This window comes from Copidosoma floridanum, unplaced genomic scaffold (assembly GCF_036245765.1).
Source record: "Copidosoma floridanum isolate Cflo_tuat_1 unplaced genomic scaffold, Cflo_Japanese_pri ptg000021l, whole genome shotgun sequence".
Classification (NCBI taxonomy): Eukaryota; Metazoa; Arthropoda; class Insecta; order Hymenoptera; family Encyrtidae; genus Copidosoma; species Copidosoma floridanum.
The window spans coordinates 28,289,414-28,353,821 of NW_028321898.1; the positions used below are offsets into that span (position 1 = coordinate 28,289,414).

General features: G+C 42.6%; 3 protein-coding genes across 3 annotated transcripts; 1 reads left to right on the forward strand and 2 right to left on the reverse strand.

Moving 5' to 3' along the window:
* Positions 1–18,127: 18,127 nt before the first annotated feature.
* LOC106642512 (chymotrypsin-1-like) lies at positions 18,128–19,372 on the reverse strand. Its single transcript, XM_089594843.1, has 3 exons — positions 19,076–19,372; positions 18,770–19,003; positions 18,128–18,337 (listed from the first exon to the last, which is right to left on the reverse strand). Exons 1-3 carry the CDS (start codon positions 19,370–19,372, stop codon positions 18,128–18,130), a joined length of 741 nt encoding a protein of 246 aa, XP_089450969.1.
* A 6,331-nt stretch (positions 19,373–25,703) lies between these two features.
* Positions 25,704–28,306, reverse strand: LOC106642553 (alpha-galactosidase MYORG-like). Its single transcript, XM_014357370.3, has 6 exons — positions 28,240–28,306; positions 27,959–28,102; positions 26,954–27,880; positions 26,356–26,882; positions 26,127–26,283; positions 25,704–26,048 (listed from the first exon to the last, which is right to left on the reverse strand). Exons 1-6 carry the CDS (start codon positions 28,259–28,261, stop codon positions 25,861–25,863), a joined length of 1,965 nt encoding a protein of 654 aa, XP_014212856.2. The 5' UTR covers positions 28,262–28,306; the 3' UTR covers positions 25,704–25,860.
* A 5,509-nt stretch (positions 28,307–33,815) lies between these two features.
* Hmx (H6 family homeobox) lies at positions 33,816–57,111 on the forward strand. Its single transcript, XM_089594624.1, has 4 exons — positions 33,816–34,396; positions 49,097–49,443; positions 56,030–56,436; positions 56,605–57,111. Exons 1-4 carry the CDS (start codon positions 33,816–33,818, stop codon positions 57,028–57,030), a joined length of 1,761 nt encoding a protein of 586 aa, XP_089450750.1. The 3' UTR covers positions 57,031–57,111.
* Positions 57,112–64,408: the final 7,297 nt, after the last annotated feature.

Here is a 64,408-nt window from a genome sequence, read left to right on the forward strand (position 1 = left end):
CTAATGTAAATGGACGCTGAGACCCTATACACTATGTTTTTTTTTTTTGGAGTGGCTGTAAAAGTATCGGATCATTGGTAGAGTTACGATTCGCGGCTTGTGAGTTTTTGATATCTCTGTGCACGGAAATGATTTTGCCGTTAGTTTATTTAGACTGAGGAAGGAAGCAGCTCATATGGAGTACCGATTTCGAAAAACTGAAAAATATCCTTCCCGGCAAAGTTAAATTAATTCTCCGTCTCGCGCTCCCCAAGAACCCACTTTGGCCCTTATTCATCATATAAGCATCCGGCTAACGGGCAATAACGTCGCGGCTAACAAAGAAAAATCAAGGTTTCACCACGACATCCTCTGTAACATAAACCAAGAAGCTCTTCCAGTTTTTTTACTGAAAAAAAAAAAAAAGGAAAGTCACGCATCCCACGAAGAAATTTCATTCCTTGGTATGTTTATACAGGTATACATATGCAGTCCAGAAGTCAGAAACTGCCCTGCCGCGGGTAGTTTCCTTACTCTCTTCCTCTCGTGCTACGTATAAATTAAAACGCAAGAGAGAGAGAGAGAGAGGGGGAGGGCTTTCCTCCGAGCAGCAGCGGTAGGTACAGTTAAGTAAGTATAGCACCAGCGAGAACTTTGCTAACTCCATTTGGGAGAACTCCGTTTACGTATTAACTTCGCGGAGCCAGGGGTTGTAGGGGTGGGGGCGCGCGTCTTACCCTCGACGTCTTTCTGGCTATACACACACACCTTCCCTGCTAGCTCCAACTGCTCGTGGCTGCTGTAAGGCAAGGGAGAGAGAAGCAAGGGTAGTAGGGAATGATGAGCTCGCACTGCGAGAGGTCGAGGGGGGGGGGGAAGGAGTGATTGCTGGCTGTTTAAAAGCACCGGGTGTGCGTATATACACGTAGCTGTAATAGCAAGCGCTCCGAGAAATCGCCGAGGTGAGTTTAAATTTCACGGGGGGGGGGGGGGCTAGCTCTTTGGCTGTTCGCGAGTGCCCCGGGCGATGTTCGCTCGCGAGATTAAACGAGTTGAAATATTATTTTGTACGAAATCTGCTTAGCGAACTGATGAGCTTTGATTTTGAAGCTTCGAACGATTACTATTTGAAAAAAGGATGTTTTTTTATTTAGGGGGATGATGTAGCTGGACCGGATGAGATCTACCTTACCTTATACCCTTTCCCTTTAGTAGTCAAAGTGAAACCTTAAAAGGCTAATCAATTTTATAATTGCTCGGTAGCCGGAAAATTATTTGGAATGTATGTTGGTAATTGAACGAAACGCAGAGGAAAAATTAAGGGTCCAAATATATGCTTCCGATCGATCGAGTAAAAAATCTTGGGGAGGGGGTGGGTTAGTTATTGTCGAAAAGAAGCACAAAAATAACAAACAGAGCAATCGCTCACGGCCGAGATAATGAATCGAGTATATATACGTACTCGTGACGTATTATGTTTTATACAGCAACGCACACGCGGGCGCAATGAAGGGGCAAACCATCGATACATCAATAATGGTAAGCGCACGCAGCATATATATATACCTCGAAGAAGGAGCGAAAAGTGGTCGCGTGGCCAGAAGAGCCACTCTAATTACCGATAGTACAAGGACACAGGGGGAGTACAGCAGAGAGAGGATAAAGCCGGGCGTACCACGTATGGATCTCGGGAGGAGAGAGAGATAGGGAGAAGCGACACGTACGCCGACCGGATGAAAAGAGAGAAGTGAAAAAAAAGTGGGCGAGCTGGTGAGGGCTCGGGGTTTATTCTAAACAACGGCTACCCCCACCTCCCGTGCCTATAGCTGATGTACACGGTAACCCCCCCGACAATCATTTGCTCTAGCCGGAGGCCATCGCTCTCGTCACAATGGACAAGTTACCCATCCACTACGGCTACTTGTCCGTGAAAAAAGCGACAGCGCGACCGTACTCATACATATACTCTCGTGCGCCTACTGCAACGGAGACCACTAGAGCGCAGAAATCGCACCGGGGCCTCTCTCTCTCTCTCGTTTTTGCAAGCTGCACTACTTACTTCCGCCACCCCACTTTAAAAAATTTTTTTTTTTCTTCTTCCACTGCTGCGCGCCCTCGTGAAAGGAACTCGTGCTGGCATATGTAGGCAGTGCTATTATTAGCGGCGCTCCAGACAGACTGCTCAATATACACATTTATACACACACACACACACACATATATATATATAAATAAGTCGAGTCTTGCACCGTGATTTTTGTTCACGGGGAGATATTATATTATGTGATGTAATAGCGAGAGAGCGAGGATAATCGCATTTCTCGGGAGTGGATTATACAGAAGGGGGTCCCTCTCTATTTTTCTCTTGATCTCAAGTGTCATAATCACCGGGCGCTTTATTCCACTCGGGGCACCTTTGCGCATCGTGCGACCATTTCTGAAGAGCGCATTGGTGAAATTGAGCGATACGGGGTCGATTTGATCGGCAATTACAATGAGATGGACTATATGCTGATTTTTCGCCAGTCCCGTGTATACATATACTTTGTCCTTGGACCAATAATGGAAAGGAAGAAGAGTATACTTACTAATAAAAAAAAAAAAAAAAAAAGAAAAGCCTCACACCCATTGACAAAGGGAGCTTCGATGAGCAAAGGCGTCAATTTTGCGCAATCAGGTGGAAAAACACATCGTAAACGCCTATACAATGCGGACGGAAATACCAGCGCTACTTATCCCGCAAAACTAGAGCGGCTAAAAGTGCCCCGGACAATCGCTCTCCGCCCCGGAAATGGGTTCTTCGCTAATCTTCCACCCCCCCCCCTCTTCCACGCACAACAGCTCTAATCTCCTCTCTGACGCTCACTTTGCACTTTCCGGCAAGTCTCCTCCACATGGACATACATATATGCAGTATTCGGCGCGCCAGAGCATATATTCACTTATACGCAGTCGGGGCCACTGTTTACTTTGTAATGCACCCCTTGACACTCTGGGGAGGAAGAAGCGTTCCTTTCTTATTCCTTCGCGTGGACTCTCGCGAGATACGTTTACGTTCAAACGTCTAATTAAATAGATTAAGCACCGTATATTGTTGGGTGCATGGCAGAAAAAAGAAAAAAATCGGATTAGCCGGGGCGCCCTGCAGTCGAGTGGGCCCCAATACGAGCGTGAGGGACCCATGTGTATTTCGGTGCGAATCGCTTAAGACCACTCGCTCGAGTGGAGTCGTTGTCGCTGTTAAGTAGGCGCTCCCACGCCCCTCTTTTTTCCTTCCTTTCTTTCTTTGGTGATGTTACATGTTATGCATCCAACTGGTGGATAATCGCTTCTTCGTTTTCTTGCCATTTGTAAGTATGTTGTAGGGGAAAAAAAAAAAAAAAAAAAATGCAAAAACTCAAAGAGGTATGGTGGTACAGCACATCAGCTTGTGCGGTGCAGTTTTTGGCACACACGTGCCCGGGAGATGTACAAGAACCCCTTTACGGTATCCTCTTTTCTTTCGATTTTTCTTCATCGTCTGATGAGCTAGATGTTACGTACATACAACGACGACGATGATGATGATTGCGTTGACGGTGATGAGTCCTGGCGCTTGGGTTTTTTTTTTTTTTTTTTTTTTTTTTTTTTCTTACTCTTCCGCTCTACTGTCTATGCCCTTCTTGTTCCAGGCGGTGGTCGCTTTTATTTTTCTCAAACGCTCCACGGTTAATTGGCTGCGAACAAAAAGACGTAAATCTGAGTTGGGGCCTCTGTTTAGGGGGTTTTTACATAGTAGTGTTTTTTTTTTTTTTTTTTTTTGTTTTTTTTTGTGGACGATGAATCTTCGTTTGGTTGAGGTTTTCCGTCTATGCTCATGATAGGTGGTGAGCACCACTGCGAGTGGGGGTATATTTTTGTTCAGGCAATATTTCCACAAATGAGTAGTCAAAAGTATATATTTCTGTGTTTGAAAATTAAAATTATGGACTTGGTATCACACATTGATATGTAATTTGACAAAATGACTCAGTGATGACTCGGTTTGATTAAAATCCAGTAACAATCAACGTAATAGAGTTCGCATTGTAAAACGTGTAATGAAAGATAAAAAAATCTGGATTTGCTGAACGTATATTAATTTGCCTTAAAATTTCCTGTTGTGCGGCGCTAGCTGTAATAATAAATCACACATGTATTCAGTACGTTATCAAAAAGTGTAATTGCGCGGAAACAGCTTTTTATAAAATTTCATTTCAATAAACAATTAACTCGTAAAAAGTTTATCTTTCGTGATTTCCAAGTGAACCAACAAATTTATTGATGTTATTTTTTGTACAGTAACCTTTCTCGGGGAATATCAAAACTTTTTCAAATTACGCTGAACGCAGATCCTAACGAGCCGAAATTAATTATTTTTTCAACAGCGAAGAGATTGATGATAAATTTAATCAAAAAGTATTGATTTAATTACGTATTTGCAGTTTGAAGATTGTTTACCGTACACTTGTAAAAGAAAATTAAACAAAAAATCTTTTTAATACAATAACCAGTCGACAAATCAAGTTTCCTATTTGCTACGCTCATCTATGAGCTCAAACAATGCACAAAAAAGAAGAAAGCAAACGTGAAAACGTCGCTCTAATCACATTTTATTCGATCCGCACTTGCTAACAATGAATCCCTCCTTTCGCATTATATACGACCGACAAAGGAAAAACATTTTTTTTTCTCATGCAGAAAAAAAAGATAGCTGCTCCTCCCAAGCAAAGCTCTTTAGGCGATTTGGTGTACCGTGTACGCAGGCCTGAGCCCAGAATTATACAACAAAACACTGATTTTCCCTACGAGCTCCCCGTCGCGCTATGCGCCGGTCTACAGTTACAGGGCGCGAGCGTATAACATATTCCCTCCCGTTTAATCTTCCCCCGGCCAGTATTCCGGGAAATATGACACCATTATGCTTTACCCCCTTGTTCCGTAAGCCGCGCGCTCTATTAGACGCGTACACGCGTCCGCGCCGTGCACCAACTCTCGCTCTTGCTTTCTTTTTCTCTGCCACGAGCGTGTGTCTGTCCATGCAAGTGAATGGGTAGGCCGATCGGTTACAAAAGTTGGGCAGCCCAAAGTATGATTTTCGCAAGGAGAGGGTACACGTTTTGGGCTTTTACGATTTGCGAGCGCGTTTCGGTTTTCATCGAAAGAGAAACGGGCATATGTTTCACAGAGGGCATTTATACAAGTACATTTGCATGATTGCAACGATGAGACGGTTCATTAAAGACTACAAGTCTTTTTTCGTACTCAAATTATTTTACTAGTCGTCTCTGTGCTCTGAAAATTGTTGAATCCAGTAATGAATGACAAAGTTACATTTCAAGTACATAAGACAAATACTAACCCAAAGTTTTTAATCCAACATTTCATATAAATCTCATTGAAGTATTTTATAATTCTTGCCACAATTTTTTCAAGTATACATTGCATTTTTTAGATACTGACTATTCGCGATTGGATGTCCCTTGAGACTCGCAGTAATACCCTTTTGAAAGAACATCATTAACAGTTTATGTAAAAAATTACTTCTATGTATGAATAAATTAAGGAGGAATTTTTTCAGATTGCACAAGTGAGTTGAGCTCATAAATAAACACTGTCAGAGCTTTTGGTATTTAGTAAAGTTTTTCCTGTCTTGCAGTTTGAAAGTTTGATATTTAAAATTTTTATTAATCATAGATGGTTAAGTATCAAACTAGTTCTGCTTTTGTCATGCGTACCTACCATCGACAGATAATGAATATTTAAATATGAAATGGTCAAGCTTGAATTATTAAATGTTGTCTGGACCCCTCAGAAATCTAAGGAATTGATTATATTCACAATGCAAAACAATTTTACAACTATACGTAATAGTCCCATTGGAAGCCTCATCGTGCCGTAATAACAACACAAATCAAAACTTATTTTTGTATCAGGCCAGAAACACAAGATGTATGCTCTGCTACTCCTTAAAAAATCAGAAATTTCCTTTAGCCTGACGTCTATATTTACAGGACATACTTAAAGAATAAAGTCCCCAGTATCCAATGTACATTATACATGCATGCGTAGATACTTGAAAATACTTTTTTTACCACCAACTGTGCTATACAAACGTTAAAACGGACGATTTGATAATAATGATGAGTATAATCTCCATCAGTCAAACTGCTGACTAACGTTTACACTATGATTGGTATTCATTGATTAGAACAATACTAATTTTTGTAATAACTTCAACTTCATTGAGTGACTCAATAAGCCATTATACTCGTAAGATAGGGACATACAAGAAGTAATTGTTACTGAATATTATAAATATGTTAAAAACAAAAACATTTTATATTTTCGTGTCAAGCATACTATATTAGCTATTATCTTTTTGCTTGTTAACCTTTTATTATCATTTTGCATGTGTGTTTCTATCTTAACATTTTTTATTAATGAAAAATTTTACACGTAATTGCTCGTGTTGCTAGCACACAATAACTTTCCCTATATCAAGAAATTGACGTAACTATATTAATTTGTTGAAACAAGTGAACATTTGTTTTTGTGGAATATTCAATGCCACCTTATTTAAGTTAAAACTTGTGTTATGAAGCCTCTTTCGTTATAGAAAGAGTACAAGATTAAGTCAAATATTACTGAAATAAAGTAAATTTTTCAATGTGCTTTCTACTTTTATTTTAAGTATCCACAACGTTACTTATTTTTCATCGTAATATCACGGCTGTAATTTAATACATAAAGTATGAAATTTTTTTTGAGAAAGAAATTATAATATTGTAATTTAAAACATACCTAGACAACGAGACTGATAAACTGATCTTACTGGTACAATAAAATTTTTAAAAGTTTAAAGGTATCAATTGTAAAGTTATTATCAAAAGACAAACAAAAACAAAAAAACAAGTGCATCGTTTTAAAAATTTTTGTAAATGATGAAAATTTACGATGAAAAAAACATTACGAGAGATAACATTTAACTTATAACGCTTTAATGTCCCTATCATTCAGAAATTTATTTTATTGGTAAATAACAAACTCAAACTCGTAAATAAACTTTTTTAGCACAAAATTTCGTATAAATATCGCCAAAACTTTGAGGATGGCATAGTCGAATCAACGATTGCTCTGATTGTAGAACATATTCAATCATGATTGCTAAGACGTTTTTCTTGGTCCTTTTAACCACTGCAGTATTGGTAAGAAATACAATTATTATAAGATAATTTTGTAAATTCTACTCCATTAGAGGATAAATACTAATAAATTATAATTTTAGTGCAACCCACATGGCGATAGACCAAAGGTAAGAACTATTACTCATTAAATTATTGCATAAAGATAAGTTTAGCTCGTATACGTCAATTAGTAATCAACCTTCCACTATTAAAGGCTAGGTAGTGTACTAACATGTACATATGCTTGTGATTTCATCCATTAACCATTTTAACATAAAATTTCTGCACTGTATTTCAAAATATACCGTTCGTTTTATAGTTGCCTGGTAACACGAACATAGATGTCAATGCTGATGGAGGATCCAGTGTCAATGCTGTCGGTAAAGTTAGGTCAACCGTTGCAATTAACGCCAATACCCATGCAAACATTGATGTCGACGCAAGAGACCATTCTAATGTCGCAGCCAACGCTAATACAGATTCAAACACCAAAATAGAAGCTAATAGAAAATCATCGGTCAATTCTAATGCTCAAGGTGCAGCTAACGTGGATATCTTAAGTAACAACTGGTCAAGTGTAGATGCTAACGCTGATACTCTATCGAACGCCAAACTTACGGCCAACAGAAAATCGACAATTGACGCCAATTCCAAGGGTGGTGCCAATCTAGATGTTTTGAGTAACAACTGGTCCAATGTGAATGCTAACGCTGATACTCTATCGAACGCCAAACTTACGGCCAACAGAAAATCGACAATTGACGCCAATTCCAAGGGTGGTGCCAATCTAGATGTTTTGAGTAACAACTGGTCCAATGTGAACGCTAACGCTGACACCAAAGCCAATGCCAAACTCGATGCCAACTGGGTCTCAAAGATCGATGCCAACGCAAAGGGTGGCAGTAACCTCGATGTAGTAAGCAAGGATTGGTCAAAGGTTGCAGCCAATACAGACCAACATGCTAATGCGAAAGTCGATGCAGTCTGGGCCTCAAAAGTCGATGCCAATGCCAAGGGTGGAAGCAAACTCGATGTAGTAAGCAAGGATTGGTCTAAAGTGGCGGCAAACACGGATACCGGTGCTAATGCGAAAGTTGATGCAGTCTGGGCCTCAAAAGTCGATGCCAATGCCAAGGGTGGAAGCAAACTCGATGTAGTAAGCAAGGATTGGTCTAAAGTGGCGGCAAACACGGATACCGGTGCTAATGCGAAAGTTGATGCAGTCTGGGCCTCAAAAGTCGATGCCAATGCCAAGGGTGGAAGCAAACTCGATGTAGTAAGCAAGGATTGGTCAAAGGTTGCAGCCAATACAGACCAACATGCTAATGCGAAAGTCGATGCAGTCTGGGCCTCAAAAGTCGATGCCAATGCCAAGGGTGGCAGTAACCTCGATGTAGTAAGCAAGGATTGGTCAAAGGTTGCAGCCAATACAGACCAACATGCTAATGCGAAAGTTGATGCAGTCTGGGCCTCAAAAGTCGATGCCAATGCCAAGGGTGGAAGCAAACTTGATGTAGTAAGCAAGGATTGGTCTAAAGTGGCGGCAAACACGGATACCGGTGCTAATGCGAAAGTTGATGCAGTCTGGGCCTCAAAAGTCGATGCCAATGCCAAGGGTGGAAGCAAACTCGATGTAGTAAGCAAGGATTGGTCTAAAGTGGCGGCAAACACGGATACCGGTGCTAATGCGAAAGTTGATGCAGTCTGGGCCTCAAAAGTCGATGCCAATGCCAAGGGTGGAAGCAAACTTGATGTAGTAAGCAAGGATTGGTCTAAAGTGGCGGCAAACACGGATACCGGTGCTAATGCGAAAGTTGATGCAGTCTGGGCCTCAAAAGTCGATGCCAATGCCAAGGGTGGAAGCAAACTCGATGTAGTAAGCAAGGATTGGTCTAAAGTGGCGGCAAACACGGATACCGGTGCTAATGCAAATATTGACGCAAATTGGAAAACGCAAGTTGATGCCAATGCAAAGACAGGTGCAAGTCTCGATGTTCAAGGAGCTGATGGTGCTACTGTAGCCGCAAATGTTGGCAGCCGTTCTCACTCTGAAGTAAATGCTAAGATCAATAGTCAAGTTGGATTAAATGCCAATAGAAGGAGTAATGTTAAAATTGATGCCATTGCGTAATAAGTCAGTTCCATGGAAAAAATTTTACTAACTTTCAAATTTTTTGTTAAATGGTTTGATACTGTAATTTAACATTTGTAAAATTTATCATCTATAATAATAATAATGAAATCACTTACTGTCAATTAAAAACGTTTATTTAATTTCCACCATTAATTATAATATGTTAACTATATTTTACAATTTTTCTCTATCGATTTTGTGGATACATTTCAAGTTCTTGTAGTACCATAGTTTTTTACTAACTTAAATAATACATGGTAATACTTACAAACTGTGACATACAATACAGATTGGCGATTTGTATAACCATCGTTCGTCGAAAATCGATCATAATCGATCTATTACAACATAAAAACAATGTAAATGTACCATTTTCATTTTGCTTGTATTGTGTATTTACAACACGAACAGGTATATTAAAATTAAAAAGCATGTGATTTAACAAATGACTAGTTTTACAATTAGCGATCAGATAAGAAAAAATTCATCGATCCAAAAAATTGCCAAAAAATCGATTCAACTGAAAACTCGATGGATCTTTTCAAAGTCGATTAAAATCGCTTATCCTATATAAACGTATACGTAAAATGTCTGTCATGTGTTAAATGATAAATTGAAGTAATATGATAAAAATTAAACACAGAAATGTGGTTCTTCGGATGTTATATACTCATAAGAAGATTTTCAGAAATGAGACTTTGGTATATATTTTATCTCCCATACCTTATGTCTTTGATAAGTTTGGTTTAGAGAGCCCATCTATAGAAGTTTATTGTCCATCGACTATAAAGCTAAAATAGAGGACTACCGCAAGCATCAGAAGGCTAAGAGAGCAAGCAGTGCACGCTCGGTCTTAATCGAAAAGTCTTGTAGCTATTTGACGGTAATCGATTTACGGCTCTGGTCTCGCTAAGTATCGATCATTTAGTCAGCCCCTACTGATATAAACATACGCATAACGTCCCCTTTGCCGCGCAATTTGAAACAGAAAAAAATGTCGGGTGACGTAAGGCATTTCTAAAAGTGCCAAGCAGCAATGTCTCCTCATTGCTGCATAAAGAACAAAATAAAAGGGGGGAGGGTAAAAGAGACGGGCAAAAAAGAATAATGGTACGATTGCGGCAAAAAAGTGGAATGTCGAGCATGAAAAGGTGATCGATCGGCCCGCAGAAAAACGCTCTGCGGTCCACTGCAGATATAATCACGGCAGCTTGGCATGTAAGTGCACCAGTGCCCGTAGGGGTTTCAGCAGGTTTATTGGAGAGAAAGGGAATAAAGGAACGAGAGTCCCCAATGTCTCCATTAAAAGCCACGAATGGAGCTCCCAGTTGGCATATTATCCGAAGTATCTCTCTGATTGTGAGCAAAAGCGTGTACGTACCGCGGATATATAGATAGGGAAGATGGACAAGTTTTTGTTATGGGTAACCAGTCCCCTCACCCTCTCTAGCAGCCACTATACTGTAAGACTATAAAAGTTTTTTTTTTGCTGACCCTGAACTTGTTTGTTCCCCATGAATATCCACTTTTTTGTATTTATTTATTCATGTTGTTCAAACCTGCCAAATAAACGTCGAGCAATTATGACATTGACAATTGTAAAGTACAGCTGCTGAATAAAATTGTACAAATAGGAGTATGTTTTTAGTAAGGTTCACAGCCCAAAAACTTTAGAAAAATTCAATGCTTTCTAAAATGAGCAAGAATTAAAAAGATTAATCCACAATCAAAGGTTTCTCTAATAATAAGTTGAACAGAGTGTCCAACTGACGCGAAAGAATTATCATCCCTGTTGTAAAAAAAAAAAAAAAAAAAAAAAAAAAAAAAAAAAAAAAAAAAAAAAAAAAATACACGAATGAGCATACAGGAGGGAAAAGAAAAGCCACAAATCATCGATCAAACGACCATTTGCGCGCTCGGTGTCTGCGTGCCGTCGGTCATCCGTCATAATTTCGTACTCGAGTGGTCGCACTCTGCTTCGCAGCAGATTGGCTGTTTACAAGTTAATCGATGATAAATGCCATCAGAGCCCAACACATGCAGAGAAGGGCCTCCTAAACCCTGCTGATTCCTTGGGGGATGCCACTTGGATTTCTCTCCCTGCTGGATGAGGAGGGAGAGAAAAAAAAAACTCGCATCGAGGGGGAGAGTCGAGCGTACCCATCTCCAGAGTGACCTTGTAATGGCCCATTTAGGGCGGGAGAGCGGCTCGTTCGCAGGCGCGACATGTGGGCTTACCGAAGCAAAACACCATCTCGACAGGAACGATGCTACACTGACACGGGTTCGTGCGCGAGTGCACGGGGGATGTACTGGCGGTAGATCGATGGGGCGGGTGTGGAGAGTACATCAAAACGAGGGAGACTCGCGTGCACTGGACGGAGAATTCTAGTGAGTGCCTGTGTCATATAGTCCACGAGGAATGTCTTGGCTCGCGAAGAATGTCAGTCCTAATGTCTATGAATTTTCTTTAATAGGAATTAACTTTAAATTATATTTACATTTACTTTGATTTTCTAGTCAATTTTAGTCCAGCCAAATAACGAAAGCAAATTACTTGAATTATTGAGACACTTAATTGGAAATTACTATTATCTTTGTAACAGCGATCGCCATGTTTTGGTGTTAGACTCCACCAGCTCTTTTTACGCCATTTATTTATTTTTGATAGTGTCAATCCTTTTGTACTTGAGCTGTTTTTGTTACTATTTTTCTCGTTTACAAAATTTTGTACTTATACGTATCTTTAAGATTAATGTTCCGATATACCTAATATGTAATGGAGTCTGTTAACAGTATCCTTCTGTTATATTACAACGTATTATGTTTTGGCTAGTATGGACCATAAGTCCTTAGCGTATCAACAAATCATCCAATGTAATCTCCATAGTAATAAGATTTCTCCAAGATAAACAATTATTGCCGTACTATAGTATACCTTGAAGACCAAATTATTATGCAAAACAGTAATTTTTGCTCTCCATTTCAATCTCCTCTGAAAGATTTCAATTTCCAGACCTTACCCAGTGACTCTCTCTTTGGGTAAGCAAAACATTACCGCATCCATTTCGCAACGCCTTGCATTTCGAATGGGCACGATCTCTATAGGCTTACGTAAAATGTGCTATTTCCATTCATGAAAATCGAAAAAACTTTTGTCACCTGCATTCGAAACAAAAGAAAAGCACATTACCTAGCCTCTTCGTTTCGGTAAAACCTGAGCAGCAGCAACGTAGCAACGATACAGCAACACGAGCAACAAAAATACATTGCGAGTATTATAATGCATACGAAACATCGAAGTTGAATTCGCTTCGACATACCTCGAGATCAGCAAAGGGGACGAGAGAAACCGCAGCAGCGGTGCTGAAAAAACTCGGTGGAAGAGAAACTGCTGGCTACCGGATAAGGCTATTAGCATTTATATGAGCTGTCGCTCGCTTTTCGAACACTGTCTTTTTACATCCCTCTCTTTTTTTTTCTCCTATATACCTTTACCACCCGCTATTTTTCTCGCAATACGCACACGATAGATGCGAGCGTATTTAATACATTTTCCTTTCCTCGATGCTTTCATACAACTCATTCTAATAATTTCCATCTACCTCTTGTTCCTCGCGTGCCTATTCCAATCCATTTTTTCCTTTCCACGTCCTCCATTGCACTCCTTGTTTCAACCCCAAGTCCTTCGCCCTCTTCAAACGTAATATTTTTTCCCTCTGTTAACACTCCCGTATACTCATTTTCACTTGCCCCTCTCGGTCCCATGGTATATTTTTTTATACGCTTCCGTTGTTCACCCGTGCTCATTTGCGCTTCTCCAGCCGATATCTGTTTTCCGCGCATTCCTCTCCCCCATCCTCCCCTTTGATTATCTCACTTTATTATTATTTTTTTTTCTTTTTTGCTCCGGAGTTTTTCTCTCCACCCGGGGTGGCAGGCTTCGTCTGTCCCGAGGCCTCGTTTATTTTTCTCACCTCCCCCGCTGTACCTCACGTCTGCTCTTTGTAACAGGCATTGGTGCGCTATTTTTCCGCCTCTCCTTTTTTTTGGTTTTTTTTTTTTTTTTGTTAGCGGCGTTATTTCCCCTTTCGAGGGCTGCGCGTGTATACACTTATTGGCAAGAGCTGTACCAGCCGCCCCCTCCAGCGACTCTCGGCCGCGTTCAGTCAATCACGTAAGTATACCTTAGGCTGACTGTGTGTGTGTGTTTTTTCAGCCGATCCCTTGATGTTGTGTTTTGCAATTTTGCATATCGTTTATTAAGGACAAAAAAGTTGCTTGCGTGATGATGTATCGAATGATGGAGTCAAAGCTCTTGTTATGGAACGTTTGGAGTTGGTTCAAATAGATTTTTCCTCTTTCATTGGTGATGGGAACTGAGGCATAGTGTAAAATTGCAACGGCAATAATGGCTTGTAAAAGGTTCGTATCTTTGCGACAAAACGCACAAGAATTCTTGGGATAACGCGATGCTGCCTTTTTTTTCACTTGAGCAAACACAAAAGACACTCTTCGCAAGTCATAAAGTATTTTTGTTAGGATCATACGAACATGATAATTTAATTATTCACATCGTCGAGTCTTTCCCAACTGTTACGCGTCATTTAAAGATGCGGTAAAAAAATATGACGCGACGGAAGACGTAAGAGTGGGCAAAGTTTTTGAAAAAACTTTTCACGCGCGAAAAATCTCACCCATAATCGCGTTCCCTAATCCTATCTTCGGTCCTCTATCTCGTCTTACATCCCGTCCAATCTAAATTTTCATTTGGCAAGGAAAGTGAAAAAAAAAAAAAAGAAAAAAAAAAGGGTCGCACGCAATCATCGCCCCCGTCAGACAATGCGAGCGACTCTCATCGGTGTAGCGGCCGCACCTCCGCGCAGCAAAGGCAGGGGAGAAAGGGCAGCCGGAAAATTAACGATCCTCAGCCGAGACTGATACTGCGCTGAAATGAAAAGAGCCGCTAGATTGCCAGCCAATCCAAGCTGGAACGGACACCTACACGCACCCGTTCCTCCTCGTGGCGGTGGCCGGTGGTCTTACCCGCGCAAGCGCAGCCCGCGCTACCCCACGGAGGAGGAAGTGCCGATGGTACACGTTTACGGTGTGCCTATATATATATACGCGTTCGGAAGAGATGGCAGGATGTAATATCCACCCCGTTCCATTCGCGCGAGTTTGCCTCACGTATACACGGCGCACCACGAGCGCTTATACTCCCGTTACCCCTGGCAACCGCTGCGATCGCCACCTTCTCTCTTTGTGTCTCTTCTTCGCGAATCCTCCTGGACTCGACTCCTCGTTCGGTTATCGTTGTATGCACCTTCACGTAGGACTTGCCAGGACCTACGTGGATCATTCCGTTATTGTAATATCATTCAATTGTATCGTCCTTTGCAAGGTTTTTTTAACCATAGGTACATTCAAAGTTGATGTGATGTTCTTATACGTGTCGAAAACATTTCAGATTTTGGAAAAATTCTTACGGACAATTGAGAAAAACTAAAAAAAAATAAAGAGATAAAAAAACCAATGATCTTTACTGTAATTTGCCTACAGGAGTCGTCCACTTTCACGTTTAACTAAAATTCTTTTTTTGCGGCATTTGAGTTCACGCGGTCAAGTGCTACAAAGAAAAAACGTTGGTTGGCATATATGTAAGGTCTCATTACCCATATACTAATGCTGATAATTAGATCACCAGACGAGGATTGATGTAGCGTAAGTAAGACTCCAAAACTGTTTAATCAGTGAATAAGTATCATGATAATAGGTAGAGTGAAATGTATACCCTGAGCCAACTCGCAATTCCAAGTAGTATAGGTAAACGGTACGTGCCGACGCGGAGAAAACCGCAGTGGCCCTGTAGGTATTGTACTAAACAGCTCCGGAGGAGCAAAACAGCCGCATTTCCGAGAAGACAAAAACAACAAGAAAGGTGTAGCTATACGGTACACCCACCGCTGGAAAGAGAGACGCTCAATCACAACGGACGCTCGTGTAAAGGGCCGAGCGCCACACCACCGGAGAGCGGGGAAGGCGCTCTCCCGTACACACATACACGCTCACAACATTCCCGGCGGATAGCACCGGTAGTTTATCCCTCCGACCCTCCCCTCTTCGAATGGGGCACTAATAGCCGGGGCGGCGCTTATACCACCGAACACTAATAGCCCCCTATCTCACCCTCTGGCTTCCTCCTTCCCTACCCGCGGCACTTTTCTCGCTCGCTGTTCCCATCTCTGTCCCTCTTCTCGTCTACTCGATTCCAATTTTCCCCGAAAGCCACCGCTGTTCTTCTACGCTCCCCCGTGCTACTCGTATAGATCTGCGCTTCCACCCCCTCCCCACCTTCTACCTCTCTCTCTCGGCCCCCGAGCGTCCTTCAATCCTCGACGCCCGCTCTGTGTTGTTTATTCGATGCCTTTTCACTCTCTATTAGTCGCCGCGCTCTTACATTTTCTGATTAGCCGCTGCCAGGGCACCACCCCCTCCCTGCTCGCGCGACTGTTCCCCGAGTTTAGCCAAGTTGATCTACTGTTGCTGCTGATGCCGTATACACCCTCGCCCCTCTATCGCTCCGGTTTTCCCTTTTCTCTCCTTCTTCGTCCCTATACATCCTTTGGCTTCTCTATTTTCTGCCATTACTCTTCTCTGCGCGCGCGGGTGTTTTTGCACCCCCGTCCCTTACCCCGTTCCCCGTTACTTTTTGCGCGAATATTTTTGTTCGCTTCGGCTGGTCCTCTTTTTTTTTTTTTTTTTTTTTTCTTTTTTTCTTTTTTTTTTTTTTTCACGGGATTTTCTCCCTCGTTGGTGCCTCTCGCGCGAATGTGTTTTCAATTTTTTTTTTTCTTTCTTTTACTTCGTTGGGTCCATTTTCCGGATTCCCCCTGTCTTTGTCGTTCTTCATGCTTTGCGAAAATTTTTGTCACTCCGTGGTACTACGCGCAAAATTTTTGCACGGGTATTCGGCATGTTTTTTTTTCTTCCTTTCTTTTACTAAAATGTTTATACTTTGGATGCAGTGTAGTCTTTTAACGAATTTCATCAAATCACGGGTGCCATTTCTGCAAACATGGATCATCTTGTCAAACATAGACACCTTACCGATAGAAAGTCTTTTTCATTTGATTGATTTTATTCCGAATCCGAGCTTCACTTTACAAGATATCGAACACATTTGTAATTTTGTGTTTACATATTTAAATTTATTAAAATAAGGTCAACACAGCTTATAAAAGATAATTCTATTGGACGAGCCTTTGCGATACGCATACCGATTTCATCGATAAACATCTGTCCCAAGTTACATCCCAATAAATCCATAAGTATAAAATTATTAAATTAAAAAAATGTGATGATACACCCACGCTTGCAAGTCCTTAGAAGCCTTGGAAAGAAGCGCGTATGAAAGAGAGGGAGGGAGAGAAAATACCTCAATTAGCCGTACCAAAGAACACGTCATATCGCATGATCAATACACATGACGGGCCAATTCAATTTCCCCCTGGACGCACATCATCTCCGCAATCACATCATCACCGCGCGTCTCTCGAGCCCATGTACTGCACGGCCATTTAATATGGCCCGCCGCGACCGCACGGCCTTTCGAGGCTATTGCCGGAGTAATGGAAGAAAACACAAAAGGGATTCCTGCCCGCACCACGCCTCGCCGCCTAATAAGATTTACAGGCCGTAAAAGCTTTTCGATACGGCAGACGGATAACTTTGAGCCCATGCGCGCATATTGGAATCATCATCGCTGGAAATCCCGTATGCGGAACATTAATTCCACCCTCTGTTCTATTGGATGATGTAAATGATGGAGCACTATAGGCCTGATCGAAGATGCATTCGTGGTTTCTTTGATCCTTACTTTTTTTTTTTTTTTTTTTTTTTTTTTTTTTTCTCGTAGATGAATCCTCGTACAAACCCACTAATGGATAATATAACAATAAAGTAATTTTGGCTCAAGTGGTGATCTTTAAAATCAAACAGTAAGTCGACGAAAACATGCGCAAGGTGCAATAATACCGTCGACATGAACAAATAAGATTAAAGTCGAGTCAAAATTAATGCGAGGAATTAATAAAAAAGGTAAATATTTAGAGATGGCTTTGCGCGAGCGAAGCAGCAGAGCGTATTTCTTTCACATCCTGTGTAATTTTAGACTTACCAGATTTTTCGATACAGTGAGGTAGAAATCAATCGTACAGAATTTGATTACTCAAACAATGGTCATTATAATTATTCAACTTTCATATTTATCTTTGTACATACTTAAATTATCATCCTAATTTCTATAGCTAAAACGATACAAGCTTAAGATAAATTTACATTTTTTCGTCTCACAAACTAGCAGTGGGTCTTTTTTCATTCGAAACTTATATAGGTAATGAAATATACGCGTGGAAAAGATAAACACGGGAAAAAAAACACTGTGCCTATCGTTAAAAACAAACCCGTGTGACATTTATAGCTGGTGGTATATTTTTCGAATTGTAACACAGAGAGTTCCGGCAGAAAAGCAAGTATGTTTATCTTTTTTCCGCGTGTATAAGTGCGGAAACATGATTAATGGATTCGATAAAATGGATATAAACATTTCGGTAATGAGAATGAAAATATTCTCTTATCGTTTTTGGTTCAACAGAGCTTAAGATAAGAGACACATTGTCGTCTTTATTTATCACTCGCCTCACTTGACGCGGAAGTAATAAAAGACATTAATACGATTCACATCTCCGTCACTAACGACAAAATATACGCAGAATCAACATTTTGCAGCGAATTATCAATCTTCTTCTTACGCCATGCAAACAACAATTCCCTCGGTCGTCGTCATTCTTGTCGAGCAGTCGTCGTGGTCGAGCAGAGCTTTTTCGATAAACGTGCGATATTTCGAGACTCGTGCGTGAGCTCCAGGCAAAAAGTATTCGTCACAATTTATTGGCCCAAATCCCACGATACCAACGAGCACGTTGCCATCCACTATCACTGGACCACCGCTATCGCCCTAAGTTTATATACAACAGATTTTTAATAGTTTGATTGAATAAAGAACAAAATAGTAGATTTCGCCCCTAAAGCCAATCTCTTCCAAGGCGATCACTGGGTCCAAGGGCGTTTGTAAAGCTGCACCCAAGAGACCCTTACACGATAGCCCTGGTCGGATGCTCATACACAAAACCTCCAAAGTTAAAAGAACTCCGGAGGTACAAAAATTAACTCAATTCATTCTTACCGCACATGTGCCTCGGGGAGGATCATTTGGAGATTTAACAGCTTCAACGCAGATGAACGAATCATTTATTCTGATAAGTGGCACCTCTTCCATGTAATTTTTTTTGTACAGCTGACATGAAATTAAATACGTTGTTGGATGTCAATTGAAAAAAAAATAAGGTTTTTCCGTAAGCGTAAAAAAAGAAATTTTATAACCACCAACCAGATACTTCAAACGACACTCATTATTCGAGATCACTCGAGTTCTGAGGAAGTGTAGCTGAGGGTCGGAAACCAAATCCGATTTTTCCAAAGCGTCCTGCACTCTTTGGTTGTTATGTGACACCAAACCGTAACCACTGACGGTGGCTATCTTATCTACGTACATGTCGTCACCTTTGGGCAACTGAATCTTATCCAGGCACGCATTTTCCCCCAAGTGCAGAGGAGTTGTCAGCTGAAAATGACAAAGCCCACGTTGTTCCAACGACATTCAACCACATCAGTTGATTGCGACTAGTCTACTTACCCTCAACACGGCAATGTCTGCACCCGGTTGATACACCTCGTAAGCCGAGGGAGTGTATATTTTGCTGATGTTGGACTTGACGGCCGAATGGACCTGCAGCTGGTGGAGATTATTGATGCCCGCCATTACGGTGAGCTTGGGTCCGCTGATACTGCCGTCCTCTTCGAACAAACAGTGGGCTGCCGTCACAACGTGGCTTTTGTCGATTATTGCACCGCCACATATCTGTTTGCCGTTCAACATGATCGACGCCTGGTACTTGTACACGCAGGGTGGGGCTACCTCGCCACCCAGCATGTTTTCGCTCTCCAAAGCGTGAACTTGAAAAATTATTCGTTAGAAAGCTCCTTTTTTTTCTTTTTTTTTTTTTTTAACAGCAATAATTCAACATATTTCACATATTTATGACATCGCAACTAAAAGTATTACGTTAAAAGTATACTTACTGCTGTTGATGGACAGGTAAACCAGCAAAGTGGCGAGGAAACATTGCGAGCTGCCCATGATCTTGTTTTGACGTGAAGCGTATTTTTGACTCAAACTATTGACATGCACTGACTTTCATACTTTTATACTCAACCAGTCATTTAGCAAAAGCACCTGTTCGATTGGATATTCCAAGGTTCCACCGGCAGCGTTAATTCGAATTTAATTTTCCCTCGATACGTAATACTTGTTGACATTACGTCACACAATAATCCATATTCTTCAAATATATAAGTTACACATATTATAAATAATTTAACCGCTATATTATTACAAAAACAACTTTTACATGATAAACACCAATTGTTGAAATAAAAAAAAAAAAAAGAAAAATTACGCGAAAGACGTTTTTTGCGTTCGTAGAAAAATCAAGATAGGACTTTATTACCCTCTCACAATGGGCTTACCAGGTAACAAAAAAAATTTGTCATGGCTTCAATTATTTCAGGCTACACAATTTTTCCAATCCAATCATGAGGTACCGCGCCTAATTGAAAAAAAAAAAAAAAAAAAAATCTGCGTATAATTGCCACGAAAACTCTCGTCCCCGCGCGAAAAAATTTAATTTCAGTATATTCCTCCAGGAAAGGCTCGAAGCGTGGCAAGCGAAAGAGGAGGAAGTCTCACAAAGGAGCAGAGCAGGAGCAATCGATTCGGCCGCGCGCATTGAAAATTCCCGGGTGTGCAATTTTAACCCGGGCTAGCGCGACGCGCGGTCGGATGGGCACTTTCAGATACTTCCTTTCGCCGGACGCGAGAACTGCCAAGGGGGTGAGGGAAGCCGTATAGGCGTTGACCGGGCAATTCGCTACACCTTGGCCCATGCGTCTTTTTGTTCATTTCGCTCGCGTGTGGTTTCTCTTAGACCCGGGAAAAGGAAAGGTATACCCACGCGGTATGCGTATCGCGCATTACTTCCTTCCGGTACGGGTAACTTGTTCCGCCTGGGGAGGAAAATTTCCCCGTCATCCTCGTTTCAAGTATACTTTTTTCTCGAGGAACTTTTGCTGGGCTCCCCTGAGAGCATCGCTCGACTCTTATACCGTACGAATGATAATAAAAACAGAAGGACATTTCTCTGGATCTTCGTTTGGTTTATTATGCACTCGCTTCGTCCACCAAAGTGCTTAATTAACACGGGAAACGTATCTGTCTGGGACGATTTATTGATTCCTCCTTCGAAAAAACCTCTCGAGTCCTCATTCACTTCGATACTCCGTGCCAAAAAAAAAAAAAAAAAAAAAAAAAAAGCGTTAGCTTCTTTTCTTCCACGGCTGGCCGTCCGCTCGCGCCGTAATCACGACTGATCCAAGACTCCATTTCAGATTTTCCGCTCGGAAGGGCCCAAGAGCGGAGACAGGGGCGGGGCTGGTTGGCTTTTGCCTTTAAAAGGGAGCGGAGAGGAAAAAAGAAGCAAATGCGGGCAAAGTAGGGAGGCTGGGATGTGTATCGCGTCTTGTTTCTTCCCTCGCTTCGGTTAGGGGTGGAAAAATAAGGCTCGCTCTCGTCGCGACGGCTGTTCGCGGGCTACAAGTGTTGGGATGAAATATTAAAACCACAATAGTAGCTGCGACGGGAGAGCCGAGCTCCTTTTCTCTCTCTCTCTCTCTGCTTTTGGCTCCGCGGATTGGACGACTGAGATGAAAGGCCGAGCTGGCGACGCGAGAGACGTGGTAACACGATACGCGACGGGGTCATGATTTCAATATCCACGGGTGCATAGATCCTCGACACGAGTGACAACCAGGAGTAGTGATATTGGGTTAGAGTTTTATGGACCCTCTGTTAAATTTTTCTCGAAAAGGAAAAAATAATAATTACACATTCTGGCATCAGAAAAGAAAAATATTTTTAAGGAAGGGGTAAAATAACGCTACATAACGCCATTTTCTCTCGAACTCTATTTCTTTTTTTTTTGGTCAAGTAATTATAACTCTTTTGGACATTCCTTCGCACGAGAGCTCAGCAATTTACTAGGCTTGTGCTCCACCATAGAGGCTACGCGATCCTGGACGGAAGGGGTTTCCAATATGTTGTATTTATTGCAGCAGACATACGCATTTCAAGTATTCCTAGCGTCCAAACAATGCCAAGCCCACCTGTTACCTGTTCGAAAAAACAAAGCGCAATGCATCATACGTGACGTTTTTTGGTTACAGTAGGGAAAAATTGTCAGAATAATAAACGTCGGTCGTTTTTCGCGCGCAAATGAACGATTGCCACCCATACGTGCGCTACCCCACACGCACGCGCTGGTAAAATTTTCTCCCCGACCCCACGGTGCTCTCTCCCATGGCATGCGTATACGCGTGCGTACATACGACGTACGTGTGGCCGCGAAAATTTACGTACGGAGAAAGAGGGATTTTTCGGGCTTCCTGCTTCTCTGTCATCTCCCCCCCCCCCCCGGAGAGTTTTCGCTGCGGTGCGTTTCGCCCCCAGGAACAAGAATTTCCAGGATTTTTTTTTCGTTCATCAGACGTCGAGTTTTATGGATTCGAGTGCCATTGGCAAAATGACGACTTGCCAAGAGTACATGTATTGCTTGAATTAAAAGTCATACGTGGTACCTTGACGACGCAGGAAATGAAAATAACGTCACGATAATCGTTTACCGGTCGATTTTACGTTGCAATGGGTTCATCGGTGCATAAGAATATAATCTATAAATTAAAAGTATTTTGTTTTTTTTTACAAACGCCCATCAAATGCTGGTAAAAAACAGTTTTTGTCAATCGTACAAGTTGGAAAAAACACCGCGAGGCGAAGCAATTTCATAATTATTCCCGACTCGGTTCCATAAAACGAGTGGTAAGGAAAAAAAAAAAGGTGAAAAGGGATAGAGCTCGTGTTTTGCGCTGCGAAAGATCCAGAGCGGGAATAATATATTTATGGCACAATAAACAAGAGAAGCGTCGAAAAGGGGGGGGGGGAGGAGAGCGAGCACCGAGCGTAAGACGAGCGAGTTAATCCGGGGGGCGAGAGAAAATAAATTGCCGGTTAATTACGGGCTCGTGTACCAATTAGCCGGAGCAACAAATTTCCTCGCAGCAGCATTAGTTTTCGTGCTCCGCTCGGCTGATTAACAAAGGAGCCGGGAGGAGCAAAAGAGAGGAAAAAAAAAAAATAAAACCCGAGGGTGGTAGAGAGGGCAGAAGCAGCTCGGAAAATATCCTTGCCCGCTAATCTCAGCCAGAAGCAGCGGCCGTCCTTCTTTCCCTTCGGAGCTCTATACACAGATGCAAAGGAAAGTTTCCATCGAGTCCGCGCGGAATCTCCGCTCTTGTCTGCAGCTATTTTTAATCCGCGTTTTACCCTGTTGCTCCGCGTGACGTAATTACTCCCGGGCTTGTACAGCTCGAAACGCCACTCGGTGCTTCTTCTTTTTCTTCTTCCATCCTCTCTGGTGCTTTTTTACAACTCGACGTAGCATCCCAGAAAGAGGGGAAAATCCCTTGGCCTGTGCTTACGTTTTCTCCGGGTTTTCCGATGGTTTGGTGCTGGACTCCCGCCCGTATAGGTGGACACGGGTGGTCACTCGAGTTTCGTTATATATACAGCATACGCTATGGTTTACTTTGACTGTCGGGCTTCATTGGCGGCCGGATTGTTTTCGACTCGTTTTACTTGATGAGCTTCTTCCTCGCGGGATGTGGAGTTGTTCGATGAAATTTCGCGTCGTATTTATCGATGCTCGCGATTGGGTGCGAACAAGGACAGATAATTTACAGATTTTTTATATATAAGTATGAAAACTCCTTCTCGTCGGAGAAAACTGATATTCTCGAAAAAACATTACATGTGCAAATTTTTTCTTTCTCGTGTCCTTTTTTTTTTTTTTTTTTTTTTTTTATCATGCATTGCTTCCTCTTTACGCCACTTAGATAATGTAGCATTTTTTTTTATTACGTATTGTTATGGGATACAGTATGAAACGTTAATTCAGACGATCAATCCACTACAAGCCATTTAAATCCTTGCCATCAATGTGACACCTTTACTCAACACCAGATCTTACCATCTGTACTGTATACACAGCAACCCCCTGTCTTCGTACCCTCCTTGAGTATACAATCGCATTGTACGAAAATCTACAGCTTGGAGTGGCTTCAAAGTTATACGCAGCGTCCCCTTTTGCACCTCTCGACTCTGGTAATCGCTTACACTGTCTAAATCATCGCAGTGGATCCTCTCAACGCCTTGGGTCTATTGCAAACCAAACTGAGATGCTTAGCGGTGGTGTTTCATTGACGGATTAAAAGACTATACGTGCAACATCACTCAATGCATCGATACATAATAATTGTATTCTGATGCATGGTATTTTTTATCAACAAAAATCAAGTAATAACGTAAAAATAGGTCCCTCACAGCTACTCGTTTCTCATAACTCTGCCTCCAGCTTTCAAAAAGCACCTTTCATATGCTTTTACCATTCCAGAAGCCGCACTCTTCTCACAAATGTGTATACACACGTGTATAGGGACACAAAAGTCTCATTCCGTGCTATCCTGGATATTTTATATCCACACTGCAAATGGGATAGGTGGTGGTGGTGTGCGTGATTGGCACCGATCGATTTTTCATACATGCCGATCAGTAGCGGCTCTCTCGGCGCACAAACGCTTTGGGGGAAACCATATACATTTCGGGGCTCTCTGTATCATCTTTTCACGGCTCGCTGCAGTTTTTTTTTTTTTTTTTCTCTTTTTTTTTGTGCCTTGGCGCATCACTCGCTCGGTTTCTTAAATTTTTTGTACCTACTGTGTGGATAGCTAGTACCTTTGAATGTGGTACACGCGATGAAAGATTCAGCCATAGTCGGGCTACTTTTGAATGCGGCTTGTTACTCAAGGGAATACGTATATTTAACCCATGGAAGAAAATTTTTAATTTTGAAAAGTGGAGCACTGGAGCACACATCCCTAAATATTACAACAAATTGGAACTGAATAACAAATCGGTTGTCTGTTTAAAAAATTGAAAAAAATAAATTTCAGGTAAGAAAACGTGTCGATGCTAAAGAAAAAGTTAGCCTTGATTCGACTAGTAGCCGGTTACAACTGCCACTCAACCGTCACGTATGGATTTCTCTCGCAGGAATAAAACGGTTAAGGGGTTCAAGCATTTTTAAACGAATTAAATTTAAGCTCCCTAAAGATCCACCACGTACAGCACGTCTAATTGCTCAATTACCATAGTTCCAAGGCACGTGAGAGACATGGAAACCAGGAGCGAACAAAGGCACGGTCTTTGGAGAACAGGGAACCATCGAGACAATGATATCCATGAGAAGAAGAGGGAAAAAAATGGACTGCGCCCAGCGGGTAAGCTGAGAATCTCCCAGCACTCGATCGAAGGGGGTTTCCGTGAGCGAAACAGCGGCTAATTAAGTATCCCCAGCTCGTTTGTTTTACAAAACAATCCCACTCTACAGCCTTACTTGCGGGGAAAAAAGAAAAAGGTAAAAAAAATGAACTGAATCTTTAACTTGGAAAGTAAGAGTGGTTTTACACTCGGGGTATCGTTAAAAAAAAATAAGTTTGATCACGTGGGTAGCGCGGTATTGTGTATATATACAGGGAGTGTACATCAGAAGCGCCGAGGAGCACAATTGAAAGAGAGTGTGAGACGTGCACAATGGAGCTCCCAGCATACACCTATATAATGTCGGGTATAAGCAGAGCGGCTTGCGCTTATTGTGTCCATGTGTGCGAAGCCAAGTGTATTATATATATATTCAGCCGACACGTTAGTGTATGTGTACACACACACACACAAACGACGGGCAAGTAATACAAATACGCGTGGCTTCTTTTGCGCCTCACCTTTCTTCTCCCTCCACAGGCTCTTCTTTTCATTGTCCAGTCCATTATCTGATGTGATTAGCCGATGATGCAGGTAAAGCTGCCGCGGGGGGTCCTCTCCTTTTGCCCCGAATCCCTCGCATTGTAAGCGAGCCGCCAGCGTTTAGAGCGTGAAAGCGAAACTCGGGATTTGTAATACATTTTTAGTGAATTTTTACTGGATCCGAGTAGCTGTCTTGCGAGGGATTTCATAAGGAAAAAAAAAAGTATCTTGGGTAGCTCAATGGGGTGAAAAAAAATTTTACGATCCGTGTCTTTGACAAGACACAGGTATCTCGGGTGACCAAACACAGATGCATTTTAATGATTTTTAAAAAACAAAAGAAAATAATTTTTATTGAAGGATTTCGAAGCAAATCTTTGCACGACTTCAATGGTATTTCCTTACACTGAGAAAAATATAAAAACCAAGAGTCACCAAAGAGTTTGGTCTTATTGCACTCTTATGAAGTAAGGCAGTACATCCAGGGGGGCTGGATAATCGTTCAACCATCCGTGATTGACGTAAACCTTTCCTGTCCTTGGATCCTTCCATCGGCCACGTGGAAGGAAAACGTGGCGAGAGGTTGCCCCCTCCTCGATGACAGGGGCTACCAGGATATCTTCCCCTAGGAGGTATTCTGCAACGGAGTTGATGATGAATTTCTATCGATACAGTTGGAGTAGTTATACATCGGAATGTAAAGATAATTATTTACCATCGCTGATTTTGTGGGCTTCGGCGCTCGTGGGGTCCACCCACCAGATCGGAGGATTTATCGGAGCCCCCGTGCTCACAGCTTTCTTCATGAGGTCAATTATGTTTGGCGAATATTGAGCGTGTAGATCGGTGTACGTTTTGCTGATCTTAATTGTCTGCAAACATTTTTATCATAAGGTGTATCATTACATGCCAAACGAGTTTCACGTCAAGGATTGAGTCCTCACCTCGGCGTCGTAGTCCCACGGGACAAATGAGTATTGCAGAGAAGGCATGAAAGCATTAGCCTGCAGCCATCTGATAAACAGCTCCTTCGATGGCAGTTGAGTGCTGTTGATGTTGTTGTTGACGTACCCGTTGCCACCAATCATATCTGGTAGAACGAAGACGTAGCCGTTCAAATTCATCTGCAGCAGAGTGGTTATCAGTGTGGGCAGTCCATTGTTCCACGTCCATCGCGAGTCTTTGTCGATCATTCGCACGAATATGGGCAGCTTCTGGCTTCTCCAACCGACGCGCACCTCGATCACTTCGTCAAAGTGCCTGGCCAGATTACTCGTGTAATTCAGAGTGTAAATGCCAGGCAGTAAATCCGATGGCCCCGTCAGTTTTGGCCTTCCTTCGGGCAGCCACGACGTCTCGCCGGCGTCGAATTTGAAGCTGTCGATACCCAGTGCTTGCAGTTTCTTCAAACGGCCCACCCACCACTCGACGGCCTTTGGGTTCGTGAAGTCAATGGCAGCCGCGTGTGGCCCTGTTTCGAAAGATACGTTAATTAGACGAACGTTATTTTCAATTCCTTATAAAAATCAGAGTATAGTTTACCCTGCCACCAGCTGGTCTCAACATTGCCAGTCTCGTTCCTAACAAAGTAGTTTTGATCTAGAGCATACTTGTACTCGGTATCGCATTCTTTGTTGATGAACGGATGGATCCAGAGTGTGACGCGAAAGCCCTTATTCTTCAAATCAGTGGTTAGAGTCGTTACGTCGGGAAATTTATTCGGATCGAATACCGCGGATCCGTAACAAGTCTCCCAATTGTCGTCGATCTCGATCTGACTGTTACTGAAGCCTCTGTCGATGATTTCTTGGGCGAATTCCCGGACAACTTTGTCGTTCACGTTGACCTTGTACCTGGCCCAAGTGGACCAGATCGGATGGGTGACCATTCTCTCGGACGGACGGCCGGTAGGTTTGCCAAAGTGTTGCTCGATGACGCGAGTATGGGCAGTTCTAGGATCGGAAAAAACACCAATTTCGTAGTTGAGCGTGACCTTGGTCCTCTCTTGGTACGGCTTCTTGTTTTTCGCGATCAGGCACAAGTGCTTGGCCTTGAGGTTGTTCTGGTCCAGAAAGAGCGGGTCGCTTTCGTTAGCGAATACGTATATTCCTTTGCTCGACAGCCAGTACCTCTCGGCGAGGGCCATATTTTGGGGGTGGGTCGTCACGTACGACTCCTCTTCGTAGTACATGTGCTGGATGGGCCAGTGCTGGTACCTCCACTGTGGTCCTCCGTACCATTGCGCGTCGTCCAGAGAAAAGCAGTCGTCCAACTCCCCTTGGGCATCGCTCACGACACGGCTGACGTATACGACCTCGTTTTCGGGATCGGCTTTTATTTTGGCGTAGGTATTGCCGGCCAGTTGGATGCACGTTGTCAACCCCTCGCAGTCTTGCTCGATTTTCAGAGCTTCATCGCTTTTTAACGCTGGGTTCTTCGTGAACAGGGAAGCTTCTATTTTCGTTCCATCTGAGAAACATAAATGTACCATTGGCTAATACATTGGCATTGACAATGAAAAATCCAAGTAGCGCTCGTAGCTTTTACCATTTTTTCGAATACTCAAAACAACTTGCTTGTCTTTCGTTTCGATACTGAGAGTTCCGGTTTTTATCTTTTTGCTGATGAACTTGGACGGGTCCTTTCTCGGCTCGCAGCACAACCCACTGACCACCAGTAGGGCCCATACCGCTAGAAATTAACGTAACAATCTTGTTTAATGAAATTTGCCACTTTGAACGCGTGATATTACTTTTCACATAGAGTCAAGTCTTTCTGATGTATAATCGTCTTAATTACTGCAAATGCGTATACAATTGATTGCTTACCACAAAACAGTATCGACTTCATCGTGTTAATGACATCATCGCTCTATCGTGCAGTCACATCTGGGACATTATATACTCGTTCTAAAAAGGCTTTTTTTCACTATATTGATTCTTTATCGGTATTCAATGAAAAAAAATAAAAGTATCGCTGACACGAATGCAAGGACGTACATCTTTATAGCTGAAGAGTCTTATCGGATTTTTTAGACATAGTCAATTTTGTTATCATTCATGGTCAAGTTACAGCAAATATTATATCGCATAGCTATTTAATAATTGATTATTTTCTTTTCTTTTTTTTTTTACTCGTTCAATAGTCAAAAATATTATTAAATTAATTGAGCTGCACATTTAAATATTGCAAGTACAAAATCGCTGACACAGCTTTCTCAAACTATCATGCATTTTTATCTTTTTATTGCTAACTTAAATTTAATTGATTGACTTTATTCTGATTGTCTTAAAAAAAAAAAAAAAATCCTTACTGTGACCAATACTTGGACTATACAATTAATATAAAAGAGGAGGAGTAATCTATGCATCGGAAAAATACGTACGCTCACAAGGTGTTGTTCACGCGTTTGTACCGTGCCAACGGGGAGATAATTGTTATTGAAAAAACCAATCCCAATAAAAATACTTGATGATTATCTCCAATGACTGAGATAAGCTCACTCGACTCTGTTGACGATTGAAACCTAACGCCTATTCCACTGAGATAAGAATTTCAATGGCTCGAAAAAAAAATCCAAAGATACAATTTTCCACGCGAGCAAATAACACACCATTGGCGGAAACGTCGACACACACGGGGAGAGCACGCAAAATTTTTCATCCTTCGAAAAAAAAAAAAAAAAAAAAAAAAAAAAAAAAAAAAAAAAAGAAAAATCGGTCCAGCGATGTATCTAAATCTCCTTGGTTTCAAAGCATCATAAGCACACGCTCGGAGCCCGGCTTCCGTAAAACAAGCGTACCCCGGGCGGTGGTCGGCAGCAGAGCTTTTGCTCGTTCCTCCTCCGCTCCATTACACCCATGCACGCGCATTCCTAAAGCACACACACACAGCGGCAAGTACAGGAGTTTCCTTATACTTTTTCCTCGACGATTTTCCCTCTCCCGTTCATACACTGTATACAGTCACGTAGCGCTGACCACAGCCGATCTTTTTCTCTCAACACACGTGGCCACGGTAGAGCAGTCGGAGGAAAAGCTCGTAATCCTCTTACGCACCCGGGGGCCCACAAAGTAAAGTACGCAAGCGAGGCCCTCTCTCTTTCGCTACTTTTACGCACCGCTACAAACGATATACATATACAATACGTATACAGAGAAAGAGAGAGACAGGAGCGCAAATGAATCGGAAGGGTCGAGTTTGTATGTGCGTGTGCGAGCGAGTGGCAAATGAATGAGCTGTATTAGCAGGCGCGTTCGCGTGGATGACCGCTCAAGTGGACGACCGTTAGTTGCGATGGGAAAACATCTATGTGCCGATTTCGGATGGTATAAATAAATACCGAGCAATTTCACGGCCAACCGGACTGTCTGTATATTATGTACCGCAATTGTATTTCCTAGTGGTTACTTTTCAATCGTTACTCCGTAGAGAAGGTGCCAATCAATATTCTTTTTTTTTTTTTTTTTTTTTTCGAAAAAAGCACTTTGTCCCTTTAATCGGTTGATTATCAAAGACGCGTGTATTTCTGATGTTATGTCAAACGCATAGGTGTAAATCGCCGAGAAATAAAAGAAAAAAACGCGCTTTTTCCGACCAGAAAGAGAGAGGGTTGTGATTACCGTTCGAGCCGCGCGAGTTTGATCGCGCGCGCTAATAGTCCGTGTGCAAAATTCATCGGCTTGAATAATAAAGTTCGCATTGCCGCGATATTCCGCTGCTGTTGCTATTGTCTGCATAGCTTTGATTTCGACTTTCGCTCGTACGTGGGTGTAGGTTCGGGGATAAATTGGGGGTCGATGTATTTATCTCTTGTATTACTCGGCGTTTAGCGATAGCGCGTGTTTGTTTATCAATTGAGTGAGGATTGATCGCCGCGGTCTAACGGTGCCGGTTTATTGACGCACTTTGAAATTTTTACGTTTCGTAATGCGGTGGTATAATATGCAAATCATCATCTCTCAAAATTTCTCTAATATTTTCGTCAGTGGCACGTATGGGATACTCTCGTCGTGTACTCTCTTCACTTAATTATTTGCAAAACTGAGGTAAAATTAAGAAGAAAAAAAAAGAGGCACCCTAATTCATAATTTTCGTTTGTCTATTTCATCGTAAAAGTCCACAAAATTTATCCACAAGGACTTGCCGGACACGCTGTATGCGTTGAAAATAAATATTCCATTATTTCGGGTGAAAAACAAGCTCACGTTTTCTGTTTGAAAATATTCATGCGAAACTTTTTCCAAGCCCGACCCATTAAAAGACCTCGAAAAACAAGACAACTTATACCTTGTCCTAAAAAACCTTTCGTATCCAAAAAAAAAAAAGAAAAAGTTCCGTATACAGGAGTACCTTTAGATGAAAAAAAAAAAAAAAAAAGCAAGCGTACGCGTAAACATTTCTTCAACGGGATCCATTAACGCGCGAGACTTGCATCGGGCCCCTCCTCGCGTATATTTGTAAAAATTTTCGTCCTCGAAAAAACATTCGAAAGAAAGAAAAAGGACACTAGTGCGTAGTAATGGCAAAAGACAACATCACCCGCGCATCAAGTCCATTAATCCTTGTTTTCCCGAGTCCTCGAGACAAGAGCCTCCCACCGGCGGCACAAACGAGATTTTTCAAAAACAAGCGACGCCCTGCACACACGCACCCCAATGTACCGGCGCAATAAAACCACTGCGAAAAAGAAACGGCCAAGACAAAAAAACTGCCTACAGCTCTTTCACGGATACAGAGGGAGAGAGAGAGAGACATCCCAACCCCCTCCCCCACCCCAAAAAAAGAAATAAAAAAACGCATACACACGCGTGGGGCGCAAATTAGCTCGAGTATACATCTCTTGCTCTGCGATCTTTTGTACGCGGTGCTCACGCACACCGCGTATTTACGTATAAGGTACATACAGGCAGACGAGCATGCGATTATCACACACGCACAAAAGGTATAGCCGCGAGCGCGCCTGATATATCCTTCCTCGCCGCGCCCACCGTGAAAATTGTAAAAAAAAGGATGTACACGTATATATATAGCCACGTCGCACCGAGGGCGGTGGCAGCCACAAACTCCGTGCGTATATACACCACTGCACCCATATCTGTAAAATCGCGCGATACGTGCACCCTTCGTCCCTCCCTCCTCCCGGGCATCCACGGAGCACCGCAATATCGCCAATACACGCGCATCAGTCGTAGACGCGCATCCAATGCAGTGCGGAAGAGAGAGAGAAGGGGCGCAAAGGTGGATACATAGCCGAGAGGGCTATAAAGGCTAATTGGTTAAAAGCTCGGTGCTGCTGCGCGCGGAGCCACCCCCGTATCCTCGAGCAGAGCACGTGTATATATGTATATGCATCCGTGCAGGCTTAAATCAAGATCTTGCCCAAGCGCCAAAGAGAGAGAGAGAGAGAGCTGTATACAGTGTTATAATGGATAAGTAACAAACAACAGCAACGCGTTGTGTGGCACCACACGTATACGTAACGGCGTCTCGTGTGCCTCCGTACAACCGCATCGTCTATACCTACCCCCTTGAGCCCAATCGTCCCCTCGGGTTGCGGGGAACACCACCACTAGCGCCCCCCCCCCCATGTGTGCGTTTGTACGATAGCGTCGTTCAGTTTGGTATACACGGCGTGCACGGGAGGGAGGGAGGGGAGCCGACGATTGGCGGAAAGACGCGGAGGCTAGCGGCCCATCGATTGACCCTTCCGGCCAATGGGGACGCCCCGCCAGCATCCCCCTAAATTCAAGCTCCGCCTACTCGTACGCAAAGTGCCAGAAGAAGGGATGGAGAGAGAGAGGTTGGAGCACGGAGGGGGTTCGGCCGACAACTTTCGAAAGAGAGCCTCGGGGGGGGGAGGGGAGGGAGAAGTGCCGTCGCTCGAAGATGCGTACCTTACACAACACCCTCCACCACCACCACCAGAGCCATAGTGCCGTATCGCTGCAGCCACTTCGCTTTCCACGGGGTATCCAATTCTGGATAGTTTATACGCCACCCTCGTCCCAGACCAACCTCCCTCTCTCGTGTGTGGACGGATGTACTATAATAGAGAGATCCACACACGCGTACACTTGCCTCCCTCGTCCTCTCGACTAACCAGCAGATCAAGCTCCGCACCGCACACACCACCGGAGCTTTCGCCGCTCGACCCCCACCCTCGTCCTCGGATTTTTTTTTTTTTTTTTTTTTCCCTCGCTCCGTACGTGCGATTATATCAACCTCCTCCCCCCCCCCGACGACCCCCAGGGCGCGCGCGCCATTCGCCCTCGTGTCTTTTTCTCTCACGCGCGAGTCAGTCTACAAAGCTGGCTCTCCTTATACGTACACGTACACCTCCCCCCCGGACCCTTTTACGCTAAACGCCCGTCGACTTGCACGCCAGCCCGAGAGTGCGGTTTTCCTACCCGGCCGATCACCAGTCTGTCAGCGCGGACGAGCCGCGCGCCACCCTTACCTCAACGTCCCACGCATAACCACCAGCTCCGTTGTATAGACGGACAACCCTCGTCTGACGGTGTTTTCCGAAATAAAGGAACTATACAGCGGCCCACTTTTGCGCGCGCGCGTACCGTCCCGTCGTGGTAATTACAGCTGCGGTGGCATACTACTGGTGGAGGAAGAAGAAGAAGAGCCGCGGCAGTGCTTGGTGCGAGACGGGTGCCGAACTACCCCCCAGATCGAGGTCGTGCATGTGCAACTCCCTTGTTTACACCGAGTCGTGTTCGAGGCACCGGTGAACGCGTGTCTTTTTTGTTGTTTTTTTTTTGTGTCCGACACGATGCTCCGCAGGACATTGCTGCCGATGGTGCTAGTAGTGGTGGTAGTGGTGGTGGTGCCGGTGACGGGAGCTTCGCAGTAAGGATGACAGTTGTGGGGCACGGTTTAGGCTCGTAGTTGCGCGAGTAAAATTGAAAGTATATACTTGAGTGTTTTTTTTTTCCCCCCGTCTCGGACACAGTATGACCTCACTCGAACGTCGGCGAATGACGAGGGCTGCTTCCGTCCGACGGTGGGGTTCCGAAGAACGCAAGCTCCCACCCTCTTGGTAGACGAGGGATGTTCGGGGTATGATGGTGTTTCCGACAAAAGTGTTGGAGATTCGTGGGATGAATTCGGGTTGGGTCGAGGACGATACGATCCGCGGGTGCGTGGAAGGTTGTAGCAGTGCCATGCCCAAGTTCAAGCGGATCCGAGCGACGGAGATGGTGTGGCGATAAAAAAAAAAAAAAAACTACTTGTCAATACCTCGTTGGGAATATTTGACACCCAATACTGCAATTTGAGGGAGTGCGAGGAGAAATAGATGACGGACTCGGTGTGACGGTAGCTTGAGCTTTTTCCATCGTGATTCCAAGATTACCTTGGGTAAAAACAAAAAAAAAAAAGAAAAATAAAAAGGATGTCGGGAGAGACGGAGATCGAGGTGTCGGTGGTCTCGGAGGAGGACCTCGACTTGGAGACGTCGCGGGGTAGCCCAACGCCGGGGGACCTGCTGCAGGACGGCAAAAACGGCAAGTCGAGCTGCCTGTCGTCGACGACGAGCTCCTTTGGCTTCGAAGTGGCCAAGGCGGCCCTGCGCCCGGCCTGCAATCCCCAGTACACGTCCTTCAGCATATCCAGTATCCTGGGCCGGGCCGAGTCACCCCCGTCGGACACGGCCTCGGCCGGCCGGGCCTCGCCGCTCTCCAACCATCACCACCACCACCACCACCACCATCACCATCACAATCACCACAATCACAATAACCACAGGCCGCGGTCGCAGAGCCCCAAGAGGATACTCTCGCCGACGGCCCTGCGGTTGGCAAAGTCGAGCCAGGCCGAGGTCAACAACGCCATCAGTTTGATAACGAGCAGCGGCAGTGCAGGTGGTGCCAACAGCGCGCCGAGCCCACTGAGCGTCAGCTTCGCGCCGACGGAGCCTGGCAACTCGCCCCTCATCGGCCATCACGCCTCCTCGGATCTGGCCATGCTGTCGAGGTAGGTTTTTTTTTCTTTTTCTTTTTTTTCTTTTTTTTTTTTTTTTTTTTTTACGAGTTGAATTATTTTTACACTTAAATTCTGTACGCTTATGGAACAACAGAAAACAACATTTGAGTGTCAACCGTATACCTACTTTACGTGGTTTTTTTTTAAGAGGGCGGAGGGAGGGATAGCTTCATTGTTAAATTTAATGTTGGTGCTGTGCAAATATCAATGCCCAATCAAATAATTTAGATAAATTTGGAGAATGGCACTAGTAAAAATGTTTTCGAAACTAAAAAAGCCTAGTTCCAACAAAATATTTAACAAAAACTTTGGTCTTACCACTCAAGTGCAAAGCAATAATATAAGTATAAGTATAAGTAGCGTTTATTAAGCCGTGTGGTATGACCACGTGTGGCTTCAAGTAAATTACACAGGAAAATACAGTATAATAATATATACAAAATAATTTTACAGTTCAAATTACATACGTGATATTATCGGTTATTTATAAATTCAGTAAGAGATACAATTACATTTGTCTTTCTATGCGTATATCTATGAGAAAATGATGAAAGATGAGTGTTGATAAGCATGAAAAGAAGAACGTAAAGGGTAATCTAGAGGCGGGGTGAAAGTCTGCAATCTGTATTCCAATGGTTCGAGTCGAGGGTGAGTTGAAGAGAAAATAGAGTGCGTTTGAATAAGGCGATTTGAGTGGGATCATGTGCATACATTACATACTTACAATGTAGGCTCAGGACCTTTGCCACCCATATTATCTGGAATATTGAAGTCGAGCAAAGGTATGGGTGGATCTAAGGTTCGTCTACTCTTAATACTGGTAGGCGATTCCGGTGAAAAAGAATCACGGTGTTTGTAAAGAGTAAGGGACGATAGCACAGCAGTTAAAAGTACAGCCCTTTATAAAATCGAAAGTTTGCCATCCAGGATGAACACATTTAAGATGAAACGGTCTTGAGCACGATAAGCAACGTACCCGTTTATTAACACCAGTAGTTGAATATTTTGATGATCGACATTTAGTACATGATTTTCTTAACATAATACATTGATGACAGATAAGAAGTTAGTACTGAGCATACAAACGTAGAAAGTAGAGGCGGCCTTGATTTGAGCTTGATAAGTATAAACAGAGAAGTAATGACTATGAATTCGCTATTAATAACAATGTATAAGAAACATTCCGTGAAAAACACATCTAAAATAACATGAATTGGGACTATTAGAATTAAATGTAGTGCTGACGAAAAATTATATGATAAAAATGAAATGAGATGATATAATAAATATATATGAATCGATGCATATAAATGTAAAGTGATCACAATGATTAGACTATAATACACAACACAATAAAATCGCACTAAAACAATATAAATACCACAACTTAAAAATCTTTTTTTTTTTAATAAGTCTCTGCACTACTTGCGTTTAGAAGATTATTCATCCAACAGCATACCAAGCTTCAATAATGTACCCGTTGAAGCTGAGTAGTCGCTTTTCAAGGCCTCAGGAGCTGACCCCGACATCAAAGTAGGAATGTAAACACATGAAACACGACATCGTTGGTGAAGAAATGGAGAATTGAAACCAGAAAACGAACTCTCTGGCTCAGAAAAAAAGCCCGCTGTTATACTCCAGAACGCAAGAGCCAACAGGAGTCCGAATCACCTAAAACAGAAGCACTTTGGGAAGTGCGAAGAGAGTGTGAGTAAACGGAGACTAGATATGTAGAGATCAACCATAAGTACGTCCGTCTATACTGACCAAGCGACAGCGACTCAATATATATAACAGGGGTGCAATTGAAATTACTACATCTGAAAAGAAATTGCTATACATAAAATCCGAATGTATAAAATTGCAATGGATTTTAGTGCCATTTAACAGTTAGTATTTAAGTGATTTGATGACTATTTCATCAGTCTAAACAATCACTAGTTCCTTTGCTTTGCGATGGGTAACATTTTTTATTTTTTTATTTTTCAATAAAATCCAAATTTCAAAGCAGCCAAAGCTTTAGATTCAACTATTTTGAAAACTTGTGCCTTTGTATTTATAGTTAATACGAATAAACTGCTTCTCCCGCATTAAAACGACAAAGCTTATAATATCCTCTAACTATTCACTCGTACCATATATTCCTGCACCTTTCACTGGTGTATTTTAATTGCACGTTGCTTCATCAAGCTCATTAATGGCACCCGCACTTTTTCTCGGCATTTAGCAAAAAATGCATTAAATTTAACTCCACGAACAACACCTTATAACGATTGAAGCCCTTGGGTTTCCAAAACGTCGACGGATGTTTGCATACGTCTGCATAAATATACCGTTAGTCGACGTTGAAGGTTTCCAATTAGCACAAATTTTGCAGATGCGTACAAAAGATCGCTTGAAAACATTACGCACGCAAGCGAGCTTCTCTTATGTCGTAAAACTCCCTTTAGCGAGTCGAATCACGTAACTTTCGCGATTAAGCACAAACTCATATTCCATGTGTCTTTGTACCGAGTAAAAATAAAAAGATTCATCATCGCTGGAAATTTTAATTACGTTGTTTTAGTCATGTGACAGCTCGAGCCTCAGCTCGTGAAATTGAAAGGCAATCAAAACAAGCGCGACATTTATCCGATTTTCGAAATAAAACAAATTTCCTTGCAATGCAATCGTCCTTTGACACCTACTCATGTTGTTATCAAGCTGAGCTTGCAAAATTTGCCATTGTTTTTTCACAACTCAACATCGGTACCCAACAATGTCGTGGTACACACTAGGCGACAGGGTGGACATACATTTTTCTCTAAAATAAATAAAAAGCCAAGGATTAAAAAAAAAAAAAAAAAAAAAAAAAACAAAGACTTGAATTTTCTTTAAATTTTCTTTAAAAACGGCACAAACCGAGAAGAGAAAGAGTCTGCTTGTATACCCACTTTTGTACACAATTGCATCTGTATGCACGTGCACTTACACGTACCACGAGTTTACGTACATATATAATGGTTAGTATTGATCAAAAACTTTTGTCGACGGACAAATCCGCGTCTCCGTGTGTGCACGCGGGTACATGAAAATACGCGATGGGGTACCTGCCTTTCGCGGCGTGGGGGAAAAAAAAGAGAGATGGAGCGCTTACTGTTCAACTTTGGCCGGCTCCCTTTGAGGAAACGAAAAACACCCGCGTTGGGCATCTTCGACGAATGGAAGGGTATGTATATACGCGTGTGTGTTGGTGTACCCCGCGAGGCTGAATTTTCATTCATTCAGCCAAAGCATATCCTTTCCTTACCGCTTGTTACGTGCTCTTTTTTCCCTCTTCCTCCTTGGCTTTGGCCACGGGGTAACGTTACATCGTTTTCTCTTCTCCTTCCCGATGCAGCTCTCGGTGCACTCGCGCGCACTTTGGCGATGATTCCTTTCTGACCACACGTTGATGCGTATCACTTGATTCTTCTGGCCACGGATTAGCTTGCATTGACGCTGCTAAGACCTTCCTTTTTTTTACTTCTAGTATACTTGCTTGATGTGTTTTAAAATGTTGAAGAATATGTTTGGGTCGTCGATAATCGAAAAAATGCGTAAGTAAAAGCAACAAATCATAATTGTATCTAAAAAAAACTTGGTATTTTTGAAAAAAAAAAAAAAAAAAAAAAAAAGAGAGAGAGAGAATTGCACATGGTATTCAGTACAAAGATGAAAAACATCCAACAAAAAAAAAGCCCGCATCGTTCGAATTACAAATCGCTAAAATAATCACTATCGAGAAATCGCTCCAAAGTAACAATGGGACTCGGCCATCCGCGACAATCAAAATACACTGCCGCGTCAATAAATTCATTTCCCGGTGTGCATTATCCGGGCGCGTCCATAAACACAAAAGCAATCATTCCCGAACGTCATTACTTTCGTGCAATTTTAATCACATCATGAGTCAAATGGATCTTAATTAACGCCTCGCCAAGCCGCGCACACATGCGTAATTACGGGGATTCGTAGCCCCGTATCACACCATCTCGCCCCACATCCGGTCGATTAAATCATCCCGTGGCCACGAGCACACACACACACACACACACACACACACACAGAGAGAGAGAGAGAGATCTAGGCACGCAAATTAACGTGAGCGCGTGTCAGCTGGCGAATCTGATTTTATCTATGGAAATTTGCCGCGGGGAAGAAGAGCCAACCCCCCTATGACTCGGGTGAGTTTTTGGCTCCTCTCTGTTGCAAACACGGCTATTCGATAGATAGCCTCTGCAAGTGTCATCTTTCATTATGCATATGCTCTCCAATTCGAGCTTTTATACATGCTCATATACGTGGTGGTTTTTTTGTTTTTATCAGTAAAGAAAATTGGACGATTATACTCCCGAGAGTTTGGATGGGGGCACGTATCGAGAGCTAACTGCGTGGCTTGGCAAAGTGACTTCTTGCATTATTTGAATTAGCTATAATAAGGGACTCTCTGCATTTGATTTATCAATTTTTTCAGATGAAAAACGCTGGATTGGCAAATCAAAAGGTAAAATTGAGACGCGCAAGAAAATTACGTACCCTTTGTCTGTGAGTAATGGCAAAAAACCAGCGGCCATTGATCGTGTCAATAGCGCAGGGACACGCCGAAGCTTTACAGACTCGTACACGTATACATACACATACAGTTGGCTAATCCGAAGCGTGTGGTTGGCATTAACGAGATCAAGACTCTGTCCTAGATTTCGTTTGATCGATACAAATTCGAAAAGTCGTTCTCCTCGTGTACCTGTACCACCTACACCTTCACGTGTACACCCCTAGCGCGTACAATACTTTGACAATGAGACAATACATGACAGTCTAGACAAAAGAGACACCGGCAAAAATCACAGCCCTTGACTTGCAAGTGAGACGAATCTCTTGCGAGAGCCATACGTATACACCAGTAAAAGCCTTCCCCCCTCGAAAGTAACTCGAACCAACAAATCCCATGAACCAAAAATCCCCGTAATAACAAGAGAGCCGAGCGATAATCTCTCTCGCCCGAGCTCCCATCGAAAGCATGAACCATCAACCCCCACGCGCCCACCAAGCAAACGCTCGGGTAAGAGAGAGAGAGAGAGAGAGGGTAAGTACCACCTACAACATATATACATATACACCAAAAGAAGAAAGCTTACTACCCTCGCTGCGAGAAAGAGCTGCCGGTGGTGCTTGTTGCTCTCGGGCTGTTATTAAATGAGACAGCCTAATAGGCCCATTACTCGGGCGGCTGCCAGCAGTGCACTACAGCACCCCCCTTGCTGGTCCATTCCGTTCTCTCTCTCTCTCTCTCTCTCTCTGCATCACCGTCGCGTATATAATGTAATCTTCCTCTCTATCGCTTCCACCGTCCATACACGCTCGCACAGAGTGTGTCTCTTCAGTCTGGCGCACGCCCACGCGTGCCCCCCCCCTCGCCCTGGTTCACCCTCTCTCTCTCTCTCTCTCTCTCTCGCTCTTTCATGTGCGGGCGATTTTATTACACGCGCCGACCACCGTGTGTATATGTACTTATCTGATGATGGCTCTTGCCCGTGGGGGTATGTGTGTGTACGTGGAGAATGAATACATATACCAGGGGTGGGGGGTGGGAATGTAGACGCTGATGGCTTAATGCGTCGAGCGATGGATACGGAGAGATATAGAGCGGTGACATGCTGTTGCCGCCGTCCATGGGATATATAATGCGCGTGTGTCTATCCGCGCGGTCGGGTCGATGATTGTGATGATGAAATGATTTGCTGCGATGTTCAATTTGCCGCCTAGGGGCTGGTGTAGCAGCTTCTGGGTGTATTGGGGATGCAGGGGTGGAGTATTTTTCTTTTTTTTTTTCTCTCTCTTTTACTCTTACGTCCAACCAAACTTGCTGTTGGTTGGCTAGAGTTACAGTTTTGTGTTTTCCTTTTTTTTGCGTTTTCGCGGAACGTACGGGGGGGTTGTGCTGATAGAGATTCGATCTTGTTTTCATCGATGAATTTGTGTGAGGGGTTGTCCGCTCGATCGTGTGGTCTGGACCGATGGAATCGCAAATTTTTCTCGTTCATTCAGCAGTGGTTCTTCGATGATAGGGTTTTTAAATTTATATTTGTACAACATTTTTAGCAAGGCATATTTGTAAGGCCATTGGTTAAGAAATTGTTTATGAAAGTTACAAGCTGTTCATTACAAAAAGTTAATAATCAATAAATAAATTTTAAAAAAGTAGACTTTTGTGCAGAGAGGTACCCCTGGCAGGCCGAAAAATCAAGAAAGAGACTCCCTATGAGATCTTATCTTAAGTTTGGCGCTCTATTTTTTTCCTCCCCACATACTTACCATCTTCGTCTGTGAGTTTGTGTACGCACATGTCACACCTCTTACAGTGGCCATACACGCACGTGCACGCACCGATACATGTACAAGGCACCGTGTTCCAGAATCGCTCGTTTTCCAGCCACTTGCGATTCGATTGAATAGCTTTTGATTTCCTTCTTCCACCCGAGTTATTCTCAATCGTTGCACCATCGATTCGCGTATAACGAGCCTATTGGCTTAATAAGGCATTTATTCCACTTCGACAGCTACGTATTTATCCGAGAGAAGAATTTACGACCCGTTTAGCTCATGTTTGGATGTACATCTAGTTAGTTCAATCAATTATACGAAAAAGAAAAAAAAAAAAAAAAAAAAACTTATTCTCAAGGCAGTAAAATGTCATATATTTTCACAACTGCATCCAAAATGTATGTAACCACACTCAGTATCCTTACTAACTTTGGCTCTTCGGGCCATTGAGGATTCATAAAGTGCTCCTTTGAAATGTGCAATCTCATCCTCTGGTACACGATATCAGGAGCATCGCCCAATGCGTAACAATATTCGAGAGACTCAATTAGTCAAGACGTGCATAATAGATCGATCGCTTCGTATTATATATATTCACGTGGGGCACAGCGGGCCCCGTGAGATTTTCCCCCTCGTCCTCGAGAGAGTCTGTTCGCTTTGCTCGCTTCCTTACTCGATACACGCCTGTTTATTATTGATGAGACGAAGATCTTACGTTTACGCCGAAGACGCCCATGAAAGGCACGTGCACGCACACCCCCTCTGAGAGAGCCTCTGAATTACAAATTGACTAAGTATGCACTTGCTCGATCTCAATTTTTAATAGCCCGAATCATGTCCTGTCGACTTTGTTTTACACATTTTTTTTCTTTTTTTTTTACCTCATGTTTCATGTGAGTATCGGTGATAAGATTTTTGAATTTAAAGTAAGAAATGCGTAATCTTCCGATCGATGTAGAATTTCCGGCGTAAATCCAAAGTGACTGCACTCAATCAAACAATAAATGAAAACCTCACTTACAAAAGTGAGCATTCGCTGAACAAAGAGACGTATGGGCATAATCGTGCACAATTAAATCGCTGTTACATCATTTGATCGATCAGTAAACATTACTGGTAAACAGCCGCAAAAGATAACGAGCGTATTTCCTGTTGAATATGATTTAACGTATACCTGAACACATTTTTTTTTTTTTTAGCACGCCATCGGTTAATTGTTTTTTTTTTCTCAGCCCATTACGCTCACGTCGAACGTCCTTGCACTAATCGGATCATCATACAAATGACAAAACAACAAATAACCATACGTTCCGGGTGATCAGTGTACAAAAAAAGACCTAAAATACGTTATAACACGAGTACGTGCGCAATTGGATATACATATAGCCATGCACTTGCGTCCGTTTGCAGTGAACGAAATAGAGGAGGGAAGAGTCGAGCCAAAACGAGCGATAGCTCACGTATAACGGGGCGCTTTATCGGCGTGGATGCTGCCTCTGCATCGAACGCTGAGAGATGTACGAGCCTAATTAACGAATCATTCATATCGCCGTACCTCGCGCCGCGGTATTGCTCTTTAGGGGGTGAAAAGAGAGAAAAGAGAGGGAGGGGGTGTTCTGTAATTATAACGAGCAGACTGCCAATACCGCCCCTTGGTGCAAAAAGGACGAGTAGAGGAGGAATGTACATGTACGGGGGGAAGAAAAGAAGGTGTATAAGGGAGGAGCGCGTACGCCATTGGCGCGATAGAAGTAGACGCGCGCAAGCGTAGTATAGGTGTATGCCTCCAGAGTCCCCTTTTTTTTTTTTCTTTTTTTTTTTTTTTTCGAGCGAGCGAGTCCGCGCGTGTGTGTACATATGCTTATATACAGATCACACATTTGTGGTGGTGAGCGGCATACGCGTATCCTCTTCCTTTCTCTCGCCGGCCTTCCTTTCGCTCGCGAGAAATCGACGCGGGGCTCTCCATTGTGTGTACTTGCGTATACGCGGAGTGACTCGAATTACCACGGGGTGACGGCTCTATATTGTTTATTGTTCGCAATTTTTTTTTTTTTTTTTTTTTTTTTTTTTCGTAGATGCGCGCAACGCGTGTAATTAACGTCGGGGTGAGAATGACAAGTTAACGCGTGTTTCTCCGTTTATCTTTGCAGCTGCGACAGGATGTTGTAGTACGACGATTTTTAAGGCTTCACGGGGTGGTCGCGGAGTTTTTTCCAGCCCCTGGAAGGTATTGTCGAGCTCGGGGTGAGATAATTACGAGATTTATTCTTTGAAACTAATGAGGCGAGATGTGTACGGCACCTCAGCTCGTCAGGGCTCACGTGTACCGTGTTTTTATGACTTTCCGGTTTATTTGGAAATTTTTTCGAGCTTTTTACACCCGAACGCGTGAATCGTGTCGTCTCGTGGAAAACGATGCCTGATCCGGAAAATTGACATCCACTTGGGTCTTAAAAACAATGCCAATTATACCACACTTGCAAAAAAAAATCTTTCTCTTTATTATACTCGAATATTATATCTAAACTAAGTACATCGAGTAGGTAACTGTATCATTTGGATTTCTTCTTAATTAAAGATTTTTCTTTTTTTTCCATCGATAAGCGTCCAACCGCATAGGTCCGATTGTACAGAGAAATGAGCTTGAGCTTGTACTAAGCTGGACAAAGTAGAAAAGCATAAATAATCCAAATAATTAATAAGGGACTTTTAAGTACTTGATATCAATATTTTTGATTCAAACATAATCGTGCACAATTTTTTTGTTCTGTCTCCATACAACCCGTTAAAATATCCGTAGCGAAAAAATTTCGGGGAATCCCCTATCTATCTCCCTTCAAAGATTTCCAAAAACCTGGACATAGTCGAAAAAAAAAAAAAAAAAAAAAAAAAGGCAGACAGCGCGTAACGGAGCCCAACCGCCGTCCCCCTCTCGTCTCAGTGACAAAAGAAAGTCTCGAATTTCAACGCCCCCGCAAGAGAGACACCGATCCGGGGCAAGAGAGGCAACGCAAACTTTTTTTTTTGGTTTTTTTTTTTTTCAGCCAGCAAATAGAAGCGATAAAGAAAACAACACATCACCGTGCCTTGCACGAAAACCAGGTAATACAGCACCCACACGGAGAAAAGCCCCCCTCCCCCTGTGCGGATAAAAATCTATAAGTAGGCCTCTCCATCCTCCTAATCTGCTTACAGACGAGCACACGCGCGCGCCCACACAGTGGAACGAAGAAAACACTTTTCCCGCGAATACGCGGCAGTAGCTACCTCGTGTGAAGTGTCCACGTCACGAGCAAATGACCCGTCGAGGGATTTTTTTTTTTTTTTTTTGTCGAGCATGTATATGCCCCCGGGCCAAAGTGGTATTTTTCTCCCTTGGCTGCTCTTTATCCGTCTCACCGCGAGCGTGAAATGGGAACGGCTGCGCTTCTTCTTCCTTCCCTGAAAGATTTCGTCGAGGGTATAGCGGCACACGGGCTGTCGGCCGTTTTTACCCGAGACAAAGGAAACGGCACGTTGCTGGAATGGGATCAATCGGTCCAATCGTCCGGGAAGAATTTCCATTGTGTGAATACATACCTACTCCCCGTTGCGCGTTATCGGCACGAGCGAGATTAACAGTGGCGATGGCCCATGTACACCCATAGACACGCTGATTTTTACCTTCAACGAAATGATGTGGAGATTTTCGTGGAATGAAAAAAAAAAGAATGAGACGTCCACGTATATGAGCGCGTGGCGATGCTCTCTCTCTCTCTCTCTCTCTGGGTGAGATGCTTAAAACGCGAACACGCAAGTGCACTAAAAATAAACCCGTGGCAAAAGCATCGGTAAAGGCGCACATGCACAAATATATATGTATATATTTATATAGAGAGTGAAGTGGAACGGTACAGTATACTTACAGTAGCGTGGGCGAGGGAAGAAAGTGCACGAGCAAGTTATCCGGCGCTCAGCCACTGGTATGGCAGAGCGAAGCCAATCAGTGGATTTAGTCCCTCTATAATATATGTGCTCCACTGCCGGAGTTGATTATACACTACACGTATATTATGTATATATGTATATATATATATGCATGAAAGCCAATAAGGCCAATATTTTATTGTTCACTTGCGTATGGGTCGCTCAAATATACCTGACACAGGCCCGACGATACGACGATCAATCGCTGATGGGTACGACCCTATCTATTTGCTACGTGTCTCTTTTGTACGGGCCTTTGTACCGTGGCTTGGAATATTATTGAAGCCTGCCCGGTTTTGCCCGTCTATGTTGCGTTGTACGATTGATTTGCTCGATACGACGCTCATTTAACTTTGAATCAAAAATAACAAAGTAATTGTTTATAATACAAGCTTCAAGTGCCAGTTATCACTATTGCCACGAGGTTGTTTTAACCGCGTTTAACGAGAATTTATCATTACGAGCTTGCGGCGAGCTTGCAAAATCGGAAGGAAAAAAAAAATGAAAGTAAGTATTTTCATACAACAAAACCAACCCCCCATGGGTACCTACTACTACGCCAGTCGGCAATCACTTGACGGCAGGTTACCAATAACCCATAACAACCCAAAGCTGCTTCACTGGAGCATATACAGCCCCGCAAGCTTCCGAGCTTTTTCGAGCTAATTTAGCTCCCGATGATCTCTCAGGCCCATATACCCCAAGATACCCTTGCTTGCCTACGCATACAACACAATATTATCCGGTATAGGTACGACGTAAGGTATACATCATCGTCGGCGTCGGCGCGCCTCAAAAAGTAGCTCTCCTTCTCTCGTTCTGTCCCATACCCGACATCTCCTCGCCCTAAGGCTTCAATTATACGGTGGTGGTGTATAGTTGCACGGCAGGGGGGGGGGATGCGACGAGAGCTCTTGTCTGCGCTATATATACAAGTCTACCGGTGGCGATGATGGTGGTAGCTGTACAGTAAACCACCGAGGCGTAATCGACCACTTTTCCAAGGCCCTCGCTCGTCTGTACTCTTTACCGTGCTCCCTGCGATACATACACATTGGTTGGTACACCGTGCACTCGTATATGCGTTTTGCTCAACGTATTATGCCCGTGGATGTAACTCGAAGTAACGATGCGCAACAATAGATAAGTATGGGTATCGAGTTGCGCCACAGCGAAGTAAGCGTGCACGCGCGCGAGGGACTCGACGTTCGTTAACGAGTATATGTATCGTTCGAGTGGTGTGATAGGCGCTTGTGCGTGAAAATGGATATCTACACGTGCCTACATACATATGTATATATTTACTTGTGTAAAGGGTCGCTCGGGAAATTTAAATCCTTTTTTTTTTTTCGACCTTTTGTACTCAAGGGTTGTATTGTTTTCCTCTTCGTTTGACTCATTCGTTAGCAAAATCTGATAAAGAATGGGTATTCATTTGTAAAGAGTATAATTAATTTGGTCGGTCACTGTTTGATGAGACGTTTTTTCCCGTTGGTTTATTCATCGTGTACAAGTAGAAAGCCACGATAAACAGATGTTGGGAAATAATGTATCCTTCGAAGATTATCCACAAACGGAGGAATGACAAGTTTTTTTGTTTGATTCAAGTATTTGACAATAGAGTTGAGGTTGAAAATGACAATGTCTTTGTGTTGGTACAACATATTTTTGAACACTTTTTTTGTCTCTCCATCGAAACCGATGCAAAATATATTTTAAAAAAGGAACAAAATTTATTTACAAAGCCGAAAAATTAAAAAAAAAAAAAAAAACTAAATTCCACACAATCATTGCCGAAGTTGTACTTCAAGCTGTAATTTGAGAGGTGTAAAAGTGAAGTTTCCCTAACATTCTCATTAAAAAAAAAAAAAAAAAAAAAAAGCTCTAAATACAACACAGAAGAATACAGTATGACCATTTTGACACCAATCACAAGTGCGAGCATCAGCATAATCAATCCGTCCAAAAAGCCCAAAATCAACCAATCACACCTTTCTGTATGTGTATATTTAACGTCAGACTCCGTCTCCCAAAACTGTATCCCAATCCCGCAAGTATAGGCACACTCCGGACGTAAGTGCCCCCCCCCCCGTTCTCGAGTTTATCATCGAAGGCGCAGCATGTATGTGTGTACAGTAAGTAGTCAGATGAAGCTTCTCTCAAGAGGCCGTCGGGGCATCAGCAACCCACAGCCACGGATCCAAGCACTCGAGCATGTAAGGCTCTTCACTCCACTCGACGAGGAAGAGCTCTCGTGGCCCATCGAGGAGGCACCCCCTCATGTACATACACATATACAGCTCGAACGAGCTGCTTGACGGATTGGCGCGCCTGCATTATGCGGGGGGTACACCACGAAACGTCCAAAGTGGGCGCAGGTATATCTAAAGGAGAGAGCATCGAGGAAAAAAAAAACAAAAAAAAAAAAACAAGTAGAAGCAAAGGAAGAGTGGCATTTAAAAGACGCTCGTGCTATCGGTGTATCGTAATATGTATAGGTAGCTGCGTAACATTTCTGGGCGTGCTCATATATACCTACTATACGTGTAGCTATTGTGAGCAGTCCAAGATTCTCTCTTGTATCTGGCGTCAGACATCTGGCCGAGACATCGGGGATCGACCTCCTTTCACAACAAACACTACCTGTGTCTCTCTCTCTTTTTTCTTGCGCGCCATTTTTTTGTCTCCCCCCCCCCTCTCGTCTCTTTATTCGGTGATCTTTTGGGTAATGTGCGCCAGTTGGGCGTGTGGGTACTCACGTACGTGTGTACAGTATAGCTTTCTTACGTCTCGAGAGAGGGTGTTGAGGATCGAGGGGTCGCAGCAGCGCGAGCCTTTATACTTTTGTTGGGGCATTTGCATGGCTCCGTGCGAGCGAGGACTGTTGGGTTGGCTGCTGGAAATGACCAGCTGAGGGGATGTGTCCATACCGAAGGTCCTGAAAATCAGCATGGATACTTAACCGACTTTTACGCTAATAATCAACGTTTTGGCATACAACAGTCGATCTTCCTACGAGTTGTCGAGTAGGTTTATCATTTTATTGAAAGGATTACGTGTCATGTGTACAACGTATGGGGTAAAACTGATTTGGTTATCACAAAAATGAATATGCGTGGTATTAATTTTTTTTTTTTATTTTTTTTATTTTTCCGTTCATTTCGGTAGGATTAAAATAATCGTGCATCCACCGGTACCATGAAGCCCGTGAATTTTCAAAGTAATAGCGGGGAAATCCAAGCTTTGATATACTTCAATAAATAAAAATGTTGAAGAGATTACGGTAAAGTATCAAGTAGTGCTCAAAAATTGCGTGGTAATAAAAAAATACACGATAACTTGAAAACTGTAATTATTATAAATCAGCTTATGATGGTACAATTCAAAGCACCAGCTTGTAAAGGCAAACTCAACAAAATCGCCCGAGGGGTTGGGAGTGAATAAGTTGCTTCCAAGGATAAAACAAAGCGTTTCACGGAGTTAAGTTGAAAGAGCGAATGAGACAAGTGGTCGAAAGGAAGGGAAGCAAAAGTAAGGAGATCGAGGGGGCAAGGCAAGACACGAGACTCTATATATCTCTTCACGATGGGGCTACGCATCGAGTAAAAGATATGTATGGTAGCGTAGGGGGGGGGGGAAGAAAAAAAAGAAGAAGGGCAGACTACGGAGAAAAAGTGCATAGTCCTAGGGCTTCGTGAAGCCTCTGCTCCTCGTAACTTCGGACACCTCGAGCTCTCTGTTTTTCGCTTGTTGTGGACTCTGCATGCCATATTATATACCTATTGTATATTCAGAAGTGAGAAAGAAAGGGTGAACTTTGGCCGTGCCTGGTAAGTTAAGTAGTCTTGCGTGCCAAAGAACCTTTGTCGCGCCTACAGTTGAAGTTACGTGTCTTTGTCGCTTCTCCAGCCGCGGCCTCGGTGTAACATTATTATATATGCACACTTCGGTGATCAATACTTCACACTTGGCTGTTTGCTCTGTCGCAGCAGATAAATTTTGCTTGTTTTTTCTTGCAAGCTCAATTGCACTGATCAAATGGGGGAGTCCAAGTTTCAAAGTCAAGTTTATATGACGAGCAGGCAATGGAAATAAAAGGACAATGAACACATCTAAAGTGTCGATTATCTATGAATTACTGTACAAACACAATACAAAAAAAAAAAAAAAAAAAAAAAACGAATTTTGGTACATTCGATTCAAGCGTACAAAATTTTTGTAAAAATGAATCAATTGACGGAAATTGATGATAAAGATTCATTGCAAAACCATAAAATCCCTTAAAAGGATAAGATAGCGATCTTCCATCCTGAAATAAAAAAAAAAAAAAATAGAATCCATTTCAACAACCACAATAATCGCACATGTCGTATATAGGCTGGGCCTCATGTCGTCGCTGATAGCGAGCCGCTACCCAGTGGGCCTAGGGGTGGGTAGCGTCTTCTTCCCGTCGACGCTCCAGCACCTCCAGCACCAGCAACACCAGCACCACTCGGCAGCGCGATTGGCCGCAGCGGCTGCAGCCTCGAGTGCCCTGGGAAACTCGGAGATCGGCGAGACGGATGGCACGGGCTTGCGCTCGGTGTTGCCGGCAAACTCGGCTGCCTGGCCCTTTCCCTGGAGCAGGCCTCACGGGCTCCAGGGACTCGAGCATCCTTCGCCCAGCGACGTGGCTTCCAACTTCTCCAGGATCAGTCCCACTTCGGCGTCGTATCCTCAGCGTGGTGAGTCTTTTTTTTTTTTTTTATTAATTTACTTTTGTTTTTTGTGGTCAAACGATAGTTCAAAGGAATTCGGGATGTACTTTGTTCGGATCACCTATCCCCTTACCAGTTGAATTATTGTTTTACTGTCACCCATAGCTAGGGGGTTGGCTTTTTTTTTAATGTCTCTGAAAATTTGAGTTTGGTGGCAAAAATTGAAGAAAAATTTCTCCACGTTTTTGTAAATTTTTTTAGATTTTCTTTTTTGCTTGATAAGTTTAAAAAAATAAAAAACACGTTTCAACCGATCAAACAACCGTAAACGCGATTTCAATCATCCTTACAATTGCGTCATGAAATGAGTTCTATTGGGGAAATATTTACAAAAATAATCAATCTGCAATTGAAATTGGGATGAGTAAGAAATGTTATCGGTATCGTTAAAAGTATCGAAAATAAACGCATCCGATCGGATCACCAACAACAACTGCACAGACTGTAATCCTCCGAAAGGGAGGGGAATGGAAAAAAAAAAAAAAAAAAAAAAAAAAAAAAAACGAGTGGATCGTTATACCTCGCCAGCCTTCGTTTGGAATCATCGAATTCGCTGCGCAAGCACTTGAAACCCGACTCGTTTTTCCATCTATGCATGACGTTTGCCTCCGGCCAGTGTTTTATCGAGTCGCGGGTGTATGTAGATCTATAGTATAAACGTATGGATAGACAGAACATAGACTCATTTTTCACGATTATACTCGTCAATTGTCGTGACGCTCTTTTTTTTTGGAATACAGGAATAAAGGCAAGCGCTGATACAAATGCTAATTTATTGCATACTTCATTTGGCTTTTGAAATTATATTATGAACAGTTCACTAAAATCGATTTTAAAAAATTATTCTTGGTAGGAAGCAAAACTTTTAAAAATTGCATTCCCCGATAATTAGTTAAAAAGGGCTAAATGTTCATTTTGCTAAGCTTCCGTTTCTAATGTAGATGGTAAGACTTGAAACTCTTGGATGTATGCACCATTCATTCAACTGTAGCTCAAATTTTATACTGTAAAACATACAAATAAAAAAGTCGGCAGACAAAAGAAAATGAATCAGTTGATCCTCAATGTGACGGACGGTCATAAAATTACGTGAAAAATCCTTAGAGCAGTGTCGACGGCAAGGTATATACACGCTTGCTCAGCGAAGCAAATAAAATATTGCCGTTGCCAGTTGGCTGACCGACTCTTGGCATTAGTTATGCAGATCCCACTTGTGCGGGCGATCCAATTTTGTCGAGCCGCTTATTGGCCGTTCAACAACCCGGTTTGCAACGCATTCAATTTGAAACTCGATGTTTTAAAAAACACGATGAATCCCCTTTGACCAGTAATATTATAATCATGTTTGCTCATGCAGTTTTACTCGATAACTATTTACAAATCACTTGTACATTGAAAATGCTTTGCTTTCACACTAATTCATTATACATAAATGAATTATTTAATTCTTAAAATTTTTTTTTTTTTTCATGCGTTTATTACTGTATACTTTTTTAATTTCCCCACAACAATTTTATTGCTGCATGGTCACTACTCATTTAAAGAGCTAAAGTTCAAGCAGGGGTTGAAAAATCAATACTGACACAACAACAAGACGTACACACGTAGGTATATTTGAATAAGCGGCGATTTCACCTCAACTCGCGTTACGTGATAAACAAAGTGTTTCTACAAACGTGTGCACTAGATTTAAAATAAGCACCTTTAACTGTATATTAAATAAAGAAAAAAAAGAGAAAAAAAAAACAAATTATCCAATAGCAAATGAAAAGAAAAAAAAGGAACACAATTGACTATACCTACTTTTGTGCTCTCCCTCCACTTTTCGCGCAAAAAAGACAACTTATTAAACAAGGACAATGACAAGTCGAAGTATAAAATCCGGCTCCCTCGCGGAAGGTTGAACAAGAGCTCCCCCTCCCCTTCCTCACCACGCCGACAGCGATGCACATTATAACCGCGCAAACAATGATGCACAACAAAACGAAGGAGAGGAGGAAGGGAATCGAGAAGCCAAGGCTAATTTATCATCCCCCGAGCCGAGGAATAAATTAGCCGATTTATCGTCTCTCGTTAAAGACGCGCCGAGCCGAGAGTTAATAGACGCGGGGGTCGGTAAGATGAGGCTGCGGAGGGGCTTGAAACAAACAGGAAAAAAAGAAAGAAAAGAAAAGAAAAAAAAAAGAGGGAAAATGAAAGCAAGTCGCTGTTAAGACTTGAGTTTGATGCGGAAGCCCCGCAGCGCTTCGCTCGTGTTTCTGGGCGCGGAGTACAGGAGTCGAGGGGAGGCCTGCCGAGCTAATAGGGAGCTGAAACTTAAGTATATATATATTTACACGCGGAGACGTCGAGCGAATGGCTCTTTTTTTTTTTTTTTTTATTTCTCGCTGCTCGCATCGTGTTTGCACTTAATTGTTCTCAAAGGCGTCGAACGACAGAGTGACGGTTATTAATTTGCGATGCACTCCACTTGATTTTTAATTCAATTTGTTTCGCCCTTTTTTCATCGTTAGGGTAACTTTTATTATTTATAATTTCCAATGTCTTCCTAATAAGTGTATCGTCGATGAAGTATTGATTTGAATCGTACTTTTTACGCGAAACAAAACTCTTTACTGTGACAACGATATAAACAAAAGAGGGAAGTAAAGATCTTGTCTTGTCTCAATTTAATTATTTCGACAGACATTGTTGCCCTTTCGTACATGTATCTTTAAAGTGCAAATTGACCCTTGCGAGTAAAACCTCACGTACTGATATTATACATATACAAGCGATCGAAACATAAGTAAATTAGTCCTCGTGAAAAAGCTTTGAAACCCTTCAATTTTTCTTTGGAACCAAATTGGCTTTTCCAAAAACTCGATAAAAAACGTGTAACATTTTATTCTTAAAATCACTGAAAACAAAAAGTATTGATGGAAAAAAAAAAAAAAAAAAAAAAAAACTATTGAGAGAAAATGTAAGTCAGAGGGTCGATGGTGAAGTGGAGCAAAGCACCTTATCGATAAAAAGAGCACCTTAATCGACATCGGTAAAGTGCAATGTGTACACAAGGGCTCTTCCACTTCCTCTCTTAAACACCCCCACGCACACTATTCATTTCGCTTTCATACACAACAAACACGTAAAGTGTAAAAGCACATGTATAGCATACGTAGTAGGGATGAAAGAGAGCCGTAGATATATAGGTGTATATTCTCGTGCAAGTGCGGTGGTGAAGGCGCAGGCGGCAGTACACACAGCAGGTACTTACAGAAGAGGACAAAGTCCGCGAGCAAAACGATCGACGGGTCTAAGGCGATCGGTGTTGGTTTGTCCGTAGTAGGTAGTTGCAGGCTCGGAAGCCCCTTTCGAAGCCCCACGTAGTTTATGTGCCGCTAATGTGGCTCTGCGAGTAAGTATGTGTAAGCACATATTTGTACACAACACAAATATGATGTGCGCTTGCACCAATACTCGAAAACTACCACCTCGTGATTTTCTCTCCTTTTTTTTTTTAATTCTGTTTTTCATCAATCTTGCACTTTGTCGATCAAGTTTTTACAGAGTGGACAAACGGGGGAGTCCCCACTTTAATTACTTTCACCCCCAAGCCGGCGATTAAACACTGATTGAGGGGCTTAAAACATCTTTGTTTAGCATGGAAAAGGTAGTACAATGTCAGTATTGTTATACTGTTATTGCAATATAGGCTTTTTGTTCTTCGGAGCGACGTGTGCTCGATGTCATCGGTACATCGAGGGTCTTACGTTGCTAAATCCATTAGACCGTATTATACCAGTTGCGCTGATTCGAGAAAGTAGGTATTAGCACTAATGTCTTTGTTTGATTGTTCTTATGTGTGATTTGTCGTGCTGATGCTGCTTCTCTTGTCAATCGATTTAATTGTTGGCGAGGCAGTTTCTTTCATTATTATACTCACCTGAAAATATAGTATTTATAAAACTTTTATCAATACTGGAGTGTGTATGTGCATACCACATGACGAACAATTGATAATAACAAAATGTTAGATTTTTATTTATCTCTAGGAATCGCGGAGTTTTAACATTCGCTCGTATTTCGAATTTTCCAGTGGCTTACAAAATCAAAACATAATAAAATAAAAACTGTATGAAAAAAAAAAAAAAAGTATGCGTTTCACGGACGGATCGAATGTCAGTCGCGAAATGCGCAGCGGATCCGAGTTGTTTTCACTGCGATGATCGGCGAGATTGATCGTTCGGTCGTTGTAGTGCGGAGGGAAGGGGAGACTTTGTAAACAAAAGTAGACTTGGATGATTTGCCAATTCAACGGTGACGCGTTTTGGTGATTTACGGGATGATTGGGATATCGACATGAAATCGTCAATGTTTATTTACTTTGAAGCGAATGCAAACTTTTTAAATATTAATACAATACGTGCGATACTGGTTTACGTGACTTGTGTGCACTTAATTAATTACACGCAAAAGTTGTCATATGAAAATAACGAATAATCTCAATATGTAATAATGACGAGTAACGCTGCTTTGTGACTTCCACACAATGCACGTGAGGTAATCATATGGTTATGCAGAACTGTCAGTGCAACACATTAAATTTATCATGTGTATGCTGACTCGTCGATAATTTGTAAACAAATGTAATTTAATGGGCATAGCGATGGTCATACGCGTACTCGCGCGGAAACAATGATTAGCTCTTAATATACGCCTACATAATTGAATAATCATTAAAAATTAATAAAAGTATCCCGAATACCATGCCAATTGTGCTATCAAGCGTCAAATCATCAATTACGCGCTTTGCACGATACTACGCCATTGATTTGAATCTGAAATATTCATCGATGGCCACAATAATTCCCATCAATTCACTACTAATATATGAACCAAGTGAGATATTCCCTTTTGACCACTGCAATATCGTGTCGGCGAGGCTACCATCAAAGCCGTAATTGATTGGTTCACCCATGTTGGTAATTAGAATATCCATCAGTTAGCTTCGGCGCGTAAATCGATGATTTATTGACTCGAGTGTTGTAAAATAGCGAATAATGCACAGTTGGACCAAATAATCTCTAAAAAAAAAATCATCACCATCTAAAAATCGGCTCTCCCTATAACCGTGAGTTTAATTGTTCGGGGGAAAAAAAAAAAACAACCCTGAAAAAAAGCCCATCAGTGCACGGTCCATCAACAACAAAAGCCAAATCGCATTCGAGCAAAGCACCATAGGCCGCACCAACCAATTTCGCACTCGAAACGACGGGCGCGCTAATGCCCGCGGCGGCCTCGTACCTGCGCATAAATACTCCATCATCGGAACAAATGCCGTTCCACGTCGAAACAAGGACGCATCGCATGAAAATTCAATGTTAAATGGGCGCGTATCGATCCGCGCAATATCTGTATCGCGGGGGAACCGCGCGCAAATTGACGTTTTACGTCAAATGTCCGGGTTCCTGGCGGGCGGGGCTCCGAAACTCTCGAAAGCCGGTTTTGGCTTTGGTAGGGTATTTCGGAGCGGCGGGGAAGGGGTGGTTGGTGCGTGGAGGGTTGGAAAAAACTTTCAATTAAACGCGCGCGCTGCGGAAAAACGGGATTGACGGGAGAGAGGCAGCGAGTAACCACTGGTGGCGGCATTTATACGCGCACGCACACATACTTTTTTTTCACAAAAAGGTTTTCCTCGTTAATTTCGGATGAAAGTTGAGTGATAGCTTTTTTTGATGAAGGGTGCACGTGTGCGTGTGAAAGACGCGCTGTGAATGCCGGAATGAATTTGCGTTGGTTTTGCATTAAATGCTGAAAATAATTGTTGGATTTTCAAAGTATCTTCCAGTGTGGATATTTTATTTTATTTTACAAACTTGTTTTAATCATATGGCTTGAAAAAATACAAGTGTACTTTTTGTTAACGACGCGTTCGATGAAGGAAAAAATTAAGTACTGCTTTAAAAGCATAAGCTAGTGTAAGCTAATAGCAATCTATGTTTTAGCAATCAATATAAGGATATTATAGAGTGTTGATTTAACAAATAAAGTGTAATAAACTAAAATACCACATCTTAAGAAGTTTAGCTATATTTTATAAAGAAAAAGAAAATAATTTATTTTCGAATTTAATGTTTTGTTCCAAAGTCATTTCAAAACGGTATACCCCCAGCTTCATTCTTGTATCCTAGGTATCCTATTGTAGGACATATCCAAAATGGCACACCTTGTAATTTCCAAGCCTCTGCGTCTCCTAAGGATTGCTTTGTACCTCGCTTTATACATCCAAAACGAATATTTTGTATCTACATAAAACAGTCCTATACTTTTAAAAAATATGCTCAAAAAATGTTTGCAGGTACGAGTGTTAAATAAAGTTAACAATTAAAATTTCTTTTTTAATGGTTCAGAAACGCGGTTCCCATGATTGAGAAAAAAAATCTCCGATATCCATAACATATGGCCGTCACCAAGTGATCCCGTTCAAACAGTTTCTTACCCAACAACTGTAAAATGTCAAATCCAGCGCAACAACTTACCGATTCTCGCTTCTTTTGTTCGTGTAACGCAGAAGACCTCGAGGACGATGCAACTACGGACGACCGGGTGCGCCGATCCCATAGTCCCATGAGCGCCGACGACGAGGCCTCGCACGACGACATGGCCGACGTGGACGACGGCCCCGACAACGACCCCGACCCCGACAACCCCTCGAGATCCGGGGGTAGCTTGCAATCCAGCAACGGCCAATCCATCCAGGTATCGGGTAACAACAACAACAACAATAACAACAACAACAACAACAACAACAACAACAACAACAGCGACTCGAACAGCATGAAGCGCAAGAAGAAGACGCGCACCGTGTTCTCGAGGACTCAAGTCTTCCAGCTCGAGAGCACGTTTGACATGAAGCGCTACCTGTCCTCCTCGGAGAGGGCCGCCCTCGCTACCTCGCTGAGACTCACCGAGACTCAGGTGAGAAGAAATTTCTTTTTCTTTTTTTTTACTCCAAGAGTCGTAACATTAACGTGAGTCTATCAGGCACGAAATACCCCAGGGTTATCTGTAAGACAGATGAGCCTGAGTCACCCCTAATTTTGACCTCACCCCTTGTATTTGTTGTGTTCCCGGGTATGGTCGTAGGTGAAGATATGGTTCCAGAATCGGCGCAACAAGTGGAAGCGCCAGCTGGCCGCGGAGCTCGAGACGAACAGCATAGTTCACGCCCAGCGGCTGGTGCGCGTGCCGATCCTTTACCACGAGGCGTCGGTGGGCTCGGGCGGGAGTATCGGGCCCCAGGGTCCACAGCCGAGCTCCGTGTCGGTGAGCTCAGCGGCGTCGGTCCCGGGCCTCGCCCACCCGGTCCCCGTGACCGGCAATCCAGCCCAGGCCCAGCCGATGTTCTACCCGCACCACCACCACCACCACCACCACCATCACGTGCAAGCCGCCGCCGCTGCGGCCCTCATGGCCCATCACGTGCAACCACCACCACCCCCGCCCGGCTCCCAACAACAGCAGCAACAGCAGCAGTCGAGCGTCCAGGTGGTGGCGACCTCCTCGCAATAGAGACACCTCCCGCGCATTGTGTTTTTTAAATACGGTCTCGGGGCTCGTTAGGAAAAATCGGTATAGATGAATGTGGGTGTGTGTGTGTGTGTGGATATAGGGGGCTCATTTCATGTGATTTCACGCGAGTGCAGCGGCTGAGGGGACTCTCCGGTGCCGGTGGTCGTGAGTGATACAATATAGTGTTATTACGAAATACATACATATATATTTATGCACAATGATTATCAATAATTTATCGGTGACTGCGACTTATCGATGTACGTTGGTATGTTTGCGCGTGTGTGTACATAGGTAGGAAATTTCGTGTGCGTAATTAAGATGTCAGTGCCAGGTGCGTGTCGTATAACTATAGGCTCGCATTGGAGGTAAGCTTTGATATAATTTCCTTTTTTTTTTTTTTTTTCTCATTTACTGTACTGAGCTGGAAACGGTGAAAAGAATCGAGAAGATAAAAAAAATGAGGAAAAAAAGTTGTACATATGATTTTGTAAATACGTTGATTGTAAATGCATTTTTAATTCGTGCTTCGACTGTCGCTTGAGTGATCGTTACAGTGATTTTTTGGACGAGTGGGATGATGAAATTTTTTTTTTTCCTTTTCAATCGTTATTTTTGCATCGATAAAAGGCTTCGGATCATAGTTAAGTTAAAAAATAATAATAATAATAATAATAATGTACATATCGAGATTGAAGTTGAACTCGCGAGCTGTTTATTTTAAATAGGTGTTCTGGAAAACTTTTTTATCTCTCCTGAAGATTCATTTTTGTACACGTGAAGTAACAAGTATGCTCGTGTTGAATACATGTATTATATACCATTTCTCTGTTGAAATGACAATTTCTTGTAGAAAGGAAAAAAAAATACAATGACATTCGCAAATATATCTCGAAAAAAAAGAGAAATGATTAATGATCAAACGCAATACCTATACGTGTACCAGTGATACTAAAGCGAAACTATATAGAAGGTGTTTACTGCAAGTGCGTCTCGCAGGCAATTTGGATTTTTCATTTCGTGCTGGTTCCTACGAGAGTTAATTATATACATATAATTGAAATTAACCGCAACGAATGAAAGTCAAAGTGATTGTTTTCGTTTCTTTTTTGGTTCGTTTTTTTTTTTTTTTTTTTCGGAAGAAAATCGAAAAATAATATTTATTGGTGCTTAACTATACGTACATACGTTTTCATTTCACACCCAGTCACTCAACCTTTTCCTGTAGCTTTCAATTTAATTTTTTTGAATTCATTCAAACATAACTTTTTTTTTTTTTCATTCACATGACATGTATTCACAGCTGCTCCAGTGTTTGATTTTGAGACACGGACCAGCTGGAGTTTCCATTATTTCGAGTAAAAGATTTTTTATAAGTTTTCCCAACATTATCACCTTGAAGGCTTAAAAAAAAGTGAGCTACGACAACAAGATCAAAAACTTTTAGCAAAAATAACTTGCGTCATACTTTTCATCAAAGTGAAGCGCACAACACGGTGCACACAAACCCTCGAAAAGCTCAATGACGGTGACAGTAGAAGAAAAAAAAAAAAAAAAAAAAAAAGAAAAGAAAAAAAGAGTCTGCACCCAAAACGAAGATCGAATCCACAGACGTCACGTACACGCAACAGCACTCCATCAGCAGTCGTTGCAATCACGGAGATCGCAAAAGGTACGTACGTATATATACACACATAAATTACAGTTGAAAGCACATTGCACACATATTATATATGCACGCGTACAAGCTACGTGTACCCCAAGCGGCTGGGCTTAAAAGCCAGCGAGGAATAAACAAAAAGAGAAGGAGAGAAACAGAGCCGAAGACGCGTATCCGTCGGAAAGGGCTTTATTCCGGGGCGCGAAAGAGCTTCCCCCGCTCTTTTCGCCCCACCTCCCCCTGTTTCAGTTTTTCCGGATCACTGCGCTTTTGTGTGCTCTCCTCCTCGCGCTATGCGTACAAAAGTAAGCACTGCGTTGTTCCAGCAGGTTGGCAGATGCGTTGCTTATACGTATCGTCGAGCCTGTGGTTTGCATTGCATCGATTACACACTCGGCGCCCACAGGCCAGTTGTACAGATTTTTTAAATGAAACTCGGTGGACTTGGTGTTTTTTTTTTATTTTAACTTTGATTGTCAGCGAAATAACCGGTGCCTTTACCATTTGGCCGACGATTATCCACCGGTGTTGTCTCGATTGATCGACCCCCAGGTGGATTCAACCCCATTTAGCGCACGAAAAACTGTGAAAGTCGAATGGAGGGAGGGAAAAATCTTGGTAAAAGCTTCGGACGTACACGGCTGCGTGCACTTGGGAGCAAAAGAGGGAAGTAAAAAAGGGAGCAATCCTCTTTGCGATTATATCGAATGCCGCGAGAGAGACGCGTCGCGCCTCTTTGCGCGATTCATCGTATATGTACGGTAATGCCCGTGGAGCTCGGTAAAACGATTAAAGCGCCCCGCTCCCCGACCTCGCGACTCTTTTGTGCTGTTTTGCACGCGGAGAGGTGTGTGTATTTTTTTTAACGCGCGCCTTCCGCCGCGTTGTTTCTCGTTTCCCAGTTTCGCCGTTTGTGGCTCCTTTCCGTCAGTCTGGGGACCGCTCCTTCCAACAAATCTACATCCTCACGTTTCAAAATGTTAAAAAATTTCGCGAGATGTGCATACAAACTTCGGCACTTGGTATAAGTACACAATATCTCACTTGTCTCGAGCACCCTTCCCCGCTCTCTTCTCTCCGCGTTTTTATATTTACCTTCTCATTGTGAGCGAGCACTTTTTGTACTCGTACGCGCTCGAGCGAAGACAAGTGCGACGCATCGTGGCTCTCGAAACGCGTGTTGTCTCTCCCACACGTTTGTCTTTTGGGCGTTTGTTTTATCCTCTATTTGTTCACTTGGATGAAAAAAAAATTTTTTTATTTGTAATGGTTTTTAATAACAAATAAATAGTAACGAATAACGTTCGCTGGAGCAGCGAGTCGAAACAATGGAGTATCATCCTCAACATCTCTTCATCCCTTATTTGAAAAAGCCCGCATAGTCTTGTGCTTTTTGACGTGCATATGAAATAAAAAAAAATAAAAAAGTGCATCGAAAATAAAGACAAGATAAAAAAAAAAAGAAATAGAAGAACACTCGAGAGAAATACGCGCTCACGCGAGTGTGTGCACAAATCGCGCGAAAGCACTTCAATCATCGGCTCGCGCGTACATGTACCCTCTGTTTTTGCACATCGTGCACACACACATAGGTACTGCACCTCGAGATTTCTCCTCTTTCTTCTTGTGTTTTTTTTTTTATCCACATACAAGCCGGCCCCTTAAGTGCGACTCTTTTCTCTCCCTCTTTCTGCTCACTTCAGCCGTTTGGGAATATACATCACTTAATATTGCTCGCACTGCGCGTACAGGCACACGTTGCATTAAAAAGAGCATTGTAAGGGAAGCAACGATGATCGACTCTGCACCTGCGAATGCGACCTTGATTACTTTTTCGAATCACTTTGGTGCTGGCTTTTTTTTTTTTTTTTTTTTTTCCATCAATATTAATGGCAGATGCGAGATGATTTCCGTACATTTTTCAAAACCAATCTCACCCCGGATCATGTAGAACATCTTCATCAAATGAAGTGAACATGAAGAAAAAAATGGCTCGAGGCGACAGTTGGCGAGAGAAATGGCCAAACCTCGTATTAATTCGTCTTGTACTCGCGTCCCGGCATGACGGGGGCAATCGGAACGCTACACGCCCATTATTACGGGGCTAGGCGAATACACCCATCCGTGGAGGGTCGATCAATACGGAGACACACGACTCTATCCCTCCTCCCCCTTTGCTCGGTCTCTCCCGGAGAGGCCCGACACCACGGGAGGACGTGTTGAATGTCATCTCTCCCCTGTATAGCGCCAACCAGGAGCAGAGAGGGAAATAAAGGGATGAAAAACAACGACAAATAAGTGTATCCTATGGCACGGTCGGAAGCCAGCTTATTACTCCTCACAATGCCGATCGCGAGGAGCGTCCCATTGTTCGGCTGTGTTGTATACATGGGTGTGCACACTTCTCGTGTTCTCGTTATGATGGAATCGTTTTCTCGGGGAGCGCAGGGTATCTCGCGTGATTCGTCCTTCGAAGGAGACCCGGAGAGCGGACAAAATAGTGATCGCAAGAAAGAGACGCATCACGTGTGTATCCGGGGATTTCACGCGGAGTATAGGTATTGGCTCGCGTTTCGACTTTGGGTCCACTTTACGGCCAATTATCTTGAGAAAACGGCGCCTATTATGTCCATACGGTGCAGTGTGCGTTTGCCGGACTGGAATTTCCCCATCGGTCCAGGGCTCGCGTTACGTCTCGTCCTCTCCGTAATCCGGGGTAATTCCTGCAAGGTGCTGGCGTTCTTAAGAACTATGATGAATGTGTGTGTGTGTGTTTTTTTTTCTATTCACCGATGCTCGAGAGAATTATTACGGTCCCACTTTTGCTTCGGGTTTCTCCCTCTTTTATGGATCCCGTCGCGTTTTTCTTTTCTTTTCGAATGCGGTGCTCGGAAATATTAGACGCTTGTTTGCCCGGTGACATTGCCACTCGAGCTGCAAGATTTTTTTTTTCCACCTAATAGAAATTACTGACTTGAAGCTATGTGTACAGTATATTTCCATAAAAAAAAGGAAATTCCCGTGGTCCTCGAAAACTGCAACCCTTGGTATCCGTCCACCGTTTACCCCCAAAAATCCTTGCAGGATCCGAAAATCAAACAAGCCAATCCTCTCCAAACTCAATCAAAAGCAAACTTTAGGGAAAAAAGAAAAGGTCCACTCCCGGAGCAAAACGAGGATCAAAAGAGCCCCTCGCGCGAATCGGAACGACGCACCAAGAAGTTGTCGGACTCCCTGCCCTTACCCGCGTAGAAAGAAGGGGAAGTCGAGCCAAACTTGGCTCTCTTCTTCGCGCCGGAGGAGTAACACGATCGTCGTCTACGCGAGTATACACCTTCTTCTTCTTTCGGGGGAAGATCCGCCAGGGCTTCCAAAAGGGACACATTGAGAGGGAGAGCCCTCGTGCACGCGCGCATTGAATTACCCATAGGGCAGCTCATCGTCTTAGCCTCCTCTTGCCACGGAAAACGAAGGCGAGGCGTCGACTGCGTTTATATATACGCGTATACGTACACTAATAGGTTTGTCGGAGAGATATTGGGGTACTTTTTGTCGGGAGGAAGGGGGGACGTTGTTGTACACAGGGAAGAGGCTACTCTTGGTGAGGAGGAAGATTTAATACAGAGTGCCAGTTTGATGAAATTTTCTCGCGCTTTTGGATCGAAATCGTCCGATCGACCCATTCAACCGGTGCGTCCTTGGCTGGTGTACTGTTGTGCTGAAAAAAAAAAAATAATAATAATAAAATGAGAAAGGTAAATCACGCGTGAAATCGTGGCTGCTCTCCATAAATTTCGTCGTACAATTGTAGAGGCTCACGCAACCACGGCCAATCAGCGACTACACCCGTTAATTTGGTCGGAACAGCCGGTGAGCATTGACTCGCGCGCGAAACGCGAACCAAGCCCTTTCGGGTGGAAAAAGCAATACACTTCACAAACGAATGATATAGAGGGGGTACGTAGTGGCGAGCGATCGAGTCGGGGAGATAAAAATAATTTTCCTGATGAGCCTCGGGGATGCGTGTGGCGTGCACGTACAGAGATAAAAGTCATACGAGGAACGCAATCGACGCGTCGTAATCAGGGTCACGCAATATACACGAGAGTCAATTGAATTAACGCGCCAGGAGAGCTGATACAACAGAGCACCGTCATTCGATTTAATATATAAGTGTATGTATGGGCCGTCGTTGAAAATAAGAAGCACCAATTAACTCCCTATTTTCCTTTACGAGCTTAATAGCCGAATCGCATGACGCGCTCCGCACCCTCTACATTTATCTCCTTCTCTCTCTTTTCCACAAGCTTCGTGTATTTGTACATTTCGCTCATTCGAATCAACTTTTTTTCCTTTTGAGTGCTCGGGTATAATAATATTATTTCACGATCCACTAATGAGATGGGTTACAAATGCCGAGACAAGGTTTTTTTAATATTAGTTTATCTGATCAGCAATTTAAGCGATCTGAAATCTGAATCGATGCTCCACAAGTTCTCCATAGCTCTAGTTTGTTGGATACTTCTAAATCTTGTAATTGTCGAGTAAATGAAGCTTTTTACTATATGAGAGATGATAATGGCTAACCACTTTGTAGATATTTTAATAACAATCAGTTGATTTTATTGCATACCTCGCAGAAGTAATAAATAAAAAATGTTTAAATATACATGGTATGGACTATAGGTGTTCATAACTGTTAAATTTAATATTTACAGTTATGATTGACGATAACGCAGTATGACGTATTCGTATTTTCTTTGATAAATCATGAAATATAGAAAAAGATAATAAATTACTATAGCTGACATGATAGAGTGAAGATTGGTAAAATATGTAATGAACTAGTAAAATTCAAAATATCATAAAAAATCGATATGAGCTATTTTAAACAAAACCAAAGTAATATCTGATTCAAAAAATTAAATATGCAGTACCGAACGTATGCCTAAATAACGATTTATATGATATATGAGAAAATTTTTGTATCAATTTGATCTGAAAAATATAAGAATTTTAATAAATCTGGCAAGCATAGGTTACATGCAATAAACCATGCCTTATAATTTATTATGTTTTCACAACACGAGAAATGTATGGAAAATTTATTAAAAGCCTTGTAATTAATCATAATGGTTTAACTAAATATTCAGCATATAGGACGTTTTCAAACAAAGAACAGCCTTCACCACTTTATCTATAGCTAAATGATAGTCTGTTTTTCTCAGAACAGCTTAAAACTCATCGTTACTCAATAAAAGCCATGAACTGCTAGTCACACTTTTGCTCTTGAATAGGTGACATCTAACAGTTGTTTCTACAGCTTTTTGCAACTCATTACAGCACTCAAAATTTGTTTATTTCTTTTTTAACAATAAAAATGAAAAGTTATTAAATAATAATTCTGTTTTCGGTAAAAATTTATCGTTTTCCTCCAACTCATCATGTATACATTAGTTTGCACCACACTTCTGATAGTTGCAATAATATTTGGCAATGTATTGACTATTACCGCTGGAAGATCAAGTTATAAACATTTCAGTGTCACTTGCAATCAACTTATACTCAGCCTCGCCGTTTCAGATTTGTGCGTAGGTTTTGCTATGCTCTATTATCTAGTCTACATTTTTGCTCCATCCATTGGTGGCTACAAGTATTTGTGTTTACTCAGGCAAGTAACGCCGTTATGCTCTCGGTGTACATTATTATACGTACTAT

Bases quoted from the DNA above. Each gene is read 5' to 3' on its own strand.
- LOC106642512 (XM_089594843.1), bottom strand. From the start codon at position 19,372: ATGCTGGGTGGCGAGGTAGCCCCACCCTGCGTGTACAAGTACCAGGCG. The intron at 19,004-19,075 runs GTAAGTAGACTA...TGTCATTTTCAG, and splicing joins CAGACATTGCCGTGTTGAGG to CTGACAACTCCTCTGCACTT. The intron at 18,338-18,769 runs GTTGGTGGTTAT...ATATAAACTTAG, and splicing joins AGTGTCGTTTGAAGTATCTG to GGCGATAGCGGTGGTCCAGT.
- LOC106642553 (XM_014357370.3), bottom strand. From the start codon at position 28,261: ATGAAGTCGATACTGTTTTGTG. The intron at 26,883-26,953 runs GTAAACTATACT...CTTTCGAAACAG, and splicing joins TGAGACCAGCTGGTGGCAGG to GGCCACACGCGGCTGCCATT. The intron at 26,049-26,126 runs GTAAATAATTAT...ACTCCGTTGCAG, and splicing joins AGCCCACAAAATCAGCGATG to AATACCTCCTAGGGGAAGAT.
- Hmx (XM_089594624.1), top strand. From the start codon at position 33,816: ATGTCGGGAGAGACGGAGATCGAGGTGTCGGTGGTCTCGGAGGAGGAC. The intron at 49,444-56,029 runs GTGAGTCTTTTT...CGTGTAACGCAG, and splicing joins GGCGTCGTATCCTCAGCGTG to AAGACCTCGAGGACGATGCA. The intron at 56,437-56,604 runs GTGAGAAGAAAT...GTATGGTCGTAG, and splicing joins TGAGACTCACCGAGACTCAG to GTGAAGATATGGTTCCAGAA.